We start from the raw sequence: 72089 nt of genomic DNA on the forward strand, positions 1-72089 counted from the left end.
GGTCTACCAGATAGGTAACCTCACCCTTTTTCTCAACAATTAGATGGCGTCCACTCCATTTGTCCTGGAGTGCTCTTGGGGCCACAGGCTCCAATACCCACACCTTCTGTCCTGGTTGGTACTGGATCAGAACAGCCTTCTGGTGGTCATGCCATTGCTTTTGGAGCTCTTGGCTGGCCTGAAGGTTTTTAATGGCCTTTTTCATGTACTCAACCATTCTCGATCTTAGGCCAAGTACATAGTCCACTATCTCCTGTTTGGGACCTTTTAAAGGTTGTTCCCAACCCTCCTTCACAAGTGTTAGTGGACCTCTTACAGGGTGTCCAAAGAGGAGTTCAAAGGGGCTGAAGCCCACTCCTTTCTGGGGTACCTCCCTGTAAGCAAAAAGGAGGCAAGGTAACAGGACATCCCATCTCCTCCTGAGTTTTTCAGGGAGTCCCATTATCATACCTTTGAGAGTTTTAATAAACCTCTCTAACAGGCCATTAGTCTGTGGATGATAAGGTGTGGTGAATTTGTAGGTTACACCACATTCCTTCCACATAGCTTTCAAGTATGCAGACATAAAGTTGCCACCCTTGTCTGATACAACCTCTTTTGGGAAACCCACCCTGGAAAAGATTCCCAGGAGGGCTTTTGCCACTGCAGGTGCTGTAGTGGGCCCTAGAGGAAGTGCTTCAGGATATCTTGTGGCATGGTCCACAACCACCAAGATAAACCTATTGCCTGAAGCAGTAGGAGGGTCAAGGGGGCCAACTATGTCAACCCCTACCCTTACAAAGGGGACCCCAACCACAGGTAGTGGAATAAGGGGAGCCTTTGGTGTGCTACCAGTCTTGCCACTGGCTTGGCAGGTCACACAAGACTTGCAAAAATGTTTAGTGTCCTCTGACATCCTAGGCCAGTGAAACAGGGGGACAAGCCTTTCCCATGTTTTGATCTGGCCCAATGCCCAGTCAAAGGAATGTCATGTGCCAGAGTTAGGAGGAACTCGCTGTACTGCAGGGGAATGACCAATCTCCTGGCTGCTCCAGGTTTTGGGTCCCTTGCCTCTGTGTACAAGAGGTTGTCCTCCCAGTAAACCTCCCCATTTTGCTGTTTGACAACTTGCTGTCTGAGACCCTCTAATGTGGGACAGGATGGCTGTGCCACACTCAGCTCTTCCCTGGCAGGCCCCCCTCCACCCAAAAGCTCAGCAGTGTCTGCTGCCAGCTCATCTGGTGAAGGTTATGCACAGGGAGGACATTCTTCTTCCTCAGATGGAGAATCATCTGTAGAGGGAGGGATAGTGGGTAGGGATTTACCCTTGCTATCCCTATCTTTAGGGAGCACTTGGTCCATTGTTCCAGGATCCAAGTTACCCTGTCCTTTGTGCTTTTTGGCCCGAGCCCTTGTCAAAGCAAAAATATGCCCAGGAATGCCCAGCATTGCTGCATGAGCCTCGAACTCCACTTCTGCCCAAGCTGATGTCTCTAAATCGTTCCCCAGTAGACAGTCTACAGGTAAATCTGAGGCAACCACAACTTTCTTTGGACCAGTAACCCCCCCAGTTGAGATTCACAACAGCCATGGGGTGGCTAAGAGTGTTGTTATGAGCGTCTGTCACTTGGTACTGCTGACCAAGTAGGTGTTGTTCAGGGTGTACCAGTTTCTCTCTTACCATGGTAACACTGGCACCTGTGTCCCTGTAGGCCTGAACCTCAACACCATTTATCATGGGAAGTTGCTTGTACTTATCCATATTAAGGGGACAAGCAACCAAGGTGGCCAAATTAATGGCACCTTCAGAGACTAACACAGCCTCTGTGGTCTCCCTAACAAGACCAACCCCAACTAAATTACCAAAAGTGAGCCCAGCTACTCCCTTGGATTGGCTATTAGTAGGTTTGCTCCCACCACCACTGCTATTACTAGGGACACTAGAATTTGCAGAAGGGGTTGTGGTAGTGGGAGGTTTGGTGTTTTTCTTTGGACAACTGGCATTAGTTGTCCAATGGCCTTTGACTTTACACAAATAACACCAAGGCTTTTTAACTTGATTTGAAGAGGATTTGGATCCACCACCCCCACCAGAGGATTTTTGTGGGCCTGATGAAGACTCAGTTTTACTTTTGTCCCCACCCTTGTCAGAAGACTTACCATCCTTCTTCTTGCCATCCTTGTCACCCCCTGTATGAACTTTTCTGTTCACTCTTGTTCTGACCTATTTGTCTGCCTTCTTTCCCAATTCTTGGGGAGAGGTCAGATCTGAGTCCACTAGATAATGGTGTAACAAGCCAGACACGCAGTTATTCAGAATATGCTCTCTCAGAATAAGATTATACAGGCTTTCATAGTCAGAAACTTTACTGCCATGTAACCACCCTTCCAAGGCCTTCACTGAACAGTCAACAAAGTCTATCCAGTTTTGTGAGGACTCTTTTCTGGTGTCTCTGAACTTAATCCTGTATTGTTCAGTGGTTAAGCCAAATCCATCCAAGAGTGCATCCTTCAAAACTGCAAAATTGTTAGCATCACTTTCTCTAACAGTAAGGAGCCTACCCCTACCCTTTCCATTGAAAGATGGCCACAATATAGCAGCCCACTGCCTTTGAGGGACCTCCTGTACCATACAGGCCCTCTCAAGTGCAGCAAACCACTTGTTGATGTCATCCCCCTCCTTGTAAGGGGGGACTATAATGTGCAGATTCCTGGAATCATGCTCTCTAACAGGATTACTATCAGGAATACTGCTGTTGCTGCCACCATGGGGTCCAAACCCCAATCTCTGCCTCTCCTTTTCCAGGTCTAGGGATTCCCTATCTAAGGCCAGCTGTTGCTGTTTAAGCTTCAGTCTGGTCTCTTCCACTTTCAACTTTTTGGGTTCCCATTCTAACATGTTGTCTTCAGGGTGGGTGGGTTGGGAGAGTTTGGACACAGAAGATAAGTTGGAAATAACAGAGGGAGATCTGTTCCTAACTGACTGGACTCTAACAACCTGGCCTCCAGGAATAAAGACACCCCCACTATGATGGGAGCCTCCATTACTACAAGCATTACTAGGTGGTCTGCTAAGGGGCAGATTTGGAACAGAACCCTCCCCACCTCCCTCAAGGAGATCCCCTGAGTCAGAATGGGAGCCATCTTTTATCTTCTCATTTGAAGTGCCTGCTTGGGACTCATCATTCACAATAAGCATGTTATATAGAAACTCTTTTGTACGGTTCTTTGCTATCACTAAATCTCTATCTAAGCAGAGACTCCTTAGGCTCTTGTAATTCAAATTGTCATAGGTAGTATTGACCATTTTAAGAGCAGACTCTACATCAGACATGATAGAAGAAGGTTTAGAGACAGTGAGAAGAAAGAAAAAGTTTCAGAACTTTTTAAAGAACAGAGAAAAAAACGTTTTCTAACTTTTAGAAACTTTTTTAGAAGTTTAGAGAAACTTTTCAGAACTTTGTAAAAAGTTTGAGAGAAGAAAAGCAAAACTTTTTGGGTAGGTGTACATACACTGAAATTGTTTTGTATATTATTCTCTTATGAAAAGTACACAATGACAAAGTGGTAAGTAGTTACAAGTACTTATCCCACCGCTGCACAACCAATGTAGGAGGCTGGCCTGGCTTGTAGTGGGTACCAGAGGTACTTACACCTTGTGCCAGGTCCAGTTATCCCTTATTAGTGTAGAAGAGGTGTTTCTAGCAGCTTAGGCTGATAGAAGGTAGCTATGGCAAAGCAGCTTAGGCTAAACTAGTAAAGTAAAGCTCCTACTATACCACTGGTGTCATATGCACAATATCATAAGAAAACACAATACACAGAAGTACTAAAAATAAAGGTACTTTATTTTTATGACAATATGCCAAAAGTATCTCAGTGAGTACCCTCAGTATGAGGATAAGATATATACACAAGATATATGTACACAAACCAAAATTATGCAGGTAATAGCAAGAAAAGTAATGCAAGCAATGTAAAGTTACAGTAGATTGCAATAGGAGCACATAGCTATAGGGGCAACACAAACCATATACTCCAAAAGTGGAATGCGAACCACGAATGGACCCCAAACCTATGTGAGCTTGTAGAGGGTCACTGGGACTGCAAGACAACAGTGAGAGTTAGAAAAATAGCCCACCCCTAGACCCTCAAAGGTAGGTGTAAAGGGAACCTACTACCCCCAGAGAGCACAGAAGTCATGATAGAGGGATTCTGCAGGAAGAACAAACACCAGCAATGCAACAACAGTGGATTTCCGGACCTGAGTACCTGTAATACAAGGGGACCAAGTCCAATAGTAGCGACAGTGTCGAGAGTGGGCAGGAGCCCAGGAAATGGCAGCTGAGGGTGCAAGGAAGCTGCCACCTGTTGGAAAAAGCTTGGAGTTCTGCAAGAAAGAAGAGGACTAGGAACTTTCCCTTTGGAGGATGGATGTCCCACATCGCGATGAATCTTGCAGAGGTGTTTCTACGCAGAAATACGGCAAATAAGCCTTGCTAGCTGCAAGGGTTGCGGTTAAGGTTTTTGGATGCTGCTGTGGCCCAGGAGGGACCAGGATGTCGCCAATTGCGTGAGGAGACAGAGGGGGCGTCCAGCAAGACAAAGAGCCCATTCAAAAGCAAGCAGCACCCACAGAAGTGCCGGAACAGGCACTACAAAGAAGAGTGAACCTGAGTCCACCTGAAGTCACAAAAGAGAGTCCCACGATGCCGGAGGACAACTCAGAAGGTTGTGCACTGCAGGATAAAATGTCGGGGATCCAGGCTTGGCTGTGCATGAAGGAAATCCTGGAAGAGTGCACAGGAGCTGGAGCAGCTGCAGATCACGTGGTACCCAGCAATGCAGTCTAGCGTGGGGAGGCAAGGACTTACCTCCACCAAACTTGGACTGAAGAGTTACTGGACTGTGGAAGTCACTTGGACAGAGTTGCTTAGTTCCAGGGACCATGCTCATCGTGCTGAGAGGGGACCCAGAGGACGAGTGATGCAGTCTTTTGTTGCCTGCGGTTGCAGGGGAAAGATTCCGTCGACCCACGGGAGATTTCTTCAGAGCTCCTGGTGCAGAGAGGAGGCAGGCTACCCCCAGAGCATGCACCACCTGGAAACAGTCGAGAAAGCCAGCAGGATGAAGCGAGACAAGGTTGCTAGTAGTCATCTTGCTACTTTGTTGCGGTTTTGCAGGCATCCTGAACAGTCAGCGGTCGATCCTTTGGCAGGAGGTGAAGAGGGAGATGCAGAGGAACTCTGGTGAGCTCTTGCATTCATTATCTGGTGAGATCCCCAAAGCAGAGACCCTAAATAGCCAGAAAAGGAGGTTTGGCTACCTAGGAAGGAGGATTGGCTACCAAGAGAGGTAAGAGCCTATCAGAAGGAGCCTCTGACGTCACCTGTTGGCACTGGCCACTCAGAGCAGTCCAGTGTGCCACAAACACCTCTGTTTCCAAGATGGCAGAGGTCTGGGACACACTGGAGGAGCTCTGGGCACCTCCCCAGGGAGGTGCAGGTCAGGGGAGTGGTCACTCCCCTTTCCTTTGTCCAGTTTCGCACCAGAGCAGGGCTGGGGGATCCCTGAACCGGTGTAGACTGGCTTATGCAGAGATGGGCATCATCTGTGCCCATCAAAGCATTTACAGAGGCTGGGGGAGGCTACTCCTCCCCAGCCCTCACACGTATTTCCAAAGGGAGAGGGTGTTACACCCTCTCTCAGAGGAAGTCCTTTGTTCTGCCTTCCTGGGCCAGGGCTGCCTGGACCCCAGGAGGGCAGAAACCTGTCTGAGGGGTTGGCAGACGCAGCAGCTGCAGTGGAGACCCCGGAAAGGCAGTATGGCAGTACCCGGGTTCTGTGCTAGGGACCCGGGGGATCATGAAATTGTCACCCCAATGCCAGAATGGCATTGGGGTGACAATTCCATGATCTTAGACATGTTATATGGCCATGTTCGGAGTTACCATTGTGGCGCTGTACATAGGTAGTGACCTATGTACAGTGCACGCGTGTAATGGTGTCCCCGCACTCACAAAGTCTGGGGAATTTTCCCTGAACGATGTGGGGGCACCTTGGCTAGTGCCATGGTGCCCACACACTAAGTAACTTTGCACCCAACCTTCACCAGGTGAAGGTTAGACATATAGGTGACTTATAAGTTACATAAGTGCAGTGGTAAATAGCTGTGAAATAACGTGGACGTTATTTCACTCAGGCTGCACTGGCAGGCCTGTGTAAGAATTGTCAGAGCTCCCTATGGGTGGCAAAAGAAATGCTGCAGCCCCTAGGGATGTCCTGGAACCCCAATACCCCGGGTACCTCAGTACCATATACTAGGGAATTATATGGGTGTACCAGTATGCCAATGTGAATTGGTAAATTTAGTCACTAGACTGTTAGTGACAAATTTGGAAAGCAGAGAGAGCATAACCACTGAGGTTCTGGTTAGCAGAGCCTCAGTGAGTCAGTTAGGCATCACACAGGGAACACATACAAGGCACATACTTATGAGCACTGGGGCCCTGCCTGGCAGGGTCCCAGTGACATATAGACTAAAACAACATATATACAGTGAAATATGGGGGTAACATGCCAGGCAAGATGGTACTTTCCTACAGCCTCCACTCAGGATGAGCCATAACTGTTGAGCTGCAACTATGGAACTGGGGAAACAGGTTTGAGTCTCGGCATCGGCTCAGCATCCTGTGATTTTGTGCTCATCAATGTATGCTACTTTGTGTGATGTAAGTGGTGCTCAGGTGAAGACCTCAGCCTTCTGGTTGAATTTGTGCTGTATTTAAAAACTGCAAAAAGAAGTAAAAGGTAAAAACAATGCTTCAAAATGATGATTTGTAAAAGTGAAACAAAAAAACCTTATTAAATTAAGGCTTCCCCACTTGAACTGTGTGATCTTCACCAAATACTTTATTTCACCAAAACTCTTTTCTTTTCGCTATCGCGTATGAAAGCATTTTCAAATATGTGAGCCCAGACCACCATTTGTACAAAAGTACCATTTTGATGAGTACTTCAAATAATCTGCCTAATGTTAAAGCTTACATATATTTTTAAAAAAACTTTATTGAATGTTGATGGAAATTTACTTTATTTTGGGTGATGAGTGTTTTATGATTTAAAAAGCAAATATTTTCAGGGTTCAACTCGTACACATGCTCTAAGATCTGAGCCAGACCGTTGGCTTGTCTCTGGCTTGGCTCTCCCTATTAGTTTGTTGTCTCGCCCACCTCTAGTATCAGTAACAGTGTACTCACTAGCAAGATTGAGCACACAGCTAGGATGGCAGCATCCACCTCTCTTACAGCTGAAACCTGCATTTATGCAGTCTGATCTCTTTGGGCATCGAGGAAGGGAGGCTAAAGGCTCACACTGCACAGCTCCTGTGAGGAACAGAGAATGTGTGTCAGGAATCTCCACAGGAACAAGAGGGGAAAACATGGGCAAATCCCACAAAAAAACAGACTGGCGCTACGGGGGCAGGGTACTTGCAGTTGCACACATATTTGATTGCACCGGAAAGCAGCAAACCTTTATCTGTCTCTCTGTGCTCAGAGAGCAGCCTTTGCTGTTTAGTGTGGCAGTAGATGCCTGTAGTGTTGCATCTGTGGACAAGCAAGATCATATGGGATGCATGCGGTAGGAGGATTTCGGGTGTTCACCTGCAGGTGTGCTGATGATGTTTGTCCTGACATCAGCGTAAGCAAGCTAATAAAGTAACATGCAAGGACGGGTGTGGTCAGCTCAGAGGCCATGAGTTAACTAGCACACTGTGTCCATGTGATTAATTAATAGTGCATCATCAGCAGAACATTGGCGGCTAGGAGGCTGCATGGACACTCCGCGCATGCCGATCTCACCTGCCTCCTCCTGTGAACGCCTGCTGTGCTGAACCTGCTCCAGTGAGACCACCTACTTGATGCAGAATCAGCCTGCTGCTTGATCCTTCCACTGCAGCAGCTGCCATTGACTAGCCTCCACACTTACTGCCCGTTGTCAGTTTCACACAGTTGCCCCACTCTGGTGCTGAGCGGCTGGGCCCCAAGCCGTCTCACACTTGAGGAGCCCACCCCACCTCCTCCATGCGTAGAGATGATGCTCACTGGCTGTCACACCCTTTATTCTGGGCCCTGAACACCCTCAACCTATGGCTTGCTCCCGCAAGAGGCTTCCAAGCATGCAGCACCTACGTCTCACTCCCATGATGGGCCTCAAAGCATGCAGTACAAGCCCTCCAACTGGCTGTGAAGGCCTTCATCAGCATAGCCAGGCAAGTTTCTGGACCCTATGCATGTGCTGGGCTGGAAGGCAGACACCTGAGTGCCCCCACGCTGACCGATGCCTGCACATTGCCTCTGTCCATCCATGGCTGCAGATGCCTAGATTCCTCCACCAACCTAGCTGCTGAAACCTTCTGGTTTCTAAGTGAGTACCTGTGGGGCCCACGCTACTTGCTCCACCCTGCCTGGCCTAGCTGCAATGATTGCTATTGTAAGGGAAGTATGTGAGTGCCCAACATCTGCCCCAAGGTTCAACTGCCATGAACCATGTCTGCCATCCCAGCCCTCATGCTGCTTAATGTCACCAAGGCCTCATTGACAAATTCCGCTTGGTGGAAAACTTGGGTAGATCACCTGGAGTTCTACTTTAAATCTGTGGACGTGGCTAGTGACAGAAAGAGAGCCTTGCTCCTACATCCGGTTGGTGGCAAAGTGCAAAAGATCTCTATTTCCGTGGTTGAAGTGCAATTCAAACTTTATGCTAGCCCTGACTTTGAGTGTTTTTTTCCTCACCAGGCGTGGAAGTGACCATAAGGTATATCTTAAGCTAGGGCAGCCCAAAGAACTTTCTAAAGGAAAAGTAGCCCACATAGACTAAAGAAGAACCCATCAGTGTGATATGCAAGGAAACCTGCAAACCAAAGACAGAGGGCCTGATTACAACTTTGGAGGAGGTGTTAATCCATCCCAAAAGTGACGGTAAAGTGACGGATATACCACCAGCCGAATTACGAGTCCAGTATATCCTATGGAACTCGTAATACGGCTGGTGGTATATCCGTCACTTTACCGTCACATTTGGGACAGATTACCACCTGCTCCAAAGTTGTAATCAGGCCCAGGTCTTCTAAACATAGAGTGACAAGCCAAACCTGGGATGGTGTGGAGACTTGTACCCCCACACAGGTGTCAGTCCAGTGTGCAGAAAGACGTGCGGTGCTTGTAGAAAACTGAATAATTTCTCCAAACTGTGCCACTCTACCTAGAGACAATCAGCAGCACAACCAAATAAATCAGTCAGTGCTGTTGACTATCATCCCATCACACGAGCAGAGGGCAAAGTGAATAATGATGAGTAGGAGATTGTCCAGATGCAGGCATTTGATCCACACTACACCATGCCCTAGTCAACCCCAATTTGCCACATTGACATCCAAGGCCAACCCTTCACTGCTCTCATCAACACTGGGACCTCAATAAATCTTATGGCTGCTGACATTTACCGCAAATGACCAAACCAGTCAGTTCTACACACCACCAAGATTAAAGTATATACACATTCAGCAACCATTCGACCCTCCAAGTAGGAGGAGTATTTCAAGCGGAGGTCACCCACAATATCACCTCCACGCGAGCCAAGGTCTATGTGTCCCAGTAAAGGAAAGGATTTCTCCTAAGCAGCCAAATCGCCCAAGAGTTCAAGCTAGTGCAGATTGCATTCAGGGTGCAAGCCAGTGAACCGGACAGACTAGTATGGACGTTTTCGTCCCTTTTGACAGCATTGGAAGTCTGGAGGGAAAAGCAGTCTGCCTGAATATTGATGGGTCAATTGCTCCAATGGTGCTTTGAAACCAACGAATAGCTTTCCATCTTTACCCCAAGGTTGAGAAAGAGCTGAAAATTCTTGAGAAGGCTGGCATCATTGAAAAAGTGACAGGCCCAACCCCTTGGGTCTCTCCTATAGTGGTTGCCAAAAAACCCAAGCAACCTAAATGGTGCGTATCTGCATTGATATGAAGTGCCTAATCTGGCTATCATAGGTGACAGTCACCTGATACCAACCAGTGATTACATCATTCGAGAGCTCTCAGGGTTGAAGTGATTTTCCAAGGTGGACCTTCTATCTGACTATCCTCTGATACTGCTGCTACTTTATTCTCAGCCCACAACCACATTATCCACACATGTAGATCTTTAGCTATACACATGTTTACATTTTGGCATCTCAAGTGCAGCCGAAGTTTTTTAGCACAGGATGAAAGAGGTGCTGAGAAGTCTCCGTTGAGTGTTGAACGTGAGTGATGACATCTTGGTGCATGCCACAGTACTGGACAGACACTTTACTCACCTCCATGCGGTGTTCCCCAGGCAGAAAGAGCAGGGTTTAACTCTCCACTGAGAAAAAGTGCAAATGCTTGAGGAGCAACATCAGTTTCTTCGGCTACCGGTCTTCTGACAAGGCTATAGGTCCAGACCCGGAAACAATGAAAGGCATTCAAGACACCCCAGCTCTGACCTCCCTGTCAGGTGTCCATACTTTCCTTGGGATGATGAGGTATTGTGGGCATTTCATGAAGAATTTGTCAGACATCATAGGCCCCCTTGGTGAGCTCACCAAATCCACCAGCCCATAGGTATTTGGAGAGGAGCAAAAACAAGCATTTAGAAACACGAAGGATGCATTGTCTGCATACACAATGCTGGTATATGTTGATCCCAAGAACTACTCTAAGTTGGTGGTGGATGCTAGCCTCACAGGGTTAGGAGCAGCTCTCACCCAGTGTCTAGAGCGTGGGGAGTGGGCACAGATCACTTTTGCAAACCGAACTCTCACAGCAACCCAACAAAGACACTCTGAGACAGAGCATAAGGCCATTGCGATTTATTGGGGATGACTCTACTTTTACATATACTTATATGGGCACCCTTTTACCATCTTTACTTGCCGGGATTCCACTCAACACTATACCACTAAAATGTGAAAAAAAGTAAAATTGAAAACAGACAAAAGGAACAACAATTACTGTCCATGAAACTAGCAATCTGCAGGTGCATGCTGATTTTATGCCAAAGAAAGTTTGTTTTATGCGTAAGGTTGCTAGAAAGGCTCTTAGTGACATGTGGAAAGTAAAAGGAAGGGAGGGGCTGGATTGGTTGTGGACAGAGTTCTTTCTTATCCATTTCTGATGTGGATGGAGAAGTGATGGAGAACAATTCTGTCATTTACACTGTTTGACAAGTCAAACACCCAGTGACTGCAGTGGGCTGACTGAGGACATGATTGACACTGACAGTAAAGCCAATAGTTGAGGAGCGCTGACACTTTGCCCACTCTATGTATGTTGCCTTGTGGGCTAATTTAAAATGTGAGTGACACTTGAAATGAGCAGTGGTTAAAGGGGGGCTGACCTGAAACCCCTCTTTTGTAATTATCTTTTTATTGATTACATGAGTCGGGAGAGACAGCTAAGCTGTCTCTAGCACTGACCTAAACAGTGGTGTTTCCCTGGAGAATATGCATATGCGATGGTTCGCCTGCTTTAATATTTAGATGCGTTATCCCTTGTCATATCACTGGGGTCTGTGATACGGATTGATAGAAACGGTAATAGAGGTGTTGAATGGCAGGTTCTCCATTTCTTAGATGTAAAAATATACAACTACTTCTATGACTGCAAGCAACAAGTTTGAAAGCAAAATGCCATTTTCATCTAAATTGTCACACATATAATTAATTACTAGAACATCCTCTGCTACAACCTAAACAATGTGACTCATAACGCATTAACTTAAGGAACAAAAATCTATTTGTGGCAATACATGTGACAACACCTAAACATTTCAATGAACTAGTGGACAAAATGAATTAAAACAATGCTTGATGATTCTCTTCTCTCTCTGTTATGTTTTAAGTGTGGTGTTATGTTGCTTTGTGTATGTTATTGTGTTATGTTTAGTTGTTTATTTTAGATAGGTCAACAGACTGTGCTATATTTCCAGCCAAAAGCACCACATGCCCTTAAAGTTCCAGTGACAAGCATCCTATTAATGATTTCTAAGGAGTTAAAACAGCACTGCTCCAGCTCTTCTCTTGCTTTAGACACCAGTCAGCCCAAACAGTGGCCACCGGCTGTGCCCACTGTGTGTAAAATGCTTCCCCCCAAGTTTTCATGAGATTTCAAGTTTGCCAAATTTTCAGGCAGACATTTATGAGACTGTAAAAGGTCTGGGATGGATTCAAAAGATGTGAGTGGCTTGTGTTCTTATTAGAAGTGACTACAGGTGAAAGGGAATATGTCAAGCAAGTTGGCAGTGGCATGCCTACTACTTTACAGAAAGACAGCAGACAAATTATTTGGCTAGGATAATAAAATATGTTGGAGTCAGTTTTAGAACATGTGAATCACTCCTCAAGAAATGCAAATGAGATTTGACCGGGGAAGCAATAAGTGTGAGGATTGAAAGGAGAATGTAATTTAAATTAAAAGAGCCACTTTACTTTAAATGTGCGATTGATTAGGTGATCTCCCCGTAGACTTGTGCTTCCCATCAAAACGCTCAGAATGGACAAAATAGCAAAGTAGAGCATGACGAGTTCTCCTCGGGTCATGGGAGGGAGTTGTCAGGATAGCCTGGCCATCAAATTTAAGGTTTTGCAAGGTATTCATATTTCACACAATTTCTGGTAGCAGTGTTCCATGGAAAAAAAAAGAAATTTCACTGGGTACTCAGATTCTAGTTCACATCTGTTGCAGGTGGATCCCTACAGGTCCACTTCGAGGTTCACAAGAAATGGCCAATGCCAATTGTCCAGTTTATATTGTTGTTAGTGTGTCGGACCATAATAAGTAAACTTACAAGGAGACGTGAATAGGTCGATGAACCTTTTGACTCGCTTCGAGGTTTTCCCACCAAATATCCCATACATGCACATCAATAATTAATAACAAATAATAGCATTAGTAATCAATGAATCAGTAATTGCCACACACCATGACCTTGCAGTCATGAATAAGCACACCTTTATGTAAAAGTTAGAATATTTGTTTCCCTATATTAACAATGGTAATGTCACATAGGTTAATCTCAAAATCAATTGATAAACATACAGAAACAGCACTGGCTAACCGAATCGGCGAAAGAATCGCAATCTAATCAAAGTTTGAGCTACTACACATGCTAAGGATACAGTGCAAATTAATAACAAGAATAACTGTGCAAACGATATTACATACATTTAGGCCCATATTTATACTTTTTTGTGCGCATTTGTGTCAATTTTGTGCAAACTTACAAAATTCAATTATATTTTGTATGTTTGTGATGCATTTGCATTGAAAAATGATGCAAATGCGGCACTAAAAAAAGTACAAATATGGGCCTTAGCTTCAGCAAAAAAAAGACATCAGTTGTTATTTCATACACTCGAAATTCATCAGTGAGCTCCCTAACTAGCACCAGATTACAACAGCCTGTTTGGGCTTCATGCAAAACAATTTATTCAACACAAATTTGGAAAACATCTAACTATGGCTCTTATCAAAATAGCGGTTGGTACCTAGAAACAAAAGCAAATAGACATAGTAAACAATATCATCACTGATAGTATACCTCTCCTCAATTGGATCAGCAAGCTACGATAGTCTTTGTCATCAGGACATCAGTCTGGTCAGCGAGGTATCAGGATTCAGCATCAGAGTTCAAAAAAGGCAAAGTCTCTCTAAGCAGTAAAGTTAAGCACGTCTCTTCTCAAGATGATCAAGAAACTTATAGCCTTACGGTGAGATAGAAAATGGATGAATGCGGTGTCTTCCCTCACTGCATTCTGGCGAAGTTAGATTTCCTAAAACTACTTCCCACATCCAAATTGTTCAAAGAATCGCATGTTCACACTTTGTCCAATAAAACTAAAACTTCAAATCCACATTTCTACTAGTACATGGTTCACATGTCGATAATTGGCTCCTTTCGTCCCGCTCCATCATTCGGCTTGTCAGGTAACAAGATTGTTGCAGCTTATACTCCAGTCAGTATGGTCATTTTCTTCTCCTGGGAAAGTTAGTCTCACACACGTTACATTAAACAATATTGCATTAGCAAGTACATCATCTCCTAGCAAGCAGTTCTCATGAGAACTAACTTCAGCTACAAGAACATGGCCTGTACAGTGGAAAATCACAATTTAATTCTCTTGACAGCCATTTTATTAAACGTCTAAGAAATGCAGCTTGACATGAGGCCGTGCAACTAGGTCAAGACCTTCGCTTGGTTAAGGCTTGCATTTAATAAAGCTAAAATATAATGCGTAACCCTTAATATGACATATTACTACAGTAATCAAACAAAAGCTCAACATTTCATATTAATAAGCCATTAATAAGTACACTTCGTGATCATTGGCGGCCACTCAGGTAGTCGCTCCTTCAAATTTGTGCATTTTTTCCCCACGTTATTTCACTTTCTACACAAATTCAACACTCAAATTACATGAATTTTCATTAATAATTTAATAAAAAACTCTGCATTAACATTATCAAGCAACCGTTTTCTCCACCTGAGGACCTTCTGCACCTTGAGATAGGAAGTTGCATTGGAACAAAAATATTTGTCAGATATTACGTGTGCCATTCGTCCAAGAGCAAAATGCTGGTAGCAAATCTTCAGGCAAAGCAGGAGAAACCGTCTGCCAATTATTTCAATTATATCTGCAATGCTTTCAGGAATAATCTAGTGCAGCATAAAGGAAAACATTATCTCCTTTCAAATTTAGGATGATTCTGTTCTTGGAGTGGGCTACATAAGGTATTTCAGAAGTTAAACCAGACAGCCATTGGTTGTGTGATCCCGTAATTTTCATACAACTTGCAGGCTCCATTCTCTCTGTTTTGTAGCAACATTATGTGCTTTCTTTTCCGAATATATATGCTGTGGCGTCAAAATTATGCCAAGGTTCTACACACCAGTAAATCCAAATGGTAAAAGCTTGTTTCCCATGTAGAGAGCTCTTCTCTGCTTCCTACTTCCACTGATGGCCTCTCAGCATAACTGAACCAAAACTTGGACTCAGTCTAATGGTGGCCATGTTTCGAGTTAAGCTCCTTACCTGCAAGAAACGTTATCCAACCATGATGGTGAGAAATATTGTTCACCATCATGTATGTGCGATATCAGGGAGACTTGTGAACAGGACCCCGAATCAGCAAACGACATAGCAGTGACCTACTGCTAGTTGTATTGTGCAGGTGGATTCAGCTCATGCCTTTTGAGGCTGGCTGTTTCACGCTTCGAGTTAAAAAGTGGGCAACAAAAAAGAGCCCAGTCCAGATCATCTATATTTAATTGCAGTTATCCTGTTTTTTTGTTTGAGGAATACAACATTTAACTGTTTTTAGAATTCCTTTTTGCAACGCAAGATGGCTGGCAATCATTTCGACTCATTGCCATGCATCCTCTGATATTTGATTATTTAAACCAAGTTAGTGTGTCGCCCAAAAAATTCCTACTTTGCTGCTTGCTGTGGATGGGTACTTTTTAACAAACATTTTCAACTGTGCTTTTCTTCCTGTTTTCTTGACTGATTAGCCTGCCTGCAGTAAGATGTGTTTAATCTACAGCAGATTCTTTCCTCTGGTATTACTAATTGCTTAGTTCTTTGTTCTGGCTCTAGATAGAGTTTGATACTCATCGATCTAGAGCTGGATTAGGTGAACATTTGCCTTATATTGGAGCCTAGGGAAGAAGAGCACATTTTTCAAATTCGAGACAAGCCCTTGAAAAGAGGTGCGCTTAAAAATAGGCTAACTACTAACACACCATTTTCAATAATCTAAACCCATCATTAGTAAAATTGTAAACTGTTCAGAACGGAATTAATAAAATCTCAGAAATAGGAAATTTATAATCAATATTACATCCCATCAGTTCAGCAACTATTGGAATACGTGAATGGAACAAACCTTTGTTCACTACTTGGGTTGGAGTAATGTGGTAGAATCCACATAATTTATGAACTGACAAAGTAAAGTCAATAAGCAAATATACCTTTACCCAAGGGCAGTTCCGGCCACTCAGCTAGAGACCAATACAGAACTTGAATTGTCACTGAAGACGAAGAAATATTTTGAGTAATGTTTTCAACATGATATAATAATACATTTCGTGGAAAAAGTTTTAATGATTGAGTCTATTAATTGATTGGAGCAGCGAGTCATAGGCAAGCAGACCAGTCTGTTCTCCGTGACTATAACCTAGGTTCTTCAGAATGACAAGAGCCAAGAACTATGGGGTGTACGTGCTAAGATTCTGTGCCATGTTTGCTTCACAAAAGTGATGCAAATCTTTGTGAAATCGTTTTTTTTATCTATTAACTTTCCAGCACAAAAATAGTTTTTGCATTGGAAAATCACCTAAAAGTAACACAAAGAAGCGCGTAGTGCTGATTAGCATTACTTAGAGCCGAGGGGGGCGTTCCATGGCCGGTGCATGGACGTTCTCATTCAAGCACCCAAGGTTTTTGATGCAAAACCCTATTTACTAAAATAAAGTAGACAGGGATTCGCATTGAGAAATAGCACCCATTTCAATTAGGCATTATCACGGAGAAATGCTTTTATTTCTCCTTTCTTTTACGACTTTGCAAGTGTGCTCTACTGTACAGCACACAAACAAAGTGGGGAAAGGTTTAAAGTTAGTCTAATTTTAGTATTTTGTTCTGGAAGGCTATCTTTCTAGTTCAAAACCAATGCTAGACTAATACAGCTATAGCGGAGGAGCCGCCCTTGACAATAGGATTCAACAAGCATACAAATAAAACAACAGCAATATGAATCCTGGAACATGATGTAGTTATTCATTGTGCAGGATCGGGTCCAGACGACCATTCAAATCCAACTAAGTATTGGGACCAGACTTAAAGTCTTACAATCCTACATATTTATAAAATGGGATCTGAATTGACTTCAGTCTACCAGCCCAGGGCACCAATTATTTCGGATAAAAACAAAGCAGCGGTGTGATCATCTCAGTAGTGGTAGAGTAACAGAATGGCTGAAATTATTCTGGGTTAAATCAAAAGAGTTTCTGACAAAAACATACACAGAATCCCCAATGATTCATTTTAGCCTGAGTTCACCACCAAGTTAGTTTTGGTTTCCCATACTGAGGCTAGAGGAATCGTCTGAAATGAGCACTTGACCTCTGCAGAGATGGGATGAATATCCCAGCAAGTGAGATAATGTATGGAGCTGTTAGCGCGTCGGACCTTAATAAGTAAAGGGGACGCCTATAGGTCGATGAACCTTTTGACTTGTTTAAGATGTTCTGGCCATAGCTCCAGAACAAAAAACAATACTCAATACCCAATAATCAATAATCATTGGTCAAATCAATAATCAATAATCAATAGAGTCAATAGTTGTCACACACCTTGACCTTTCAGCCATGAATAACCACAACTTTAGTAAAAGTTTAGTAAGTTTATTTCCCTTATATTAACAATGCTAAAGTCCTGAAGATTAATCTCAATATCAAGTAGAACACATATAAGAACAGTACTGGTTGACCAAAGCAACTAAAGAAACGCAATCTAATCAAGGCTTGAATCACAACACATTCTAAGGCAACGGTGCAAATCAATAGTAGAGTCAGCTGCGATGATGTTATATGATACATAGAATTCAGCAAGATAGCTTGTCAAACATTTGTCCCTGCAAATTGTCAGTCATCATGTACATAACCTCAACTAACCCAGATTAGCATCAGCATGTGGGGGTTGATATAGAGCAATTTAGAACACAAATTAAGAAAACATCTAGCTAGGAAAGACCATCATGACAGCGCAGTTGGTACCTAGAAAGAAAAAGCATAAAAAGACATTTCAGTCATATTGTCATATCTACCTACCCACGGTATGGGTCAGCAACCAGAATCAGTCTTCGCCCTCAGGTCATCAATCAATCAGCAAAACATCAGGCTCTCAGTCAGAGAGTATGAGCCCAATGACAGAATCTCAAGTCTCTTCTAAAGTATCTTCTTCTCTCCAAATCTGCATAAGTCTAATCTCAATAAAGGTCTGTCACATTGTTATATCAAAGTCACCTAAACTATCCCCTAATTCTATATTGGTCAATGAATCGTACTTTATTACTCTACCCAATAATATTTCTATACCAAATCTATGAATTCTAATATTTCATCCTTCACACAACATTGATTGGTCTGCTTTACAATGTTCTCATCATCCGGCTCGTCAGGTATCGAATTTGTTGCACCTTCTTCTTCCGTCAGTGCCTTCATTGTTCGCGCCCTGGGAAAGTACTTTTCACACACATTACGCACAGTGGTTACAACTTTAAGGACACTATCGCCTGTTAGTCGGTCCTCATGGAAAGCTTCTGCTAAGCATTTTATTACAATAATGAACATTTCACAGTTAGTTCACACTGTCAGCATTTTTCTATTCAACGCTAAGAAATACAGCTTCTTCATGAGGCCTGGCAAAACTAGGCTAAGACACTCGCTAAGTTAAGGCCTACAATTTATAACTAAAGCATACTTCATAACCCTGAATATGACACATTACTACGTTATTCTATGACATTTTCAATATTTCATAAGAATTAATCATTAATTAGTACAATTCGTGAACACTGGTGGCCATTCTTTGAGGTCACAATTTCAAACCTATGCATTATTTTTCTCTACGTTATTAATTTTCTACAAAATTAATTATTTAAAATACATAAACGCTCATTAGTACATTTCTAATTAAGACTTCTGCTTCAGCAGAGCCTTTAGAAATGCCACACCACAGGATGCCTCTTACAACTGTTTTGACTCAGTGATTATATGATGAGTGGGCAGGGACATCTTAAGGATGTTGGTGGTCCTGGGCCAAACATATTTTGGGGCTCTGGTTCAGAACAGCTTTGAATTTATGATCCAATTTAAGCTCTTTCATGCCCTTTTAGACCAGGTCATTGACAGTGAGTGGACACACTTGTTCAAATTCTAATGTGTTTACATCTAATATTGCAGGATAGAGATGTGTGTTTTCAATATTGTAAGACAGCAGCGGTTCATTATTGTTACTGCAAATAATCTCTATGATACCCTCCCATTTCTCGTACATGAGGTCCTGTTTTGATCTAAAAGAAAACAAAATTATGAATGTTGCACATTTTTCTGCAAAATGTCTGTGATAGATTCTCACACATTACCCACATTAAAATAAATTAATGGTTGAATCTTTCTGAGCGGAAGAGCAAGATGGCGCCCTTGTAGTATGCCATGTCTGCTGCTCCTCTCCATTCCAGCCGTTTGAGGGATCATAGCGGGAAAGGATGGTGGCAGACTGATAAAATTTGGGCAACAACGGCGATGATGCAGAATGATAGGGTGGTGCTGGACATGGTACCGAGGTTTGCACTCCCATGGCACTCCAAGTCCTCCTGTTGACAAGCTACACCCTCCATGCCCTGTGTCACACTTTGCTACAGCAGCCCCCAGCACGAAAAATGCCTGGGAAAGGTCTTAAAGTTGGCAGGAGACAGCCCACAGTCAGCTCAGTGGCCACCCAGCACAGCTCAGGGCAAGATCCATAGAAGAAGTCAGATGAGGCGGCACGAGCCACTTTGCTAACCTGGGGGCCAGAAACTAAGAAACTGCAACAGTGTGTGGCTCCACAGAGGTCCCTTCTTCCCAGTAATATCTCTCAGCCATTAATTAGGGAGATGTTCCCTGCATCCACTTCTGGGGGTCAGCCAGGAGCACCAAAAGAAGAAGGATGTATCCTGCTACGGAGCCTTTAACTTTTTTGAATGGGAAAACAACAGAAAGTACGAACCAGCCTGTAAAGGGTGATTAAAGGCGGCTTGGAAATCCCCAAGTAAGCACTAATAAAGGCCTGGAGGATGCTCTGCTGTCAGGTACGGGCAGTGTAATGAGATGGGGATTGATGTGTATAAGCCGCTTCAGGGGTCCAAAAGAGGGACTTAAATGGGGGGTGGATTCGGTTGATCCTGTGAGTAACACTGTCCCTAATGACCCCCAACTAGACCTGCAGAATTCTCTGTTATGGGTGGATTTGTCCCAGACTGGAATTGAAAAGGCTTAGTCACAGGCTGCAGGCTGGTCCCCAGATATTGCGGAAAGGTTCTTCTCTCTGACTGATGATTCAGATCTTTCTAACCTTTGCAGAGCATTGTCTGCAGATGATAGTGCCTCAGACCATAGTATTAGTTGTGCCCCGGTGAACATGACTTAACAACACTACAAAGATGTCCCCAAAGGGAATATAAAAGGAGGGGAGTACACAGTGGTCCCATAGGGAATTCCGATGAGAATATTGCCTGTAAGCTAAGATGGGACTATTCTGTCACCCAGCAGATGTATCCTGAGAGAAATAGTGTGTTGAACCCTTCAATGGCATGTCAATCCCAGGATCTTAAATCTCCTCTCCCATTGCTACAGAACCCTCACTTTTGCTCATTCTCCAAGCTATAAAACATTTACAGGAAGAAGTACACAGTGATAGTTGTCTAAATTGTAAAAAAATTACAAGGTGCTATCACAAAGGCCAATAAAACTTGTTCTGAAATTGGTGATCGGATTTTCCCTGTTGAGGAGTGAGTCAATGTTCTTGAGACTGAAGTTGGGTGTCTGAAGGTCCAGCAAAATTCCCAAGATATGCAGATGGCGGGTGTCATGTAGAAACTCAAAGATTTCGAAAATCATCTCTGTAGAAACAATATATGATTTCTTGGGATCGCTGAAGGGGCTGAGGGAAGTAATATCTGCTGTTTTATGTTGTCTCCTCTGAGAGAGGTATTCCCTGAGATCTCTCAGTGGGATTGGGACACGGAGGTCCAACGGGTTCACTGGTTCCCCCTCATGTTGAAGAAACACCGAGATACTAAACCTGAAAAACCCAGGCTACTTTGGTGTATTTTGGAAACTTCCTCTTGCCGCAAGCCATCTATGAGAAAGCACGACCTCATGCCAAAAGAGAGTTTGATGGACATTCTTATTTGTTAGAGCAGAATTTTGCCATGCCACAGTAGAGCAGTGTTGATGTCTTAGACAGCGTTTTAACCTGTTTCAAAAACTGGGAAGTGAAGTTTTACTTTTGAACTTAGCTCGTCTAAAGGTTGTTTTCAGGAGAAAGACTTGTACTTTTGTTCAGAAATAAAGGCTCAAGAATACTTAAAAGAGTCCTCAGCCATGACTGGGACTTAAGGGAGTTGTCTTAGGGGAAGTCAGGAGAAGAAATAATATGCTGTAGTTTAGAAATGGTCTTAATGGCTGTGAGAAGTGTGGGGAAGCAGCGGGCTTACAAATGCGTGATGTCACTCAGGTTCTGACCTGATTGTTCTATGTAGGTGGTGGGGATAGGGGGCAGTGTAGGTGGGGGTTGGCAGAGTAGGCTGGGAAAAAGGTGTTGGGAGGGTGTTGTGTGAGGGGACAGGGACAACTCAAGAGGTTGGTTATATTTTGGTTAGCTGATGTACATTTTCACTTTCTATGAGCTGTAAATGCCAGCTTAGTCATCAGGGATTTGTATATGATTGTTCAATCAGTGCTCATTTAGAGCTTTATCATGTGTAATGTTCGGGTAGCCTCGGTCAACATCTGAGGTCTCAATGATTAAATTAAAGACAAAGGATCACTTCGAGCCCCAGGTGTTAAAAGCTGATATTTTTACATCTCCAAAAGACACATATTCGAGATGCTAGCTAGAAAATTCTTGATTCTTTTGGATTTCAATTAGTAGGGGTGACTTTGCAAGGGGTGAAGACGAGAGGAGTGTTGATCCTTGCCAAGCACCAGCTTTTTAACTTTAAACTAACACGGGTGGATGATCAGGGGAGATGGGTCATAATAGAATGGCATTTTCCAAACAGGGTAATTACACTTTGTTCCATGTATGGACCTGTCACAGATGATTCAGGGCTGCTCGACTGGCTTAATAATGAACTCGCTCTGTGGCCCCCACCAATTATTGTCTGTGGTGATTTTAACATAAATGCTACACAGGATTGGGTTCTGGAGCGTCACAAAAATTATCCTGAGCAAAAGCCTAGGGTGTTCTGGGCATTGTGTAACTTGATCCAAGAGTGTGGATTAGCAAATATTTTGCAGGATAAAAGATCTGCAGATTCTGGGTTTACTTATTTTTCGGCACCATCAGGCACATGCATGAATCGATTATTTGTTAGTTTCTCGCACTCTTCTTCTAAATTGTAAAATTGAGAAGTGCCCCCAGATTATGTCGAATCATAGCATTTTAGTGTTGGAAATGATAGTTAAATGGTTGGTTGGGCAGGCCTCAAACTGGAGCTTTGAGCGGGCTTTATTGTTGGACGAGGGTTATATTAACTATGTTAATAAGTGGGTACCTGTTTTTATGAAAGAAAACATCGGGAGTGCTCCATTGGGGGTAGTCTAGGATTCATTTAAGGCTGACATCGAGGGGGAGACCCTACAATTTAGCATGAACCATCAAAAGAAGGGGAAGCTTAAATTACTTGAACTATATGAGGCTTTGTCAGCTACCAAAACTAAGTTTATACTGGCAGCCTCAAAGGGGCTCAATATCCAAGATGCTCAACAAGAGGTGGCAATTGTTAAAGCTGCAATCATGGAAATATCTGCCTGAAAAGCAACTGACCAATTCTTGGCCTGGAAAGAGAAATCTTATGAGTTCAACAAGTGGTTGGTTCACCTCCTCACCATTCATAACTGACAAAAACAGGTTCAATGGGAAATCAGGAAGTCAAAGATCCCATATTCAGGCTCGTCCTGGATCCTGAGGGTGCTGCCTTTCAGAGGATCTATTCGAACCTCTACATCAAAAGTATAATCTGGGAGTATGTTGAGGTACAACAATTCTGGGTACAGAGTTGAATAAATGGTTTGAGTGTGGAGGATCGGGAATCACTGGAGGGTCTCGTTTCTTGGGATGACATCCTCCTTGCTATCTCTAGTCTGCCATCAAGTAAAGCCATTGGTACTGATTTTATCCCCTCCGAATTTTTTCGGGTTTTGTCCACCAATTTAAAAGACTATTTGATGGATCCTTTTACACAAATTTACAGTGGAGCCATCCCCCCAGAAATCTTGGTCTGTGGCCAATTTAGTGGTTCTTCCTAAGAAAAACAAGCCTCTGCAGGAACTTGGTTCATATCGTACAATTACCTTGATTAATGGGGACACTAAACTTTATTCTAAAGTGTTGGCCATGCACCTCTCCAGGCTGATTAGCAAAATCGTGTCACCCAAACAGCATGGGTTTATTCCTGGGAGAGGGACGACGGACCATATTTATTACACAATATCTCTCTTCAATGCTTTTGTAGTAGCCGGAGACCCTATGGCTTTAATTTTGTTGGATGCTGAAAAAGCTTTGATAAGGTCTCCTGGCGGCATCTTTGGGATGCTTTGTGAAGAGTTGGTATTGGGTCAGGATTTATCAAGGCAATTGGAGCATTATACCAAGACACTGTTGCCAGGGTTATGATTATGAGTGGTCAGTCAGACCCAGTTATGATTCATTTGGGAACAAGGTAGGGTTGCCCCTGCTCTCCTCTACTTTTTGCCATTTATATTGATCCCTATATACGGAGGCTCAGCATTAATCCTGCAATCCCTTTTAATGGATGGGATACAAAGATTTTAGCACATGCTGATGAAACGGTGCTGGTCACATCTGACCACGCTGTGACTTTAAAAGAGATCGAAAGGGAGGCAGATTGGTTTGGCCGATTCTCTGGATACTTGTTGAATAACCATGAAACGCAAGTTATCATTAATAGTATTATCCAGCTGAGGGACACTCGGGTTCTAGATAGTGCGGTGTACTTTGGGGTCAATATCTTAGCCAATGTTGATACAATTGTGGGTTATAATCTCGTCCTCCTAATAGGGAAAGCTATAAATTACTTTTATAGGTTGAACAACTTACATCTCTCTTTGTTGGGTGGATGTAATATTGTGAAAATGTTGTTCCTTCTATAGGTTATATACCTTTTGTGCTCCATCTTTCTACAAGTACAGAATCTTGGATTTAAAAAACTTGAGGATATTATGAATATTTGTTTTTGGGCCTACGCTAAGACTAAGAGACCATTGAGATTTCTCACATTTCCACAGTAAGGGGGGGGCAGCTCTGAATCTTAAGTTATATTACTGAACTACGACACGTCAACAAAGTCTAACTTTGCTTTGAGATAAAGAGAAAGTATTGGGGGTAGTTGAGGGTACTCCTTCTCTCTGTGAGCTACTGCTGTGGGAAGAGGCATGGGGGTGTTTGTGGCAGCAACTTGAATTTAGCTGCTTCAAGAAAGTCTGATTTAAGTCCCTTAAAGTCTGGTCTGTTAATTGTGAGACTTTGGTCATTGGCCGACTGAATTTTTATACACCTTTGTATAATAATCCGTTGCTGCTAGATATATTCCAAAATCCCTGTATTTCTCACTGGAAGGTGCTCAGCCTTATTAGGCTGGGAGATTTTTACTTTTATTCCAGTTTGGTTTCTTTTGAGTAACTCAAAAGGGAATATAAGGTTGGTTAGAGGGAGTTTTTTAAATACTTTCAAATTCATGACTTCCTCAGCCGGAAAGGAGGTGGTCCCTCTGGGTTTTCTAGGGTGGACCTGGTGGATGTTCTATTAAGAGGTAGGCCGTGCTCAATAGGAGAAATATATGGCTCCCTGAATCTACTCATGAAAGACAATCTGGATAAGCATGCCAACAAGTGCCAGGAGAAATTTGTTACCATAAACCCTACTCTCCCGGAATCTCTCTGCCTTGCTCAATCTGATTCTTTTCCCAATAATTTGCAAGTCCAACATTATAAAATGTGCTTCAATTTATATTACACTCTGGGGCAGATTGCTAAATAGGGTGGGGATAAGGGGACCCAATGCCCAAGATATCAATTTTATGGGGCAGGCATAATTCACATGTTTGCTGAGTGTCCTGCTCCAGCTGTGACTATATATGAAATCTCTGAGTTCTGTAATCTGAATTTAAGTGGAAAATCTCCTTGTCCCCCTTGTTGATTCTACTTGGGATACAGGAAGAAGGGGTTTCCAAAAATGCACAATCATCCTTGTTTATCGCTGTGGCAATATTTTCGCTGTGTATTGCCTCTGCCTGGCTCGACCCCATGCCTCCCACTTTTAGTCAGTGGTTGGCTCGGTTGTTGGCCATATAGACCTTGAATGGGCTCTATACTTGTGGAAGTACCAAATAATAATGAAAAGGGGGCTGATGATTTGGGCCACCCTTGCAGAGTAGATTGAGGATCAAAAGAAGAGGTAGGGGGCTCCTAGCTCTGAAGCATACGACCAAAATGATGTTATATCATTGGGATTATTGGTTTCTGTCTCTGAGGGAATGTTGTGAATGAATGAATTACTGCACTAAGCACTTTTTCCTTTTCTCTCCTGTTTATCCTTTTTTTGGGGTACTTAAACCACAAATCTATGAATTATGTGAATTAATTAAATGATTTCATTAACTTATGGCTATGAGAGAATATTTATATATTTATTGTATCCTGTGTTGGAGGGGTTGTTTTGTATTTTACTTTTTTGTATTCGTAAAATCTCAAAAAAATGATTTAAAAATAAATAAATTAATTAATTAAAGGAAAACAGTATTTAAAACAATTGTTTGAGAATTATTTAAGCTCATCAAGGCAAGACCCTCTGCAGAACAGAGCTAGCTCTAGGGGAGAGGGGCAGGCTGAAAAGCTGGGTCCCTGGGCCAGAGCCATCTTTTCCCATGTCTGAAAACGTCTCTGAGAATGGGTAACAAAATGAAAGTGAAGAGCCTGCTTACACCAGTCCAATTAAAAGCAAAACAGGCACAGAAACTTCTAGATGAGAGAACAGTTTAGTGAATAACCTTTTTACCTCATGGTCCCAGGATGATAACAAAAAAAGCAAATGCCTCAGTTTACTGGCACAATGAAATTCTGTTTCCCCAGAAAGAAAATTTATGGCTAAAGATTGAAATTTAATTCAATATGAAAACAACACTTTTTCTTACTCACACAGTTATTAAAGCTAAAAGTCTCTGCTTACTTGCACCATAACATTCTAAACACCTAATGGCTTTTATCAAAAACCAAATCATGGAAGTAGATGAAACAATATTATCTGCCGGCTCTGAACAGTCTATTTCACATAGTGGCAACTTAATGCCGGCGGGTATTGCATTTGCCACCTCCATTGAAATAAGTTACTAAAGAATAAATACTTATACTAAAGAACATGAGCTGAAAGATTCCTTGAAGTTACATGGATTGATGGAAGTGCCACAGGCTGTTATATAAGGGTGTCTTATTTAGAAGTTAGTAACAAAGCCTGGGTGAACAACATAAAAAATATATATTGACACTGAGCACAGTGACCAGTGAATGTGAAATATGAGAAGTAGCCAAGGGGGATAACCACAGAATCCCAGTGAATAAAACATATTTTAGCTATTGTATCAAGAATTTTCAATTTTATTAAGGACACAGAGGTGAGGATCATGCTACTCTTTCTTTACTGATAATAAAACATCAGTCAATCAAAAGGTTCAAAATGCAAAACTATTTTTCAAAGATCCCCAGTAGTTAATATTCCATCCAATCATATCTCTGACCCATGTATATATGTCTCTAAAAGTTCAGTCCTTCCCCTTTTTTCGCCACCTGAGAACATAACAACTTGATTTCCAATGAAAGTGGAACTTGAACCATGAATCATCACCAGGAATGGATTCACTGTCGCCAGCTGGGCTGGAGCATTGACACGCAGCATTTCTCTTCATAAAATTCATGGTCATTCATGTACCCTTGCTGTCCAAAGCTAAGAACAAAGGAAACAAGCTAATAATACCCAACTAGACCACAATCAAAATCAAACTGGTGGGCATGACGAAATATCATAATGTCATTATGCATATACATCATCACATTGCTGAATTATAGATACTACATTTGCTTTATGGGTGGGATAATCCTAACCACCGTGTCCTTAATAGAATTGAAAATTCTTGACGTAATAGCTTGAAAAGTTTTAATTCTATGTCAGGACCAGAGGCTTCAGATTATGCTAGTTCAAAGCTGATTCACCACCGTAGACACTACATCAGCAATTGGTTTATGACAAAATACCTTGAAGGTAGATTTCTAAGACCAATCTGCTGCGGCCATTATGTCATCCCAAATGAGAACCTGTGACAAAGGCTTTGGACACCATGGCCCGGCGAACAGAGTGAGCTCCAAACTTAGAAATACCTATTCCAGCCTCCCCCAATAAACATCTAATCCACCTGGCCAAATTGGCCGCCGACACTGGTCCAAAGGGACGTTGTAAAGAAATGAGCAATTGACCCTGGGCATCTTTACAAAGTTCTCGAGAACAATCCTCATAGGCTTTCAAATATTTCACCACACATAATTTCTGAGTATGGGAAAAAGCTGGATAGGAAATGCAATGCGATGCAGTCTTAGGACCAGATTTACAGTGCTTTGGCACAGGGCAGCACTGCAATCCTTCTTGCTGCACTGTCCTGCGTCAAAACATTTTGGTGATAGGGCCAGAAATGTCTAGGAGTTTGTCCTGGCATCCCTTCCCGGCAAGGTCCCGGCCCTGCTTGGGGTCTTTAGCACATCTCTTTAAAAAAATCACCATGTTGGCACCCAACTCTGTCGTATCAGTGACTTTGCCCCGGAGAAAGGGATAAGGGCATTCAGAACACAGAGTGTTACTCATGTCCTGATCAAACCCTTTCCGTATGTCTTGCACATAATGTGCCACCTCCACACATGGCACCCACTCAGTAGAGCGTGGATGTACAATATTTTCTCGGTCAAATAAAGTGTGTTAGACTTGGACATCATCTTCTAGATGGTGAGACTTGTTGGGTCTGTCCTGATCGTGTTCCAAGTCGGAAGAGTGAGAGGAATCAGAGGGAGCTACCTCCATTGTCTGTGTAGAGGGCATAGCGAGGGTTCCAGAGGAACCTTTTGAAGCAAAGGTTCCACATTCATGGTCCTTAAGGACTGTTGCTGCCATGTGTGTGAGAATGTCTGCCAAGGAGGGAGGTTCCAATGTGTTTCTCTGGCTAATGCCCAAATCTGATGTCTGGTTGTCTCTGGCTAATGACTCAGGAGGGGGTCTCCCTCACTGTTCTTGATTCCCATACTGCATCAGGGGCTGGGTAAAAGGCTTCAGGGCTATAATGAGGGCCTGATTTACAGAGTCCTGGACATAGTTCCCCAGAGCCTCTACCAATCTCTTCTCCATTTGGTGTTCACATGGAATATCAGGGAACTCTTGACAATGTTTGTCCTGTTCGGCATAATACGCCATGGCACAGATGCAAGAGGAATGAAAGAGTTCAAGGGGGAGGGAAACCCCAGCAGGTCACAATGTTAAACCCTTGCAGAAACAGGGGGAGACAAAGACTCTAATCAGCCTTGTTTGATAGTGGAGGGAGCACCTCCAATAATTTTCCATAGGGCAGAGACCTTAAATGTTTATTCACCCAGTCAGGCGTTCAAGGGAATTATCTGAATTAGTGAAGATCCTCAACGCTGTGCGCAGGCCCAGCAGGTAACAGAAGACATATGGAACGGCTCTGCGCTCAGGCGCAAGGATGGAAATAGGAAGAGGATAAGGTCCTCTTTATAACACAGCACTCGTTGTAGTGGCCAAAATGGGTCACAGTGCAGAGTGGAGGGCAAGGCCCAAACATATTTAGATGCACTGTCGGGCGTTCCAACCTACAGGCAGGATAATGCAACCAAAGTCAGCGCATGCAGCAGTGTGAAGCCCACATCGATGGAATTGGAAGACAACGGACGGGTTAGTGCTCGTGTGACTATGAATTGGGAATCAGTGAGTGATCCGCTGGTTTCAATCTCAGCTCAATGGCCGAGCAATTACACAACACACTGCTAAGTGTGCATAAGCTAATACGGTCACAATATTGATATCAAACATGAAATCACTATCAAAAATACAGGGAACTACTTATCTCTGGCTGTAAGCAGCAAAGAAAGAGAAAGAACTGTACTTTCAGGGACACATATACATGGGTCAGACAAATGATTGGATGGAATATGGACTACAGGGGATCTCGGGAAAAGTAGTTTTGTGTTTTGAACGTTTTGATTGGCTACAGTTTAATTCTAAAGATGAGGTCTGTATGTTGTTAAAGGACTGATTTTTAAGGAAAATGTTACCCCTGTACCCAGAGAAGGACTGATTTATCCGTATTCTAGTAGTAGAGCCTTGTCTGCGCTTTAAATTTTTTGGGGCCTTATTACGTGTTGTGGATAAGTTTATGTTTGTCTTTTCATTATTTGTAATTATGAATGTGGTTGACTTTGAATACATTTTCTTAATTTCATTCTTGGGATGTCCAGTATTCTCATGCCATTCAAAGTCAATAAGTATAATTTCAAGTAGAAAACAGCCTGACACAAGTAAATATGTATTAAATACAATAATTTGAAGATACATTTCATTGATGGTCGGCTGCTTGAATATGTATATGTTAAATATGTGTTAATGGACCCACATCCAGCACCTCCTTAGTGGCTACACCCCTTAAGTATTGCTTTGAGGACAGAAATTGCCCTTGTTCTATCTTTAAAAAAAGGCGTCAACCCTTGAGAATCGTATAAATAAAATGGGAGCATGGTATGCTCTATTGATCATGCAATAATTATTAAAAAAGACAATATAGAAAACAGCTGCTGTGGGATCCAAACACTGAATTAGGCATACAGGTGATAGCCTGGTCCTTTGTGCCAGGCAATGACATGCTTTTATCATAACAGCTTAAAAGTAAAAAGGGGATTGTACGAAAATTATGGCAGTCAAACCCTGCCAAGCCCCCTGTCCAGACGCATATATACCAAGGCAAACATGCCTCTGAATCTTCACTAATAAAGTGGAGGGTAAGGTGAAAGAAAATTGCAAGCTCAGGTTCCCTCAGGATATAAAACTGTCAGCCCTCCCCTCATTTAGTCCTTTCCTCCCAACTGTTTCCCTGGCCCCTCCCTTTGGAAGACCAGCAGTGGTTTCTTCTCAAGGAAGAGAAGCGTCCCCCCTGCCCACTGCAAGCCGCACAGGCAAAAATAAGATGGCAATGAAAAGCTTCAATTGCCATTCTATTTTTACCTGCACAGCGCACAGCAGCCCAGAGACATGCTGGGCATGTCCTCTGCTACAGATTGGCTGCAGATGACTGGCACAGGGGTGACAGGATGCTCCAAAGTGCGCATGTCACTTTGCCTGGCTGTTTTGCTCCAGCCAAAGTGACAGCAGCACTTTGAAGCTCTCCTACCCAGCACAGGCCACTGTTGCCTGAGGGAGTGTCCAGCCATGACACTCCAGTTAATCCAGGCATGTCTCTCATGTTGGTTAACAGAGTTAAGTTGTTGTCATCTGACTCGCCGCAACAAACAGGACTGAAATGACAGCTTTCGCTGCCTATGGCCCTGCCCTGAGTTCAGCCCAGGGCTGTAGGCAGTAAAAGCTGCCGTTTCAGGCCAATTGTGCACGGGAAACATCCTTTTTTACGACTTTTTTTTTACAAAAGTCGTGATTAACGAAAGCGCAACAACGCTTTTTTTAACCACGACTCTGTTTTTTTGTGCCTTTACTACGTATGTTCTGAACAACGAACATGCGTGGTTAAGGTACAAAGAAGGGAGTTGGTGAAGGAGACCGACGCAGGTGACAAGGGGTTGACTAAGGTAAGTGGTGGGTTTAGGTTTTGGGGAGGGGGTCGGGGGGCGGGGGTTTTAGGTTTTGGGGTGGGGTTGGGGGGGTGGGGCATTTTTGGTTTTGGGGAGGGGGTGGGGGTTAGGGGGTTTTAGGTTTTGGGGTGGGGTTGGGGGGTGGGGCGTTTTTGGTTTTGGGGAGGGGGTGTTTTTTTTTAGGTTTTGGGGTGGGTTGGGGGGGTGAGGCGTTTTTGGTTTTGGGGAGGGGGTGGGGGGTCAGGGGGTTTTAGGTTTTGGGGTGGGGTTGGGGGGGTGGTGCGTTTTTGGTTTTGGGGAGGGGGTAGGGGGTTAGGGGGTTTTAGGTTTTGGGGTGGGGTTGGGGGGGCGGGGTGTTTTTGGTTTTGGGGAGGGGGTAGGGGGTCAGGGGGTTTTAGGTTTTGGGGTGGGGTTGGGGGGGTGGGGTGTTTTTGGTTTTGGGGAGGGGGTGGGGGGTCAGGGGGTTTTAGGTTTTGGGGTGGGGTTGGGGGGGTGGTGCGTTTTTGGTTTTGGGGAGGGGGTAGGGGGTTAGGGGGTTTTAGGTTTTGGGGTGGGGTTGGGGGGGTGGGGCGTTTTTGGGGAGGGGGTGGGGGGTCAGGGGGTTTTAGGTTTTGGGGTGGGGTTGGGGGGTTGGGGCGTTTTTGGTTTTGGGGAGGGGGTGGGGGTTAGGGGGTTTTAGGTTTTGGGGTGGGGTTGGGGGGATGGGGCATTTTTGGTTTTGGGGAGGGGTGGGGGTTAGGGGGTTTTAGGTTTTGGGGTGGGGTTGGGGGGGTGGTGCATTTTTGGTTTTGGGGAGGGGGTAGGGGGTTAGGGGGTTTTAGGTTTTGGGGTGGGGTTGGGGGGTGGGGTGTTTTTGGTTTTGGGGAGGGGGTAGGGGGTCAGGGGGTTTTGGGGTGGGGTTGGGGCGTTTTTGGTTTTGGGGAGGGGGTGGGGGTTAGGGGGTTTTAGGTTTTGGGGTGGGGTTGGGGGGATGGGGCATTTTTGGTTTTGGGGAGGGGGTCTGTGGGTTTTAGGTTTTGGGGTGGGGTTGGGGGGGTGGTGCGTTTTTGGTTTTGGGGAGGGGGTAGGGGGTTAGGGGGTTTTAGGTTTTGGGGTGGGGTTGGGGGGGTGGGGTGTTTTTGGGGAGGGGGAGGGGGTAGGGGGTCAGGGGGTTTTAGGTTTTGGGGTGGGGTTGGGGGGGTGGGGTGTTTTTGGTTTTGGGGAGGGGGTGGGGGTTCAGGGGGTTTTAGGTTTTGGGGTGGGGTTGGGGGGGTGGTGCGTTTTTGGTTTTGGGGAGGGGGTAGGGGGTTAGGGGGTTTTAGGTTTTGGGGTGGGGTTGGGGGGGTGGGGCGTTTTTGGGGAGGGGGTGGGGGGTCAGGGGGTTTTAGGTTTTTGGGTGGGGTTGGGGGGTTGGGGCGTTTTTGGTTTTGGGGAGGGGGTGGGGGTTAGGGGGTTTTAGGTTTTGGGGTGGGGTTGGGGGATGGGGCATTTTTGGTTTTGGGGAGGGGTGGGGGTTAGGGGGTTTTAGGTTTTGGGGTGGGGTTGGGGGGGTGGGGGGTTTTTGGTTTTGGGGAGGGGGTGGGGGGTCAGGGGGTTTTAGGTTTTGGGGTGAGGTTGGGGGGTGGGGTGAGGGATGTAGGATGAATGGTGCCTATTAGTAATGGTTTTATCAGGAATGCCTTTACAACGAAATATCGTTGTTAAGGCATTCGTGGTAAAATCATTAGTCGTAAGAACGAGGTCGGTGTTCCGACCTCGTTGTTAAGGCAGTAGTTGTTTTTAAAGTCGGTGTTCCATCGTATAATCATTGTGCACTAGCCTGTCCCGTGTGCTGTGCACACGGAGCAGGCCAGTGCACAAGAGGCCTGGCAGCTTTCAGTGCCTGGTTAACAGAGTTAAGTTGTTGTCCTCTGACTCGCCACAACAAAGTGAAAATAAGGGACCTACAAAAAAGAAGATTGGTCTTATATATTTCAAACTTATGAAATACAGAGCCAGGAGTGAAGATTCATGAAAAATAAGTGAATGCCAAAAGAAAAAGCAAGGTCTCATGATGTAATAACCCATTATCCCAAGAAATAGTATTTTGTCATACGATTAATCGTGGAAAATGCCTATGGTGCTTCCTATTAAATGAATATTTGTCCTGATGATGACCCATTAATGATTTGTTCTCATATGCTGGGTTGAAACGTCGACAATATTGAATGTGGATTCATGTCAAAATGAATAGTGACTTCTAGACACCTGCATCATAGGGGTCTCTGTGAAGATCACAAACTTTTTTAACCACATTTTTACTGTATATAACACTGTGTCACCTTAAGCACTCTAGGAGCACCTATTGCAGTTATGAGTTATATTTACTTTTATCATTTTTGCATAATTAATTTGAAAGTTTTCATTAAATAAAAGGCAAAAGAATAAGATAGGTTCATTGCTACAAAGAAAGGTTTTTGAGTTTTTTTTTTACTTTTTGCCATGGAAGTCAAGGGTTATACAAATTTGATATATATGGTTAACAGCATGACAGCAGCATCTGGATTCGTTAGGGCAGCTCTTCCGGCATTAACAAAGGAGAAAACCACTGAGGAGGATGCACAGCCCGTGGGTAAGTGCAGATTTATAATTTTAAATGTGTAGTGCATGAGTGTCTAATACATGTATGTGTGCAATGCATGCATGTGTGTAATGCATGTAAGTGTAGTGTTGGTTTGTACTTAGTGTTATCGTTTGGGCTTCTGGAGGGAGGGGTGGTTTACTTTAGGGTTTTGAAGGGAGGGGGTGTTTTATTTTTTGTTTTTTTGGGAAGTGGTGGGCACTTGATGATGATTTAGTTATCAAGAGAGCAGATAAGGGCAGAAATATAGTGGTCAGGCACCGCATAGATTATGAGAGGGAGATATACACACAATTAAGTGACTTTAACTGTTATGAAAAGCTCTCATATAACCCAATATCAATATTGACAAGTAAATTAAATAGAATGTTAAAAAGCTGGTGGGATAGGGGCTTATTGGATGAGGAAGAGTATCTTTATTTACGGGTACATCGCCCTAGATTCCCATGTTTGTACACGTTGCCTAAAATACACAAAGAGTCAAAGTTTCCACCAGGTAGACCGATAGTCTCTGGTATAGGGGGGCCTACCGAAAGACTTTCAGAATTTGTGGACATATTCCTTCAACCGTTTGTATGTAATCTACCTTCGCATATCAAAGATACAACACATATATTGAGTATGCTATCAGATATTCAATGGGAACCCGGTATGATTATGGTGACTCTAGATGTGGTAGCATTGTATACCAGCATACAACATAAATGTGGAATGAAAGCAATCAAACATATTCTAAATAGGAGTTCAGTAAGTCTACTTGAGCATACTGAGATGATACTTAGTATGATTGATTTCATATTAAATAACAACTATTTTCTGGTAGATAAAGACTGGTTTAGACAAAAACAGGGTGTGGCAATGGGTTCCAGGTTTTCCCCCTCAAATGCCAATTTATTCATGGGGTGGTTTGAGGAACACTGGATCTGGGGCCCTGGGACAGCAAAATGGCACTCAAATATTTTATACTGGGGACGATATATCGACGATTGCTTTATGTTATGGACAGGAGATAAGGTAGCATTAGATAGCTTCTGTAACCATCTTAATGAAAATGAAGTAAACATCAGGTTTACATATAAATATAGTGAAGCCTGCATAGAGTTCTTAGATGTAGAATTATTTGTGTACAATAACAGAATAGAGAGTAGATTATATCGCAAGCCAACCGCATGTAATACTTTACTACATGCAACAAGTGCGCATCCGAAGCACCAGATAAAAGCTATACCACTAGGGGAGATGGTGAGAGCTCGGAGAAATTGTAGTAGAGACTGTGACTTCCAAAAAGTTATTGAGGAGATGGGATATAGATTTGCAGCAAGGGGCTATTCAAGAACAGTGATACGCAAATCTCAGGAGAAAGTTCTAAAGATCTCTCGTCCCCAGACATTAATGTCACTTACTCAGACAGACCAGGAGAAAAAGAAAGGTAGTACACAGAATTTAAGAATTATATTGGATTACACGGATAGTTCTCAAAGATTGTTAAGAATAATGAAGAAGCACTGGTCGATACTTACTCAAGATGGAGTACTGAGAAAATTTATTGGGAACAAACCTGAGGTTTCATTTAGGAGAGGCAGCACCCTCAATAATATCTTAAGCCCTAGTTATTTGGAGGTTAAGAGAAAACCATATTGGCTCAATGCACAAAACTTGGGCTTTTATAGATGTGGATCTTATGCAATGTGCAAATGGGCATGGCAAGCTAAAAAAGATTTCTTGGATATGAATGGTCATAGGATAAATATAAAGGCACATATAGATTGCAATACAAGATATGTCATTTACATGCTTATATGTAAATGTGATAAAATATATGTGGGCAGCACAATACGTCCCCTCAAGATGAGAATCTCTGAGCACTGGAGAGCAATCAGGCAAGAAGATGAGAGATACCCTATAGCCTCTCATATGAAAATATGTGTGGCACAAGGAAGACACAAGACATTTAAATTCTTCGGTTTTGACTACTGTGGTGTAAATCCGCGAGGAGGTAACAGGGAACTAGCCCTACGCACAAGGGAGTCAATATGGATTATGCGATTAGGAGCTGTGGAACAAGGGCTAAACACTGATCACGAGATGGAATATTTTCTTGGGGATAATTGATTGAGAGTTACAACGGGAATCATAATATTTTAATAGACAGCCCAAGAGTAGTATAGGATTATACTTGGAGTTGGAACTGTAGTGTAAACCAATAAGGATGAGATAAATAGGATTTATAAATACATTGTTATAGGATAAAAGAAGACATGAGATCTAAGGTTACGCTTTGGGGCGTTGTCCAATCCAGAATTTTTGATACATATAACATTTCTGTGTAATTGGAAATGGAAGTGGAGGATTGAACCTTCATTCAAAAATATTTTCTCATTAGTATTGATTTAGGGAAGTTTAGATTAAGGACCTCATCTCATCTCTTTTGGAATTTATATAAGATTATTTTAATAGTGATTAAAAATATTGTATGGGTTATGAAAATAAAATTAGTAGCATGAAAATAAATTGTTAGGTAACTTGGAACTAGGAAGATGGCGACGATACACAGAGTAATTGGATACAGGCACTCACAATGAGTCCGTTTTCTATTTTCACTTTTACGGATTTAAAAGATCTTGTAGTCCGGTGTTAATATTTACAGGGAAACTGCGGAAGATAAATAGGACCGAGTCGGTTGAGCTTGGTTTGGAGAAAAACAATACTAGTTAGTCAGCGCACCCGCGAGAAATAAAATATAAAATATACAATTGGTTACAAGCAGCACGAAAAGAAAGTGTTTGGTAACTTGGAACTAGGAAGATGGCGACGAGATACAAAATAATGAGGCACAGGCACTCATAACGAGTGCATTCTCTATTTTTACCTATACAGATGTAAATGATTTCGTAGTCCGTTGTCAATCTCTATAGAGTAACTGCGGAAGTTAAATAGGACCGAGTCGACTGAGCTTGGTTTGGAAAAACAAACCAGTTAGTCAGCGTACTCGCGAGCGATATAATACTGGTAACAGGTGAGACATGAGCTGAATGTAGGAATGGGACATTAATACGGAGAGAATGCTACTATGAGCAATAGTCATTGTTTTTGAATTTCATTATAAATAGATACTGTCGGAGACGAAGTGAGGTGGAAGTAATAGTTAATGTTTGAGGAATGGCAACTTGGAATTCGGTGAGTGCCATTAAAGAAATATTTTGACAAACACACTTCTATATAAGGTGAAACAATATAATAATCAGAGGCATATTCTTCATTTACTTCTAGTCTTAACTTATGTAAATTGCAAAGGATACCATGAGACAAAACATTTATGAGGCATACAGCAGTGGATTTGAAGGTACTGAGTACTGTAAAATTAAATCATTGTAATGTCAGTCAGACTTGGAATTAAATAGTATTATGTGAGATTCAAGTTGAGATTGGCTTATAGGTGAAATAACTAATTCTTAATTTTGATGTTTAGCTCTTTTGTGGTTTATCTAGTGTTGTTTTGAACTAACATCATGTGTGATTCAGGGAGAATTATAAAGGAATGATTTGCTAAGTTCCCACTACTGTATATAATGCACAGGTGTATTACTAATATTGGGATATGAAGTACAGTGTATATGTGAATTATATGTTTTGATGTATTAGTTATGAGTATATTATTTTGAAAGGTCCAGAAACATAACATTGGATGTGAAGGTCCTGAAGAAATCCAGGGGTACTCCCCGGATGAAACACGTGTTGACAAGTAAGATGATTTTGGAAGAAAACATTGATGGACATGTAAGAATTTATTGAGGACCATTCAAGTCAATTCTAAGGACTAACAAGTGTGGATCAGTAGAGACTGGATATATTGGCAAATGCTTTTGGAACTATAACTTGGGATTATAAAGAATCACCGGAGGAGTATATATTTTGGACTGCTGGTTTTCAGTGCTTTAGTTCTATTAAATATGTATTAGATATAGATACAAACTTTACATCTAGTTGGTACTGTGTTGGGTAAATACATTCATGGTAAATCTTTATTTGATACAGATATGCTGAGTGTTGTTCATATTTTGTTATATGTGTGCCTTCACAATTTGTAAAATGGTGGGGCACTTCACTTGCCCCACCACTTTCAAAGGGTACCAGCCACCACAAAGGAAGACCTGTAGAGTCCAGTAAGTTCATAAAGAAAAGAAACAAAGAGAAAGGTGGGAGGGTCAAGATGACAAGCCCTCAAATGAGGGTGCATAACAAACAAATTCCTTGAAGCATTGTGGCTGAGGCTCCTTCTGCTTGATTTATTAAATTACATTAAACAAATGTAAGCCATCAGTGAATGATAGGAAGGTTGTACAAAAATAAAAGTAATTTTGGGCACAACAATCCGTTTTCAATCAACAGTTTAAAAAACCTAGAGTAACTCTCAACTGTCTATTGGGGTATTTGGTGAAAAATATGCATTACAGTCTGTGACTGCAGCTCAAGCTTTTTTAAACAACAATGGTTTTGTTCACATAGTTTTCTTTTAGTGTCAAGTGTAGTTGGTTTTGTAAATAGCGGAACTTACCAGATTTGTTAATTGTAAAATATTAAATTGTAACAGCATAATGCCAATATTTTGTGAATGGACAACAATCTTTTGCAAATCAGGGTTATATGGAATTTAATTCCTGCCAAAGGTTCAGTATGTTTGCTTTTGACTATAGAAGTTATTGACCATCAAAGGTGTCCTAGCATGATTATGTACTTATTTCTTTCCCAAAGCATCCCCCTCATTGGTCTGGTGGCTTCTCAAGCTTGTCTCCTCTTCCCTCCACCTATTTCAATTTGAAGTTCCATTCTAGTCAATGTCTAATCTCAATGCTTTTTCCTGATCTCTTTTCTCCTTTGTGGGCCTCTTCTTTTGTGTATTCATATTGGTATTGCCTGGCCACTCTATTTGCTCATTAGGCCCTTAATGTTTTTGATGCACCCTGCTGCAGTTCTGTTCGTCCATCACACAAGTGTGTCAAATAAGCTTGTGTTAGAAAAAAAGTTTTAAGTGCCCCTATGTGACACACCAATACAGCTGTAAATATGCATCCATCTACAACACTACCCCAGACCTCCAGCATACATAGGGATCTGATATGACTCTTTTGATCCATGGCTGGAGTTCTCGTTTTCAAGGAGGAGGGTGGGCTTCAACTCACCATCAACCCTTAGGTCAGGGTCCCTTAAGCAGACTCTTGGACGTGCTCCCCTGTGACATGCAATCCCTCTGACTCCTTAGAAAGGCGTTGTTTGTGTCCTTTACAGCCAGCCGAGTTGGAGGGAGTTCAAAGCTCCTAGATCACACTCGATCACTATGGATGGAGCTCCTCGAGCCTCGGGTTGCTCTTTCATGCTGTGGCACTCCAACATCAAAGCCTACAGCCTCTTCATCCTCCTGCAGAGCTAGTTGTACAGTCTGTCATTCCATGATGTAGTATCCACTTTATCCAGCAGTCCCATGTAGTCTTTCTTCTGCCTTACCTGTCACGTTGTAGGTACTCCTCAGACTCGGTGTGATGCAAATAAGGTCCACCTCCCGACACCACCAAGTCACCGATAAAAACCACGGTGCATTGGAGTCATCAGGTGAGGGAAGGAAGGGGAAGGAACAGCAGGGACGGGATAACTGTAAAGAAAAAATACACAGTGTTAATTATCACATTGCCTATCTATTCTCATAAAGTCTCACTAAAATACCCACGACCGTCCCTGCCCATAACTCAGGTGGGCAGAACTAGTCCAACGCCTGTCTATTCTCCACCTAAATCATCGATGGATGCCCAGGCCGACTACGAACACCACTAGTCACTTAAGGGTTTTTTCAAAACCCTATGTTTTAAGCAAATTAATCCTGTAGCTAGGTTGCAACAAAAAAGAGAGAAAAAAATATATAATAAGGAAAAGAACTTGTCCCGCACTTCTTCTTTGGATTCAATTAAAACATTGAGCCTCTAAGTAATGTCACGCACTTGAAGAAGTCACCCCTTCCTAATTCATAGAATAAGATAAACGGACAAATGTTCCCGGCTGTTTGACTTCTGCAAACAGTACGTCTTGATCCTGAGTTGCCACGAAGAAAACAAAGGTTCTGTCCTGAACTACCACCAAGGTTCTGTCCTGAACTACCACCACTCATGTTTCACGAGGATCTCTAATTTTTGTGCACCATCTCGGAAGTACACCAAATGTCGGATCACTAGATCCAAAACCATACCGGAAGGCGAAAGCCTCTGGCAAGAAACCGGCTCGCCTCTTACCACAGGTTCCAATTCTCGAAGGGAGGCAGCTCGTATCTCCAGCTGCCTTGAAATGCTGATCTCCGTGAGGGTTCCGGATGCCTTCAGTTCGTCGTTGTGGACGTGGTGACTTCCCCCATGGGAACGCCGTCCACCCTGCCCTCGTTGTGCCTCCGACGGGGAAATGAGGAAAGAATAACGCGCAACCGCTTCCGGGAAGTGCCGGAGTTATGCGGTCTTCCCGCGCGAAGCGTCATGGGATATGTAGTCCCTAAGGACTACAAAATCCCGATCGGCCAGGTAGGCGCCTGTTACCCCCTGACAGTACGCCCCCCTCCAACGCGCCTCCTAGGGCCAGGTTTAGTGGGATGGCGAGCATGAAACCGTTGCACCGCCCTAGGGGCATGGATATTGCCCTCCGGCTCCCATGAATCCTCCTCGGCAGTGTACCCTTTCCATGAAACCAAGTACCATAACTTACCCCCTCTCCGCTTGGAATCTAACACACTGCGCACTTCATACTCCAGCTGCCCATCTCTAACCACCGGAGGTACCGCCCGTTGGGCCGTTGAAAGAGCTGGTTTCAAAAGACTGCAGTGAAACACCGGATGGATCCTTAAGGAAGCAGGTAAGTTAAGACGGTAAGCCACAGGGTTTACCTGGCGTGATACCACATAGGGACCAATGTAACGAGGATGAAAGACGCTACGTATCTTGAAGCGTATATACTTGGTGGAAAGCCACACTCGATCCCCTGGTTGATACACCGGCGCCTCACGCCGGTGCTCATCACCCCATTTCTTATATTGTTCCTTGGCCTTCTCCAGATTGAATCGTATCTTTTTGTGCATGGATTGGAGGTTCTTAATCATAGCATGGACCGTAGGTTGATCCGTGACATTCCGAGGTATGATTAAAGGTAACATCTCCGCGTGGAATCCCGTGTTAGCACGGAAAGGAGACTCCTTTATCGAGCTATGCCAAGCATTGTTGTATGATAGTTCGGCCAGCCACAGCAACGCTACCCAAGATTCCTGGGCGTCCTTTGCATAGCATCTCAGATATTTCTTCAGGGTTTGGTTGAGGCGCTCCGTCTGGCCATCGGTTTGTGGGTGGAAACTGGTGGATAGGGCGGATTCAATGCGCAGAACCTTGCACCACATGCGCCAAAACCTAGCGACGAACTGGGGGCCTCTGTCCGAAATAATGGTTCTTGGTAGGCCATGTAACCGCACCACTTGCGACAGAATTAGATGGGCGGTTTGGCTTGCTGTAGGTAGGTTTCTGCAAGGGAGAAAGTGACCCATCTTGGTAAGACTATCGATTACCACCATGATAGCGTTGTACCCCTGATCCATTGGTAATCCCACCACAAAATCCACGCTGATGGTTTGCCAGGGTTTCTCCGGAGTGGGCAAAGGCATCAACTTGCCCTGGCTTTTTGCGTTTTCTCCCTTGGCTCGAGCACATATCTCACACCGAGCCACCCATGTCGCAACGTCTTTAGCCCAACCTTCCCACCGGAAATGTCGTTGAACTATTTGCGCGGTTTTGGTGTATCCTGGATGACCAGCCGTTACTGCATCATGACACCACTTGAGGGCTTGTACTCGGAGTTCGTGTGTTGGTAAATATAAACGATTACCTTGCAACGGTATTCCATGCTTAAGGGTACGGTCCTGACTTACTTCGGCCCATTTCTTCCATTGAGCAGCAGACTTATGCTTCGAAACCTTTTCTAGGAAATGGGAGACATGAAGGGCACAAATCACTCTTTCAGGTTGGATGATTGCTTCATCAGGTCTTGAAGCGATTTCTTTCACATCCTCTTGTCGAGACAGTGAATCTGCCTTGCGATTATCAACCCCAGGACGGAAAGTGACTACAAACTCATATTCTGAAAAAAACAGCATCCACCTCATTTGTCGCTGGGTAAGCTGCCTAGCCTCCTTCATATACTGAAGGTTTCGGTGATCAGTATATACCGTGACCGGGTGTTGGGCCCCCCACAGATAGTGTCGCCATTCCTGAAAAGCCTTTTTTATGGCTAGCAGTTCCTTTTCTGCTACCGTATAGTTGAGTTCCGCAGCGGATAGCTTCCTAGATAGAAATGCAACAGGATGAAGCTGTCCGGTGGTTTTGTTTCTTTGGGATAACACAGCCCCAATCGCTATGTCCGAGGCATCTGCTTCGACTATAAAAGGTACGTCTGGCTGTGGATGTTGAAGTATAGGTGCTGAGCAAAAGGCCTGTTTTAAAAAGCAAAAGGCCTTCTCTGCCTCCTCTGACCAAACAAAAGACACACCCTTTCTTAGCAACCTTGTTATAGGTGACACAATGTGGGAAAAACGACAAATGAATCTCCTGTAATAATTGGAGAACCCAAGGAAGCACTGCACGTCTCTCACACTAGTGGGTACTGGCCACCCTTGAACTGCCTGTATCTTTCTTGTCGACATGCCGAACCCTTCAGGGCTTAAATCCACTCCCAAGAACTCAACCTTCTGGACATGGAACTCGCATTTGCTCAGTTTGCAATAAAGACTGTGATGTCGCAATGCTTGAAGTACTAAGGAAACATGTTCAAGGTGGCGCTCCAAGGATGTAGAATACACCAGAATGTCATCTATATAAACGATCACGAAATGGTCTATGTATTCTTTGAGAACATCGTTCAGAAAATACTGGAAAGCCGCCGGGGCGTTACACAACCCGAACGGCATTACCAAGTACTCAAACAGGCCATAGCGAGTTTTGAACGCTGTCTTCCACTCATCCCCTTCGCGGATTCTGACCAGATGGTAAGCTCCCTTCAGGTCCAACCTTGTATATATTACTGCCTCTTTCACCTGTTCCAATAGCACAGGAATGAGGGGAAGAGGGTATCTATTCCTTATCGTGTTCTTGTTCAACATTCGATAATCGATGCAGGTTCTCAACTCTTTATTAGCCTTAGCTATGAAAAAGAGTGGGGAGGCTGCCGGAGAACAAGAGGGTCTAATGAACCCGATTTCCAGGAAGTGGTCCAAATAATTTCTCAAATGCTTGGTTTCTGGGTTGGATAGAGCATATACCCTACAAGAAGGAAGGAGTGCTCCAGGAATCAGATCTATCTTGCAGTCATATATACGATGGGGTGGCAACGTCTCAGCCTGACCTTCGTCAAACAAATCCTTGAACTCGGCATACACAGAGGGTAATATCACTGCTTTCTCCACCACTGTGGCCAACTGTAGCCCTTGAGCCAATGCTAACGTGGGGGGATTGTCGCACAAGAAACAGACGCTCTCACACCTCAAAGACTGAAAACTAACCGTCTTGGTTTGCCAATTGATAACAGGATTGTGTATTCTTAACCAAGGCATCCCCAAAATTATTTCATACTGAGGAGCCTCTATTATATCTAGCCTGATCCTTTCTTTATGGGCAGGAGATACCCCTTTAAAAACCAATTCAACGTCCTCAGTTTGTTCTGTAAGGGGTCCAGATTTCAGTGGTGTACCATCAACTGCCAGTACTATTTCGGGTTCCTTCCTGGGAATGCTAGGAAGTCCCAGTCTCTTTACCAAACCTGCATCTATGAAATTTCCCGTGGCTCCGGAGTCTATCATTGCCCTTACTGGATAGTTTCGATCTCGGGACCCCAGCTCTACTGCTAACAAGAGATGTGACGCCTTTTCCTCTTGTGGAGCAAGGGTTAAAGAAGTTAACCGTAACCCCGGTTGAAAATCTATAAGAGACAAATCCTCTTTCTCTGAAGTCTTCCCTGAAGTAACCGCTGCCTTTTGAGTGGGGAAGTAGGATAACCTTTTTTTTGGTTTTTGGGGACACTCTCTCACATAATGACCCTTCCTGCCACAGTACATGCACAACCCCTGTACCCTCCTGGTCTCCTTCTCGGTCTTTGACAGGGGTGCCCTAACGGCTCCCACTTCCATAGGCTCCCCACTCAAATCATTGGGATTAGGAACTGGTTGCCCCTCCTTTTCTGGAATGACAGGTCGCCGATCACCTGCTCTACGCTCAACTCTTCGTTCTGCTATTCTGTGATTCAATCTTAGAGTAAGATTCACAAGATCCGTACAAGTGGAAGGCTGCGGATCTATTTGAGCTAGTATGTCTTTCATGTCGTCTCGTAAGCCTTGATAATAGAGAGACATTCGCTTCTCCTCTGGCCACCCTGATTCCGCCACCAGTCTATTGAAGGTCGTAAGATAAGTGACCAGGTCAGATCTCCCCTGTCTCAGCTCCAATAATTCCCTATCAGCGCTAAAGGTGGTTGTTCTATGATCAAACACCCTCTCGAAGGCCGCCCGAAAGGCATTCCAATCCGCTAATAAGGGGTCATCGTTTCTGACTAACGGCACTGCCCAGTTAGCTGCGTCTCCCGAGAGATAAGAGATAGCGAACATTACCCGGGAAAGGTTAGAGGGAAAAGACGCAGGCTTACAAGAGAATTGAAGAGACAACTGGGTTAAAAAGGCCTGAACTCTCCTGGGGTCCCCTGAAAACCGTTCCGGACTGGCCAAAGGGATTGGAGGGGAGACGTTCACGGTTATCTGCGGTGTAGATGTTGAGGCATCGAAGGGATTCCTAGTAAGCCTTTCTACTTTTTCCCTTAGGGTCGCCGTCTCGGCCCTAGAATTAGCTAACTCTTGTTGCACCACCACCAACGCCTGCAATACGTCATCCATAGATGCCATTTTGCATTACACCGAGCGGGAGGAGTATTATTCGTGGCGCGTTATTCTGTCACGTTGTAGGTACTCCTCAGACTCGGTGTGATGCAAATAAGGTCCACCTCCCGACACCACCAAGTCACCGATAAAAACCACGGTGCATTGGAGTCATCAGGTGAGGGAAGGAAGGGGAAGGAACAGCAGGGACGGGATAACTGTAAAGAAAAAATACACAGTGTTAATTATCACATTGCCTATCTATTCTCATAAAGTCTCACTAAAATACCCACGACCGTCCCTGCCCATAACTCAGGTGGGCAGAACTAGTCCAACGCCTGTCTATTCTCCACCTAAATCATCGATGGATGCCCAGGCCGACTACGAACACCACTAGTCACTTAAGGGTTTTTTCAAAACCCTATGTTTTAAGCAAATTAATCCTGTAGCTAGGTTGCAACAAAAAAGAGAGAAAAAAATATATAATAAGGAAAAGAACTTGTCCCGCACTTCTTCTTTGGATTCAATTAAAACATTGAGCCTCTAAGTAATGTCACGCACTTGAAGAAGTCACCCCTTCCTAATTCATAGAATAAGATAAACGGACAAATGTTCCCGGCTGTTTGACTTCTGCAAACAGTACGTCTTGATCCTGAGTTGCCACGAAGAAAACAAAGGTTCTGTCCTGAACTACCACCAAGGTTCTGTCCTGAACTACCACCACTCATGTTTCACGAGGATCTCTAATTTTTGTGCACCATCTCGGAAGTACACCAAATGTCGGATCACTAGATCCAAAACCATACCGGAAGGCGAAAGCCTCTGGCAAGAAACCGGCTCGCCTCTTACCACAGGTTCCAATTCTCGAAGGGAGGCAGCTCGTATCTCCAGCTGCCTTGAAATGCTGATCTCCGTGAGGGTTCCGGATGCCTTCAGTTCGTCGTTGTGGACGTGGTGACTTCCCCCATGGGAACGCCGTCCACCCTGCCCTCGTTGTGCCTCCGACGGGGAAATGAGGAAAGAATAACGCGCAACCGCTTCCGGGAAGTGCCGGAGTTATGCGGTCTTCCCGCGCGAAGCGTCATGGGATATGTAGTCCCTAAGGACTACAAAATCCCGATCGGCCAGGTAGGCGCCTGTTACCCCCTGACAGTACCTGCTTCTGTTCCCTTTCTGTCTTTCCTTTGTCGCTTATTTCTCTCCAGTCGTTTCTTGCTAGCTAACTTTCTATTACTTTCTATAGGGGCTGTTTCCTTCTGATCAGACCTTGGGTCTTGCCAAGTGATATTCTCTGCTGGTAAGTCTATACCTACCATCTGATAGCTGTACAAAAACAATGAAATATACGGTGTCACGGAGATAACATCAGATTTCATTTTCCGGCATTTAGAAACAATGATGAATTACACCCAAAAATAAAATGATTGTGTAGTCCCATGCGACATGTGTCTCATTCAACTTCTAACTGGAAAGCAGTGGCATACATGTGCTGACAAAAGAAGTAGTAAGACTTTTGCCATCAATCATGACATTTTCATAACATGCATGTGAGGGAACTGCGTTTTTTAATGAAAGTGAAATGTTTCAGAGGACTATGGGTAACAAAGGTTATGTGATACCTACCAGCCACTTGACATGATCTTTGGGCCATCTTCTCTGGCCGTCATTATCAGAAACTGTGTTTTCTAGGCATAAGTATGATTAAATTGATTTTTTACCTTAATTTGAGTGCTGGTGAGCATTCTGGGCACACACATTGCTGTGATTTTGGCATCAGTGCCTGTAGTTTAAAGAAATATATGTGGATGGTAAAGCTTCCTTTAAGCCCACAAGCCACAGGTCCAAATACTGCAGCCAGCCCCTGAGGGGTTTGCTAGTATTTCAGGTATTCAAAACAAATCTTGCCATGGGTTTGTTGTTTGCCATTTCCTGCCACTTAGAACTGGCCCACACAAAGGTATGATTTTAATCAGGAGAAAAAGTCCTCACCATTGCAGGTCATTATGGGGATCTCAAACATCTGACAGGCAAAAATGACACCCATCCTCAAATTCAGATTTTGTGGGTTATAATTAAATAATGTAAAGTTTTCCTAGGTACTCAATTCTATTCACTTTCTTTTTATTGCAAGTGATTCATGGCCTCTACTAAAAGAAACATTCTCCACTTGTGGGGGACTTTGGGATACAAGTATGGCTTGGATTTAATTAGTGGTAACAAAGATAAAAAGACTTAAGAGAAAACCATTCCAAATGTTAAAAAGGTCTTCACACAAAGGACATTATTGCTGGGGGTCACAAGTTGATCTACTATTGCCCTCTTTTCCACAAGGTACAACTTAGAGAGGGTGACCGAATTAGATACTTGGCATACATGCCAAATAGTTTTGGCACTCCTGTCATCTCACCAGTCTGGAAGCGAAGAAAGCACAATTTAGAGAAGCAGGCACGATTGCATCTCACATATGCAAGGAGGACCAGCCTCTAAGTCCCAATCATAAATTATGACCTACAGATACTAAAAAGATGTACCCCCTTTCTCTAACATCACCACTTCTGCTGCCAGGATGTCATCATTGTTAGTGTAGTGGTCTGGTGAGTCATAGGATTTGACTTCGAGTATCAGCAGACTGGTGTCTTTGCAATGTGAGCGGAATCACCTTGTCAAACATTTGGCCAGGTCATCATGTTCAGATGTGATTGTACATGAGGGGACTAACTACACTCTGGTTTATTCTAGCTTCATTCAAGTGCCTACTAGCCACAACCTGCAGGCTACTCCTCAGTAGTGAGTCTGTGATCTGCTTCCATGTAGTGCCTAGCACATCATCAACTATGACAATTTTAACAATCATTATTGCAAAATTTAAACATTTGCAAAATGTCCTTGTCTGGCCCAAAATGTAAACTATGCTGCAAATAAGCGGGGCTGAAGTAGCTGACCCCAAGTAACCAATGGCTGCATGGGCTGGCCTACTGGTCCTCTCTGTGTGTTTCTGGGTTAATGATAGGCCTTCTTGCAAACAGATAAACCTGTCCATACCAAGTCCTAAAACTTACAGGGCACTACTAGGTGAGTCAAATATGCAAAAGGATTTCCCTAGTGTACGTGCACTACAACTAAATAAGTACAAGGCCCTAAATATGAAAATGAAGTAATGGGCCTCAGAGTGCCCAATTGTATATCCAACTATATGAAGGTGAACAAGCTATTATATCATATTCAATCAGGTTTCAGACTAAGATTCAGCACGGAGATGGACTTTCTGGACGATTTCGAACAGATTAGGAGCACCACTGATGCAGGCTGTAGTTCTGTTCTGATACTGCTAAACCTATCTGCAGCAATCAATGTGATCCCGCATGATAGGCTGTTCACGTTTTTCATGAGGTTGGCATTATAGATAACACCTAGAAGTGGTTGAAATCTTTTCTTGAAGATAGGGGCCAAGACGTTTGGCTACCCTCTTTTGCCTGTGGCCATCAAACGGTCTCGGTAGGAGTCCACCAGGGCTCAGTCCTGAGCCCCACAATATTCAATACCTATATGTCTCCCCCTACAGGCTTGATTGAGCCCTCCAGAGCTAAAGTAATATCTAATAGGTATGACACATAGATTTTCTTTTACTTTGGCAAGGGGGAGCCAATAGATCAGTATGCCATCAAACATTGTCTTTCTGCTGTCTTTCACAGGATGAACCTCAGTCAATTGAAGTGTAACCCTGAAAAAAACAGAATTTCTCAGTGTACAACACAATTTTGATCTTAATTTGAAGGTTGACTGGCTAGAAGGAGGCTCCCCACTTAATAACCAAGTAGAATTAGTAAAAAAACCTGGGAGTCAAATTGACAAAACATTGTATTTCCATACTCTTATTAAATCTGTGGTGGCTTGTGCTTCGGGACACCGCACGTGGCAAAGAAATTCCTGCACTTCCTCTCGGTCCCAATAAGGATTACAGTGGTCTTGGCCTTAGTGATGTCTAGGCTGGACTATGCTAATGCTCTATATCAGGCCTACCACAGTGTCTGAGGATGAAATTACAGACTGTACAGTATACCGCCGCTAGGCTTGCTCTCAGTCTTTCAAGAAGGGAGCACATCTCCTCACATTTACAAAACTTACATTGGCTTCCTGTGAATAAGCCAATCTTATGTAAGACATCCCTCCTGATGCACAGAATACTTCATTAGGCTGGACCTAACTACCTGTCTTCTTTCTAGGAGAAATGCGTGATCTGCCAATTATTATCTGGCCATGATCCCCAGGATTCACCAGGCTAAAGCTGGCAGGGGTTCTTTTTCCTTCTTCGGACCTGTGATCTGGAACAATTGCCTCTAGAATTACATCAGCTAGAGAATGAACAATTGTTCAAGAAAAGCTTAAAACGTGGCTATTTGTTTACTAGCTCTGCCTTTATTTTCTCATGCTGCTCCACAGAGCACCAGAACACAGTCTGAGTAGCTGGCACTTTATAAATCCAAATACATCAACATCAGTACATGTGCCCACATTGTTAGGCTCCTGGTTTCCTCTTATGCTTGTCACTTTTATCCTCCATATTTCATGCATTACTGTGACCATGATCTGTACATCAACAAATGCTCACTAACACACAACAATCAGTGCGTACCTTATGCAACACACCCAGTTCTCCCCTGCTGTAGACATCACTGATTGTAAGAGTTGGAAGGACAACAGACAGGATATAGCAAGGGACATATAACAGAAACTGTATTTATGAGAAGAAAACAGCAGTGGAGTACAGAATAATTACTAAGCAAGGGGCATATGATGTTGATCTGTGCTCAAGAGCACTTACCTGAGTTCTGGGGCAGACCAGGACTGAGGTGGTCATTCTGACTTCAGAAGTCTTTACCGAATACCACGGTGTAAGTGGGCGCCGAAAGACCACCAGTGATGGCGGTCTGAAGACTGCCATATTACGAGTCACCAACACAACACCACCAAACAATTACCAAAAAAAGGATACCGTCGGCCTGAAAAAGGGATCTGCACCACCAGCACCACCACGTAAGAGCATCCCGCCAGCCAAATCACGAATCACAGATCAGCACCGCGGTCTTAGCATGGCGGCAATCCATTGGCGGTCCAAACTGTCGCGGGAAAAAAGCACCTCCACCAGAACACTGCACCACATTGGACAATACCAATACCCCCACACTTACACACACCAAACACACCTGACCACAGCACTACAAAACACCCCCCCACAAATACCCAGAACCCTTTGCACCCAGAAAGTTTGACATAGCGAGGCAAGAGCACACTGAAAAAAAGGCACGGCACCTAGATAATACAGGCACCATTACACTGAAAATGCATCACACAACACACAAAATCAAGAGAAACACAACACGCACGTGGCACCACAAAAAAACCCATGGTTCACAGACGAAGAGCTGAGGGTCGTCAGAGTGGAGCCACAACTGTTTGGAGCACAGGTCCAGCAGAAATCCCTAGCCCAGGAAAAACGACTTATGGCATCATCAGGGTGAACGCTGTGGGAAGCTATCCACGCACAATGGAGGACATTAGGAGAAGGTGGACAACCTAAGGGGTAAGGTATGGGCCATGGCTTCCAGTTACCAAATCGCTGTCATGAGGACTGGTGGTGGGCCCCCACCACCTCCCCCAGAATTGTCATCATGGGAGGAGAAGGTCTTGGCCATTCTACACCTAGAGGGGCTGACAGGAATACCTAGTGGAATGGAAACTGGTAAGTCAACTATACTCCTGGCCAACATGTACCCTTGCACAGCATGTACTCCCACCACCCTGTCACCCCCTCACACCAGCCTAACGTGCACAAACCAACCATGCACCCAATACCCACCCTTGCATGCCACAGCTCCCTACTAACACCATTTCCTCACAGGCACACCTAGTGCATGGATCCCCCACACTGCAGCAAGTACTACAAATACCACAATGCGACAGTCCCTACCGTTGCATGACTGATAAATCCACTTCACATCTCTGCCCCTGCACGTTAAACCATGTCATCCCCTTTACCAGTAAGTATTTGGAATGCACATCAGTACATGACAATGACAGTAACAAGACCAACTATTGCCCAAAGTAGAACCATTGCAACATTCCACTGATGGAAACACAAGCAGTAGTCTAGTAACTGTCAATGCCATTACTGCTTTATAACTCCAGTCAATGATGGCATACAACCATGTGTATCACTTGTTCAATACCATCATGTGACACAATACCTCTCATTCCACAGGAATGTCAAGAATGGCAAAAGACATGTCAGTAATCAGCTTGCAAAGTCATGTTACCTAAAGAGGGAAAATGACATGGAATTAGGCTCAATGTTGTAAGGCATGTACTCCATATTCATACATCAACAGCAGTAGAACACAAACAAAGGATGACTGACCCATCAGTTATGATACCACATATTTAAGGGCCTGCTTTGTCACTCACACACTTGTGTGGGAAAGTAAAGATTTCATATAGGCGACATCCTCTAGCAATCACCTCCTTGAGTAGTCAGGAACAGGTAGTTGACACACAGCAGCTGACAATGCAGCATGATAGGCCTACATAGCAGGACAAGACTGACAAGTCTCCCTTACATTTACCCAAACAGTCAGACTGAGAATCCATAACCTTTAGCACAACCATAAGGATTTTCTGTTATGGCACCAGCATTTCACACATGTCACTGGCAGCAATGCATTTCCACTACCCCTTATGGTAAGTCAGCTACCTGTCAGGGTTGGAAACCAAAATGGAAGGCAGTAGTCTCCAGACACACCTTGTTACATGCAAAACCTGAGTACAGACTAACTTTACTAATACATAGTCCAAGTGCACATGACTAACAATTGACACATACCTGTTTGTCATTGAAAGTAATGATGAATCAGACCAGTCCTATTGTCATGTGCCTCATCCTCATCTGCCTTCTTCTCAGTATCAGAGTCACCGGCCCCAACCACTGCTCCAGCATCAATGTCCCCCTCCTCCAACAGAGGGATGCGCCTTCTGAGAGCCAGATTATGGAGCATGCAGCATGCAGCATGCAACAAAGATATTGCAGACTTTCCCTGGTCTGTATTGTAGGTTACCACCGGACACATGGAGGCCACGAAATCTAGCTTTCAAGAGGCCGAAAGTCCTCTCAATCACCTGCCTCATCCGGCCATGTGCCTCATTGTACCTGTTCTCCCCTCCTGTATTTGGATGTCTCACAGGTGTCAGGAGCCAGGGCAGGTTGGGGTATCGGGAGTCACCTGTGTGGAAAAGGAGATATGACGATAGGTAACAATGCTAGGCATAGTGCAGACTGTGTAGGGAGGGATATCAAACATCTGACATGGAGGACAGTACACATACCTATTTAGCCAGGCCCTTTCTCCCTGTAGCTGTAACATCAATGCAGGGACACTGCTGTTCTTCAGGGCGTAGGAATCATGTACCGATCCAGGGAATTTTGCATTTACGTATGTTATGTACTCGTCTGCAAGACACACCACTTGTACATTGAGCGAATATCTGCTCTTCCGGTTTCTGTAGTCCTGTTCATTGGCCCTCAGAGGTACCAAGGTGATGTGAATCCCATCAATGGCCCCTATTAAATGTGGGACATGTGATATATTGTAGAAGGCTGCATTAACAGTGGGCTATTCAGCATGATGTGGGAACCTTGTGTACCTGTTCACATGCTTGATGAGGGCATCCAGCACATCCTGTAACACCTTACTGAACTTGGGCTGTGACATCCCTAAAGCCAGTCCCACAGTCACCTGAAATGAGCAACTGGCTAGAAAATGCAGGACTGCCAACACCTGGACTGTTGGAGGGATGGCATGGGGATTTCTTAAAGCCAGTAGGAGGTCTGGATCCAACTAGGTGACCAGTTCCCTGATGGACACACGGTTCAGTCGATAGGTCGGAATGATGTGGCGTTTTTGCATGGTTTCTAGATCTACTATGGGACGTTAAACTGGTGCATTCCTCATGACTCCATTTTAGCGGTATCGAAGCAGGGATACAAACAACAATCTAGCACCTCTCACAATGTTGTGAACCAAGTATGACATACGACAGTCATGAAGTATTGGTCATGTAAGATGGCTGTCATGTTGTGGAAAGACACATTACTCCACACTCCATTCCTAGCCAGACAATGTCACATAATCCCTGTGACAAGGGACATGTACAGAACATGTAACCATAGACTTTCCATGTGTTCCACCATACGTATTGTCAATACAGATATATGTATTGAGAAGTGTGGTGTTGTAACCTGACACCCACTACATATATGATTATCCACAAAATGTAACCTACATGAATCATTTTGTGATGATATGCAGGTAATGTCCCAGTGTGAACCCAGGACAGTCATGTAACATACTAAAATGGCATCCACCTGTCCTGCATGCATTGGACAGATGGAAGTGACCTCATTTCGCCAGCGACAGTCATCATGCGGAAGGTGGTCGGAACCGCTGTGCAACTCCTCATTGGTTAACATCTATGGGAAACTGGGAACATTGACGATCACCACCGGCGCTGACGGTCATGACCGCTGTGGTCGTGACTGCCATTTTGTATGGGCAAGCTCACTTGACTTCTGGCTTTCGGGCAAGGAGGACCTTTACTTCGTGTGCTGCTGTGTCCTGAATCTTGGAGCAATGATGGCACGCACTGCAGGGGATATGGCCGCAGCCCTCACAGCTGAGGAGCTGGATAAACTGGTGAAGGGGTCCTAGCCCTGTACGGGCAGTTGCATGGGGTTCTAGGGCAACAGGTCAGTACAACGTCCTTTGTCCCACATTTCGGGTGGTGTTTGGCGGCAATTGTGTGTGCACATTGACATGTGATGACTGATTTGGGGTTTTGCATGTACATTATGTGTGTGGTGTGTGGTATATTGGCAATGTGCATGGGCTGTGTATGTTGTGTGTTGCCAAAGGTTGTGGCTGTATTGGTATCATTTACATCATGTTCTCCATTGACAGAATATTTCCCATGCAGGTCAGCGCCCACCAGAAAAAAGGTTTGTTGAGAGCCATCACCAAGGAAGTGCAGACCCTGGAGGTACATAGCTGGCAGAGCACCCACAGCAGGAAGCAGCGGGAGGACCTGAGATGCTGTGCCCAGAAGACTGCAGAAGCCCAGCTGGAGACGGCCTCCCAACATGGAAGGGTTGCCCGTAGGCCCCTGACCCCCCCAATGGCCCGCATACTGGTAGTGGCCTACCCAAAGTTGGATGGGCGCTTGCGGGCAGCACAGCAGCCATAAGGGGGTAAGTGTAGTCTGTTAGGTGACTTCTGCATGGTTGTCTACTGTGACCCCCACTGGTCTTGGGATTTACATGGTCTGATGAAATTTGGGGAGTGTACAGTCTGGGTTATCACACCAATCATGTTCGAGTGTGACACGTTAGCTAGATAGAGCCATGCAGGAACAGAAGTGGTGGTACTGTAACACACATTTTACTGTACATATGGGTTGCTCAAATGTTCAGACATTTTACTGGCTTCATACTCCATCTCTGCGTATACTGCAGTAGTCCAAAGTGATCTTGTTGGCACTGTATTTGGGTATGTTTAGTTAACATTGCAATTGATTTCATTGCAATATCAAGGGACATCTGTACCAAATGTAATCCACACATACCTGTCATTTAGTTTGACTGCACAGTTCCTCTGAGGTCAGATTTGTTCCATCCTGTCATGACTGACATGTGGTTGCGTATGTTAATGGGTTAAATTGTTGGATTAGTCAGTTAGCCAGTTGACAGGCATGTAGGAGTTTTCAATCAGGTATCTAGGGTGCAGGGAAGATGTAATTGGTTTTTGGATACAGCTTGCAGGACTTTAATGTTCATATTTGCAAAATGGGCTTTTGTTTTCCTGACAGAGGCAAATGTATGTGTGTGTGTATGTGAAGTGGATGGGTGAGTTTTTACCATTTCGTCCCTTTCTTTTTCACCCACCCTCATTCTTTCTCCAGCTCTGTCTATGTGTGCATTAGCATCATCTGGTGAAGGAGGAAGGGCATGGGCGATTGGGGATGCCGCAGCCCATGGGACCCCAGGGCTGGCACCAGCAAAGCCAAGGGGACCAGTGGGACATAGGGTGAGGGGAGCACCATGGGGGAGACTGGAGCTACCAACACATCTTATTAAGATTCCTTCTCTGATGGTGGCTTCCTGGCAGGGCCCATCTGGGACCATCCCAGCACCATCCCTGTCTGCCTCCCCTTACCAGAACCGCCCTCCCTGTAACTCCCCATCCAGTTGCCTGTGCCCGCTCAACCAGGAGGGTGGGCTTCTCCTTTGCCGCAGGCACCTCTGCCCCTGTTCCAATCAGCTCTGCTGCCCTCAATAAGGAGGCTATGGTCCTTCTGAGGTGCATCTCTGTGGGGCAGACAACCATTGTGAATGCCATCTAGGGGCTGGCATCCCAGAAGCAGCAGTCCAATACCTACCTGGAAGGCATTCACTGTGCCTTGTCTGACCTACAGAGATCATTAAGGCTCTGGCCTACTCATTGACGACAGTCACTGTCCCTTCATCTTCCGTCCCCCCTCAAGCTACCTGTTCCCAATCCACAACCCCTCTCCCTTCACCCATCCAGGGCACACCTACAGACCTGCTAACACCCATTACAAAAGACAAGGTGCACAAAGACAAACATAAGCACCACAAACTTACCCACAGGCATGCACACACAAAGCACACATCTGCATACACAACAACAGACACTTCCTTCTCTATCTCCCTTACAGTCACATCACCACTCACACCTGTCAGCACTGCATCATCACACACTTGTCCTGCTAGCATTCCTGTCATACCCTCAATCACCACAACAGCAGAATCACAGACACCCACACCACACATCACACCCGCACTCACCACGACCACCTTCTCTACCTTCTGCAGCACATCCACCTCACTTGCACACACCACCCCAACATTCACTCACACGTTTTCCATTCCCTCTCCCTGCATCTCTACCCCCTCCTACCAAGATATGGACATGCACCTACTCATCCAATTAACATATACCCACCACAGACATGCACACATTGCACACACCAGCATCCACGTACAGCACACCAACACGTCACATGAGCATGCCCTCATTCATGTGACCACCCGTGTTTCTAAAAAAGTCTTCCTTACCACCCTTGACATCTTCCCTACTCCTCTCCCACCCTGTGTTGCCCCTAAACATCATGTCCCCCTGCCAGGCCCTTCCACCTCCCATTCCTCTGGTGCCCCCTCTGGTGTTTACCCTGCTCCTACACCCAGTAAAAAGTCCACCCCTCCCAAGGTCAAATTCACCCCCCTAGCCCAAACAGAGACATCTCGCTTACAAATCCAAGCCACAACCACCACCACCACCCCCAAAACCCTGAGGTGCCTGCATGTCCAATTGATGCCCCTGTGACCTGGAGGCCTATTTGCGGTCAGGAATCAAGTTGGGGCCATGCTATACTCACTATGTATCCTGCAGTTCAGCAAGTTGGACTTGCCATTTGGCACATTTTGTCAATAGTTTATTTTAATTTCATGGTTCCCAATACATCTGCCCACAATGCTGTGTTTGGCAAGATGAGATGCTTGTCCTGGATTCCTTCTACATGGTGGTGTGACATCTGTGTGCAACGGTGTGTGAGGTCTGTGTATGGATTGTGTCTGTGTTGTTGCATGCACTGGGTAGATGGGTTGTGCCATGTTCATGTTGTTATGTGTCTGACTGCTTGCTTGTGGCACTGTATGAGGTGTTGTGTGCATCCATGTCTATGGTTCTGCATCTATGGATTCCTTTGTATATTGGCTGTACGTGATGTGTCACCTGTGTCATTGTTTGGATGTTTGTTCATTGTTATTGATTGTGTGTCATTGCTACATACAGTTTTTGGTGTGTGTGGAAGTGTGGTGTTTCACAACATGCATGTTTATGTCTGTGTTGAAGTGTTTGTGGTCTAGTTGTCATTGTGTGATTGTGGGGTGTTGTGTATAACTGTGTTGGTGGTGTTTGTGTGTGTTGTGCTGTGTGTTTGCCATGTATCTGCCTGGCTTTGTGTGTGTATTGGGTACTTGGCTTTTATGTATTTTGTGTGTGCGTGTGTATATGTGTGTGCTTGTACGGTACGTTTGTATCCGTGTGTGTGTGTGGCCTTCGCTGTCCTGTTGTGTGTGTTATGTGTGGGTGTGTATCACTGCCATTTCCTCCACTATGTGCTAGGTGTACTTACGGTTGTTGTCTTCGTCATTGCAGCTGGCCCTGAAGGTGTATGGCGACATACAATGCTGGGGCAACTTGCAGTTCGTTCGCCTTGGCGGCCGTGGCCGCATCTGTGTACTGGGAGGTGAGTGTCTCCTTTTGTACTTTCTATTTCCACCAAGATTTTTGTCGCAGATACTCGTGATATAGTGGGCAGAACATTGGTTCCCACCCAGCCTGAAGCTGGCTACCTCCGCTGGCTGCTGCTCGTCGGCGGTACTGACAGTAAGTTGTCTGTGTTGTTTTGGGTTCACTTCCTTACTCGCTATATGGTGGTCTGTACCACCACTACCAGCGTGACAGTCCAGTTACCTACAAACTTGGAATGACCACCTGGGTGTCATATTGACAAAATAAGTATGGTTTCCTCTGCACACTAACTTACCCATACAGCAGACATGGAGCAGTAGTTCAACCACACTGTTTTTGTTCAAATGTCTCCAAGTCTCTTTAGAAAGCACAATACCCACAAGGGAAGTGCAGTTACAGATTGCACTTTCCACCGAAGGGGTCTTTTAGACCTCCTTCAAGGGTTATGCCACAAATTTCAGCATGGATATCTTGTTGATATGGCAGCTTCTGTGTCTGTACAAGGCCCTTCAAACAGCCTTTGGAAGGGGGGCAGTGACCGCACCAACAGTGGTGCATGGTGCAATGTGGAGTAGTCCCTGGAGCAAGAGCTTCCAGGGGACCATGTACACCATCTACCAAATGGCACCCTTGTCTGTACTTCACCTCCCTGGTGGTACGCCTTTAGGCCTGGATTGACAAAACTTTGACACAACGCAGTGCAGCACCCAAAGTTGGTGCGCTGCTTTGCGTAATAGAACAGAAATGAACCAAAACTACAGAGATATGGCATTGTCCTGTTCTCCCTCCTGCTGGTACACAATTAGGCTGTCAATTGCCATGCACACACTTTTGCACCATAGTGCAAAGGTGTCTGTGTGAATCTAGCATAGGTTTTGTATTACAAAATACTATGCCTAGACAGTCTTTAAAACTTTTCATACTTCAGATGTGTGTTGTACAGTGTAGCACACATGCAAGGTGGGAAAAGTATGGAGAAATAACAATGTCTCCTTTTTAGTGCCTGCTTCAAAGTATCATTATTTTTTGGTGCAAAACCCTGTCTATTATTGTTAGTCGATAGGGTATTTTGTCAAAAACCTTAGGTAGCTGCAAGGGAACAGCAGTGTACCACCTATGGAATGCCATTGTGATTCAGAGTGAGGAATAGCTGTGCTTTGCGCTGTTTTGAGTTACTTTCAGACCTACATTCCAGGGCAAAACAAATTTTTCACTTAAAAGTAAATCCAAATAAAATGTTTTTGTGTAGGTTTGTGTCAGATTTGATAATCTGGGCCTTGGTGTTTACCCTCCAGGGCATCTTTGTCCATGAGCATGCCACAGGAATATGGAGCATGCACACAGATGAATAATGATTCCATTATTTGCTTGCTACTCACTCCTTCATGAAAATGTGGGAACACTCACATACAAAAGCATGCCCACTGTAATAGCAGGTATGCCTGTACTTTCACAAATGGGGCCACAAATAGTTGACATTCACAAAAAGTGGCAACATCTCTCATAAAGTGGAGCCTGTTGTACAAAGCCTTTTGTGCAATTGCAAATGCTGCAATTCATAAAATTGCAGGGGTTGCAGCCGCAAAAAGGGGTTCATGTAGAAAATCCCTTTTACAAGTCAGATAATTGTTTCCAAGACATTTGTGATCCTTTCTGAATCATAAACAGGAGTGTCAATGGTTTTCAACCAGCATTGCGATTGCAGGCCTTTGATTAGTTACCGAACTTGAGATAGGGTAGTAACTGATTCGCAAAGGGAACGATATTACGGCCCCTTCCACCTTGGTAGTAATATTAGTAGGGAGAGGTCTGAGGGGCCACTGCTTGCTCCCCCAAACGTTTACCAAAACTATAAAAACTTATTTAACCCCTTTGCTGCCAGGCCTTTTCCCCCTAAGGTACCAGGCCCTTTTTTGGCTATTTAGGGCAGTTCATGCTCAGGCCCTCATAACTTTTTCTTCACATAAGCTACCAAAACCAATTTAGCGTCCTTTTTTCCAACATCCTAGGGATTGGAGAGGTACCAAGAGTTTGTGAGTTCCCCTGGAGGAGAGCCAAAATACAGAAAAAAACGTTTTTTTTTCAAAGAAATAGGGAAAAAGGGCTGCAGAAGAAAGCTTGTGTTTTTTTTCTGTGAAAATGTCATCAATAAAGGGTTTGCGGTGCTAAAATCACCATTTTCCCAGGCTTCAGGAACAGGCAGACTTGAGTCAAAAGATTACATTTTTTAACACAATTTTGGCATTTTACTGGGACATACCCCATTTTTACTATGTTTACTCATGTTTGTGCTTTCAGCTTCAGTCCACTTAGTGACAGAAATGGGTGTAAGACCAATGCTGGATCCTGGAAAGCTAAACATTTCTAAAAAGTAGACACAATTCTGAATTCAACAAGGGGTCATTTGTGTAAATCTAGGTTTTCCTACAGAAAATACCAGCTGAAATTACAAAAATGTTGAAATTGAGGTGAAGAAAACAGCTATTTTTCTCAATGTTTTTTGCTGTACATTATTCCTGCAAAGTCAGATTTTCAAAAGCAATAGGCCATTATATCTGCTGGACTCTTCTGGTTGTGGGGATAGATAAGGCTTGTAGGTTCATCAAGAACCCTAGGTACACAGATGTTTAGTTTTCAGCTGTGTCTTGTAGATGTTTCTACATGGCATCGTCCCAAAGTCTAAAAAGTGCAGCGCTCACCATTCCAAGTGGGACTATTTTGAGAGTTAGCCAAGCTCTCATAGCCCAAATGTAAAACCAAAACCCAAAATAATCAAATGTCTTCTTGCTTGCTGTGGGATAAGATGTTTTATTGTGTGGGGGAGAGCTGAAAGACTGTTACCCCCTTCAGTTGGGGTGGGGGCATAACAATGCCCATTCTGGTTGGTGGCCACCACCCACTATGTGTTTTTCAATTCCCTTGCATCTAGTAGGCTTTCTGCCCCCCTGGGGAGTGAATGGGAGGTAATTGCCCCATCTGCACACCGGTTAGCAGAACAAATGTTTTCCCATTTATTTGGTGTGGGGGTATGGCCAAAAATCTTCCCTGGTCTCTGGTGGGCTTTCTGCCTCCTTGGGGGCAGATGGGCCTTACAAATATAGGCTGATCTGCCCCCAAGGGGGGCAGAAATGGCAAACAGTAATGTGCCCCATGAGGAGCGACCCTTGCCCAAGGGGCTGCCCCCGAACAAAACACACAGACACCAATCCCTGGTGCCTAAGTGGTTTCTGCCCCCAAGGGGGGGCAGAAATGGCCTAAAAAAATAAAACGACTCGCTCCACATTAGTAAAAAAAAAATGTTTTAAATCCCTGGTGCCTAGTGGCTTTTGCCCCCTCCAGGGCAAATCGGCCTAATTAAAATTAAATTAGCCAAGGGGGGCAGAAATGGGCTAAAATAAATTTGCCCTCCAGGGGAGCGACCCTTGGCTAAGGGTTCGCTCCCTGTGCGTGAAACTGACGTAAACAAAATAATTCTTGGTGTCCGGTGGTTTCTGCCCCTCCTTGGGGGCAGATTGGCCTTAAGAAAAATAGGCCGATCTGACTCCAAGGTGGGCAGAAATGACCTAAAATAAAATTGCCCCCCAGTGGAGAACCCTTGCCTAGGGGGTCACTCCCCGTCTTTAAAAAAAATATATCCCTTTTGCCTAGTTGTTTCTGCCACCTAGGGGGGCAGAAATGGCCTGAAATAAATCCCCTCCTAGGGGAGTGATCCTTATCTAAGGGGTCGCTCCCCTTGTGTGAAGCTGACAAAAATAAACTCTGGTGTCTGATGGTTTCTCTCCCCCCGGCCAATCTGCCTCCAATGGGGGCAGAAATTGGTAAAAAATAATTTGCCCACTAGGGGGGGGGGGGGCGACCCTTGCCTAAGGGGTCGCTCCCATCCAGTAAAATAAAATAAAAAAGTAAAGAATCCCTGGCGTCTAGAGGTTTCTGTCCCCCCCTCCCGGGGTGATCGGCCTAATTACAGAAGGCCGAAAATGGCATTGAAAAAAATTGACCCCCTGGGGATCAGCCCTTGCCAAAGAGCCCGCTCCTCTTATGCATAAATGTATAAAATAACAAAATCCCTGGTGTCTAGTGGGCTGCAGAAATGCTTGGAGAGACATCAATGGAAAGGAAAGTCCTTCCCTTTCCTTTGATGCCTCTCCCGCCACCAGCCCGTGATCGGAACAGAAATGCTTTTGCATTTCAATTCCGATCTGCACTGGAAGCTTAGCTTCTTGCGTGGTGGGAGCCCACCTCTGATGAGGTCAGTGTTCCTTTGCACGCTGACGTCATCTGATGTCACGGGGGAGAGGGGGTGGAAGGGGAAGCAATTCCCCAGCACATGGGAACCGTGGCCGAGGACGAGATCAGCTTGTACCGGGCACCCTGGGGGTTAAAGCAGCAGTGGTGCTTACAAGAAACATGTTTTTTCTGATATAAATAGTATTCTCTGTGTTTGCAGCCAATCACAAGGTATTGCAAATTGTGATGTGTCAAATGAATATTAATTAGCAAGGTCATTCTAAGACCCCCTACAGTTCGGTATTTTATGAACCAACCTATTATTACATAGGTCGAGTCACATAATAGTATTACATTTGCAAAAATTCAAAGTGCATATTTCGGCCACTTTTTGGGATTGGAATAATAGTATACAAGGCAATTGGTTCATTACACGACCAACTAAGCTAGTATGTTTAGCCACAAAACATGATGGCCATCTGTTAAAAAGTCTATTTCAACAGCTTATAAATTATTTCTTGTTTATTTGTGATAAATACTAAAATAACAATGGGATTCTATGTCACAGTTTAACCAACAGTGCTAGGGCTATACTTAAATAATGTAATGCACTTAATATTTTGTTCAGCACTGCAAAAGAGCAACATGTATTTGGTTGAACATGTTTAGAGTTGTTTATCTCCGCAGGCTTTTTGTAGCTTTTCCTAACAGCTTTTCATTTTTAGGAGGATTACACAGCACAAGAACAAAATGATGCACTTGAAAATTAGGGCATTTTCCCTTACGTGTGGTAGAACACATTGTTCTCATTACAGAGCACTAGGCCATAAACATTATTTTCACACTCCACAAAAATCAAGCATTGAAAACTGTGCTGGCAGTCTTCCAGCAGTCTGAATAACTACAGGCTTTCAACAGCAGCTGGTGTGATGGCAAGAGTATTATCCAAGCCTCACACAAAAAGACATTTTTAGGATATAAGGGTTTAAACGGGGCCTTGTACAATTATTGCTTCAAAAAAATATCTCCAAAAACAAGTTTGAATGGCTATGAAAATCATCTACCGTCCAAAAACTGTGGTGAATGTGCAATAATAGGATGAACTGAATGAAAAAGGCAAATCTTATTGTAAAAAAACATATTACTTTAGAAACTCTACATTGGAGCACTTTTGTTTCCAACCGTAGTTCTGTTGCCAAAATTCAAAGCTCTTTGTAGCCCGCTGGGGGATGCTGCTGACCATCTCTTGAAACTATACTTAAGCTACAATTCAATATCGAGGACAATTACAAATAAAGTGTTAATAGAGTTGCAGATTGTACATCCAAATCATATCCGAGTTGCTTGGATTAGGGCTTGGCTTGCATTGATGCAAAAAGGAATAGATTACCATAGTTGTGGAATATTCACATGCTGCCTTTTGTAGTACCTCTAGTGATGCTAAAATAGTACGACTAATGCACTATCAAATGCTGTTCACTAACCTACGAGTGGACGTCTATGCCTCTGACTTTCCTATCTTTTATTTGAGGAGAGCTCTGCTGCAAATGTGGAGATCCCAAAGCGCATAGCTATTCCTTTTAGTAGCAAATGTGGAAAAGATGGAGGAAATAGCTGAAAAATAGGGATTTCTTATCATTAAATGGGAAGGGTTTATGGAGACTTATGGAAGGGTTAAGGAAGGGCTAAAGGTGGGGTTTAGGGAGGGTTATGCACCAACCCACAAAAGAGTAAGCCCACTGCTATTCAAACACTTCAATAGTTACTACAGCCAAAAAAATACCCAAACACCCATAAATATGTTCCGGCTCAGAGCCTGAGTACGTCCAGCACCACACATGACCAAACACAGGTTCTGAAACACCCTCCCACAGAATTAATCGAGACAGGGACTGAAAATAGAATCCCATATGATATAATGTTAAAATAGACTCATTTTACTTTTTTTAAATTACATTATTTTAATTTACAAATGTCAATATGAATTATAATAAAGATTTTTTAACCTTTTTGCTGCTAGGCCTCCTTCCCGGTAAGCCTTTTTTTGGGCTATTTGGGATAGCTTGCACTTAGGCCTCCATAACTTTTTCCCATCTCGGCTATCAACGCCAAATATGTGTCCTTTTCCAACATCCTGGGGATTCTAGAAGTACCCAAGCTTTGTGGATTCTCGATAAGGGTACCAAGAAATTAGCCAAAATATACCTAACATTTGTTTTTTGGGGATAATGGGAAAAAAGTGCTGCAGAAGAAAGTGTTTGTTTTTTTCCTGAAAATGGCATGAATGAAACGTTTGTGGTGCTAAAATCACCATCTTCCTAGCTATAAGAAATAAACAGACCATCTTCCTGGATTTTAGGAACAATCAGACTTCATTCAGAAAAACACATTTTTTACCACAGTTTCAGCATTTTACAGTGAGAGTGCCAATTTTTCCAATTTTTCTTATTTTCTATCCAGTTTGTGGTGGAAATGGGCGTGAACCCCATTGTGGATCCCGGAAAGCTTTGCATTCGCAAAAACTAGACAACATTCTCAATTCACAAAGGGCCATTTGTGAATCTTCCATGGTTTTCCCAAAGAAACTAAGGGGAAGATTTTGAATTTGACGGTCAGACCGCCATACTGCCAATGCGGCAGTCAGGAAGACACCGCCAAGTCGGCAGCCTCCTAACCACTGCACTGTGGCGGTAGTGTCTACTGGGGTGGCATGCTTCATCTCATAAAGTGAGCCTAAAGTACATGCCGCCACAGTGCAGCTGTACCTGGGCTGCACTGTTGGCAGGCACAATGTTGTGCATAGCAAACAGTGTGTACTGACAGTGCAGGCATTAGGACCTCCACCCACACTGCCCAATAGGCAAAATCGCCCTGTGTCCCTGTTTGGGGCCTCTTGGCTGCCTTTCCGCCAAGCTTTTCATGGTGGGATTTCCACCATGAAAAAACCTGGTGGAAAGGCTGGTAGGATCAGCATGGTGGTGCTGACATCAGCATCACCGCATGTGACGATGGCTTTTCCTACCGCTGCCGCCATGGGATTCAAGATCCTGGCAGATGTGGCAGTCTTGTGGTGGTCCAACCACCATCCTCATAATCTGGTGGTCAAACCACTGAGGAGGAAGCAGTTGTACCACTACCACAGGTACGGTGGTTCCAGGACCGTCTCATTTGTAATCAGGCCCTTAGTGTCGAAATTAAAAAATATTGAAAAATAGTAGGTAAAAACTTCTGACAACATTTTAATTTGCAACTTCTCGTCACAAAGGCCGATTTACAAAAGCAATATAGCATTACATCTGTTAGACCCTTCTGGTTGTGGGGCTATAGGGTTTGTGAGTTTTCCAAGAACTTGAGATACCCAGAGACAATAACTGAGCTGCACCTTGCACATGTTTTTCATTGTGTACTGGGCATAGATCAATTCATATGGTAAAGTATAAAGTGTGAAAAATAGGTATCAAGGAAACCTATGTATTTCCAAAATGTACACAAGATATGGAGTTTAGAAGCAGCGGTTATTTGCACATATCTGAATTTGTGGGTACCCATATTAGAATGTGAATTAGAGGGCATTTCTCAAAATATCTTCTTTGTTTCACACAGGCTTTCATTTAGAAGGCACAAATGTACAGAAAATATATTGATAATAACACTTTTTCTACTATTCTGTGTTCCCCCAAGTCTTCCAATGAAAATGGTAGCACACTTGTGTGTGCAGGCCTAGACCCCAAGATTAAAACAAGCATTTGGAATGCAATAGTCTTGTGTTTGCTCGAGTTAGAGCTCTTAGCGTTGTAAATTACTGACTGGACTTTTCTTGCCACACAGACTAAAAATAACAAGAGGAAGAGAGCGAGAGCGAGCTGTTCATGGAAAAGCCCCCCACTGCTGTTGGTTTATGTTTACAGAGGGAGCAGGTGGGGAGGAGGGGCTGATTATAGACCCACAGTGTAAGAAAAACAGGCTAGTACTGAAAGAAAAAGTCCCCTTCAATAGAGAAAAACAGGACATAGAGTAATTATACAGTAGTTTGTGGTGCTCCGGAAGAGAAAAAGGCAGGACAAAGAGGCAGAACTGACCACTAGCAAGCAAGGATTTTTGAATGACAGTGGAACCAACAAATGAAATCACTGGAATTCACAGTATAAGTATACTTAAAAAGTATACAACATGTCGAACGCTACGCTCGACCTAAAAAAGGACCCAAAATGCAACATAGACACATCATGATTTTCTACTGGAAAGTAACCCGTTTTTGCAATGTGTCTAGCTGTATATTTTGGGCCCTGGCTCAGCTGGCACCACAGAAACACATCAGTGCATGTCCTACCTTTAACATACACTGCACCCTGCCCAGGGGGCTACCTAGAGCCTACCTTAGGGGTGCCTTACATGTATAAAAAGGGATGTTTTGGGCCCGGCGAGTGGGTACACTTGCCAGCTCGAATTGGCAGGTTAAAACTTCCAAGGCATAAAGGGGTATAAGTAGTGGACCCAAAACCCCAGATTTTTAGGTTACTTCTGGAATCAAGAGGAAATTCTGCCAAGGAGAAGAGCTGAAGAGCTGGAGAAGGAATACTGCCCCTTTGCCTGTGCCTATGCTTAGCTGGGATGGTCTGCAGTTGCTGCTTCTGCCTGAAAGATGACAAAGACTGGGCATTGTGGTATATCCCTGTTTGTGAAGAATCTCCAAGGGCTTGGATTGAGCTTGCCTCCTGTTTTGAAGTCTCAAAGCCATCAAAGGCTTCCTCTGCCTTCACCTGGACTCTCTGCTGAGAATACTGCCCTGCCAAGTGGTGCCCCATCTAGTCCCCGGGCCCTTGAGAGGAACAATTGGTAGAACAAGGACTGAAATCCATGCACAGAACACCCTGTAGGGAAAATGTTGATACACCACCTGCAATGCAGCTGAAAAACTATGCGCCACCCACTCTGCAGCTAACATCGATGCTCTACCTGCATCGCGGCTGGGAGATCATTGCATCGCGGCTGGAGAAACAATGCAACACCCACTTGTGGCTGCTGATAATGATGCAAACCCCATACAGCACAGTTGTCCAACACCGTACGGACAGATTTCTCATGCATCATCGCTGGGCATCATCAGTCAACACAAGCCTGCGCAGATCTGAGGTGCCCGTCTGGAAATTGACGCATTGCTTTCTTGTAGAGGAAAAAAACTACGTATCGCTGACCTGACTGGACGCACAGCCTCACTTGCGAGTAGGAAATCAATGCATTGCTGATGTTTCCGACACACGCTTGCCAGTGCAGCTTTATTTTTGATGCAAACCAAGTACTTTGTGTAAAATCAACGTTTCCATTGTTTTCTATGGAGTCATAGTCTGACTTGTTTATGCTGGATTTTTGTCGTTTTGGTCTTCTTTGATTTATAAAAATATTACCAATTGTTCTAAACTAGTGTGGTGCCCATTTTGTAGTGTTTTTACTGCATTACTCTGTGTGTTGCAACAAATACTTTACACATTGCCTCTGAGATAAGCCTGACTGCTTGTGCCAAGCTACCAAGGGGGTGAACAGGGGTTATCTAAGTGTGTCTCTCCATTGCTCTGACTAGGGTGAGGGTCCCTGTTTGGACAGAGTGCAAACTGACTGCCAACCAGAGACTCCATTTCTAACATTCAGCTACCCCTTTTGTTGATGTTGCCACACTGCATCTTGGACTCCATCCTTTTGCTGGTGCTTGACCACCTATACAGGTGGGCCACCATTTTTATCAGGAGATTTGTGGAAACTCTGGATGGCAGATGTTTTGAGACTCCTAGCAGATTCCACTATGTTGAGGGATCCACACGGGCCACCCTAAAGCCTACTGCACTACCATCTATTCCTCAAAAGTTGAATGAAAAGTTCAAAATGTAAATTATATTAACAAAAGATTTCACAAAAGTAAAATTCACTGTTAATAATTGAAAGGTGGTGAGCTGTAAAGCCACATCAAAGCACCAACCCCTTCACAGGCCACTTGCACACCTTTCATGTGTAACAAACACAAAACCATTCAAACTGCCTGCCACGGGGCCAGTACATTACAACACTCACATCAGCAAATAGTGCCATTCAAGAGCCCATCACTTTCATACGTCGACAGGACTGGCACAGCAATCACACTGTCTGGCAGCTGATGGCTTGTGTGGACTGAAGTTTAGCTTGCAATATATGTGTAGTGGCCAGCAGCAAGTTATGACAAACACACAAATGGCAGCTCACGCACATTGCTAGCTGGAGGCCAACCACACACACCATCATCGCACACACCACCAGCCAGATGCCAGCTCAGACTCAACAATCACACCACCTGGAAGCTGGCGGAATGTGTAGACTGGCATTTTGGTGGTGATGTGTGTGTGTAGTGGCTTACTGCTGGTCATAAGACAAAAACATGCAGCTAAATGCCACTCCAAACACACCGCGAGCCGCACACACTGCCAGCCAAGCACCTCGTCCTCACACACCGCCAGCCAAGCTCCAGTCCACAGACACCACATGCCAAACACCATTCTACACACACCAACATCACAATTTTAACAAACAAGAAAATGCAAACTAACTTGAAGGAGATAAAATACAAAATATGACTACAAACAGAACAGGTCTAAATATATAAAAAAATCACCAACCATAACACAAAATATAAAACGATACAGAACAGTCAGTTCACTTTTACTTTCACTGTTACTCCCAATATCTGAGTTGTGTGTGGCACTGTTTAAAACATGCGGACACACATACTCCATGATTAGAAGGACACTCGGGGTAGTACATATGACTCATCTTTCGCACGCCTCTTCAGACAGACCATATATTTTATGATCCACAGATAATTATCTTGCCTTCAGAAGACTAGTCAAGAGTTGCCTCCTTCCTTCATAACCACATATTCAAACATCAATAGACTGCAAATGCCTGTGCTGATAAATGTTTATAACCTTATGATGTGTATATTCTAGATATATATAGTTCTTTAAGAAATATGTATAGTTACTATTTCATAATAATAAATTATACAAATACTCTTTAAGCCTGTTTAATAAATGCATATTTACTCATGGTTAAATATATATATATGTGTGTGTGTGTGTGCATGTGTGTATATCTATCTATCTATCTATCTATCTATCTATCTATCTATCTATCTATCTATCTATATGTCTATATATTTATATATATATGTGTGTGTGTGTGTGTGTGTATATATATAAATATACATCTATCTATCTATCTATCTATTTATATATATATATATATATATATATATATATATATATATATATATAGTAACCACTCCCGAATGCCAGACAACAGAGATACCCCCCCAGGTAGACGTATACTATCAGCTATGGGATCTTTGTTGGAAAGCACTTCGAGATATATAGACTATTTTCTGAGACCATTTGTAGAGAGCATTCCATCATATGTAAAGGACACAACACCATTTTTTTAAATGATTGATGGTATCCCATAGGAAGATGATTACCTTCTTTTAACCATGGATGTCACAAGTCTGTATACTTGTATTCAACATGATTTAGGGTTATTGTCGATTATACATTTTTTTAGAGCAAGATCAATTTCTTATCTAATGCACACACAGATGATTTGTGATATGATTAGCTATTGTCTCAGTAACATTTTTTTTCTATTTGATGACAAGCTGTACAGACAAGTCCAGGGTACAGCGATGGGGACATGTTTTGCACCTAGTTATGCAAATTTGTTCATGGGTTGGTGGCAAGAACAGGTATCCACCAACATACCAGATTATGATGAGAAAGTGGTCTTATGGTGTGGTATATAGACGACATCTTTGTGATCTGGAAAGGAGATGAAGAGTCTGCAGTGAGCTTTGTGGCGGCTTTGAATATGAATGATTACAATTTGTACTTAAGTGAACAATGCAGTAGGAAACAAATTCAATTTTTGGATGTTGAAGTGATAGTCCATGAGGAATCACTGAGGACTAGGTTACATAGAAAAGCAACTGCTGGGAATAGCTTATTAAACGCTTATAGTTCACATCCACCTAAGCTCATTGCTAGCATACCTTTTGGAGAACTTTTGAGAGCTCGCAGGATTTGCAGTACATGGGAAGATTATCAGAGAGAAAGTGAGATCATGTGTAGGAGATTTCAAGAGAGAGGGTATAATAGTAAGATTATCCTACAAGCCAAAATGAAGGTAGATCACATAAAGAGAGAGGATTTGCTATACCCGAAGTTGGCAACAGATAAATCTGAGCAAAATGTGAGATTTATCACTACATATTCCAATCAAGCTCAGATTATAAAACAGATTTTGAATAAGAGTTGGCATATTTTACGCACAGATTCTATCTTAAGTAATGATATATCGAATATGCCCTTGGTTACTTTTTGAAAAAGCAGATCACTAAGTGATGATTTAGGCCATAATATGGTCACAAGTTGTCAGGAGACTGTATTAGCATCAGGCAACCCGGCTGGGTTTTTCCGTTTCAAACACTGTAATACTTGTAGGTATAGTGACAACTGTGTGGAAGTGATTAGTGATAATGGACATTGGATCGACCAAATTCGAGGTCATTATAATTGCAAAACAGTTTTTTGTATATATTGTTTGAGATGCCCCTGTAAGAAATTATATGTGGGCAGTACAATACACAAAGCTAGGAAAAGGGTTTTGGAGCATATCAGAGCCATTCGTAATTGTGATTGCAACTATCTAGTAGCAAGACATTATCATGAGAAACATAATGGTGATGATCGGCTGCTTAGTTTTGTGGTCATTGATCAGATTAAACCTACTGTTCGGGGTGGCAATAGAGAGAGGAAAATGAGGATCTTAGAATCTAAGAATCTAAGATGATAATTAGGCTTAACACCCTGAGCCCTGTGGGTCTCAACTCAAGTGAAGAAATGAATGTCCATTTGGGTTGAAATGAGTTGCTGGTTAGAACCTGCATAGAATTTTCAAATCATTTTTGCACATTATGGGCTAAGTAATTTTTAATGTATAGATGTGTTGGGTTGGAGTTTGCTCACATGTTAGCATGAAACAAGGGGTATGACATAGTGATGTTGCCGAGAAATATATTTATGGGTATTTCACTATTATTTGGATAGGCAACATAATCAGGTGATTAATATAATGAGTATAATATTGAGGTTAAGATTTTATTCATTGCACATTCAGATTAGCATTTTGAGATGTAATAACTGCATCTTTAAATATAAATATTATTATGATGTGTTTATTTATGTAAGGTGCATATAACACAATATGTATACTCTGGACATTTAAAAATGGCGTCCGTGTTCCCTGTGGATTGCAGGCATTTGTTTTGTGTATTCCTTTGTTTGTGTTTTATGTTTGGTATAGTATTTAATATGTGTAGCGAACAACCAGCCTACACGTGAACAAGGCTACGGCTGAAATGCGTTGTGTGAGGAGGCATTTGTTATTAAATTATTTATGGACTTCATTTTGCTGTCCGAGCAGTCATCTAAATAATATTCGGAGGAATTGTTGAAACATTTGTGTATATATATATATTTATGTGTAATATTCTATGCTTAACATGTTCGTACGCCTTTTCATGGCTCTTAGATAAGTTGTTATATTAGATACTTATGAGTCCCTGCTTTCTTTTTTATATCACAGTGAGCGAATGTTATCTTAACTATTTGACAGCAGGCATTTCGCTATTGAACAATTGAGAAAGGATAGATGAATGTTAGAAAAGTACACTTATTAATTGACATCAAGTATTGCAGGTCTTGAAGGTCTGTGTTTGCACTATGCTACTTTTATTCTCATATTGTTATACCCATTATTATATTCCTCGCCCGTATATTCCCTTACTATGTATTTACATATCTATTTATTTGTGACTCCGGTCGTACTGTACTAGAGAAAAAATAAATTAAAAAAATAAAATTTGAAATATAAATAATTAAATTGAATAAAAAAAAATAAAAAAAGAACAAATAATAATAATATACATATACATATGTATATATATAAATACAATAATAATTAAGCAAAAAATAATATACATTTTACTCTCTTGTAAGCTTTACTCTGTCTCTCCATCACCCTATGTCTCTATCAATCTATCCTCCATCCCTACTCTGACTCATCCCAAACCCATTCTACTACTTTCATCTCCAAAATGACCCTGCATAAGCTCTTCTCTCCTCTACCGCATCTAGCTCACCACAAACCTCTATTTACTACCATGATCTCCCAAACATATCTATTTATTTGTGACTCCGTTCGTACTGTACTAGAGAAAAAATAAATTAAAAAAATAAAATTCGAAATATAAATAATTAAATTGAATTAAACAAAATACAAAAATATAAATTAAAAAATAATAATATACATATACATATACATATGTATATATATATATATATACAATAATAATTAAGCAAAAAATAATATACATTTTACTCTCTTGTAAGCTTTACTCTGTCTCTCCATCACCCTATGTCTCTATCAATCTATCCTCCATCCCTACTCTGACTCATCCCAAACCCATTCTACTACTTTCATCTCCAAAATGACCCTGCATAAGCTCTTCTCTCCTCTACCGCATCTAGCTCACCACAAACCTCTATTTACTACCATGATCTCCCAAACAAGCCTACTAAATTCTCCCTTGTTTATCTCAGCTTTGATTCACCCAAAAGCCCTCCTGCTACTATGATCTCCCTAACCCCTTTCAATAGACTCTTACCTCCTCCATCTCTTCTTTACTCATCCCAAGCCTCATCCTATTACTATAAACTCCCAATAAACACTTCTGGATTCTTCCCCCCTCTATCCCTCCATTAGTCTAGTCAAATCAGCTAGCAAACTCACATATCCTCTGCTCAAATTTCAGGGTTCCGGAGTAGCGTGCTACTCGCCGAAAAACTAGTTGATGCCTCGTCTGGTAGTAAGCGCTATATGAGTGCAATTACAATTACACCTCCTACAGGGATTGTTTTTTTTGGTGTGAGAAGAATCTAATCAGGAAAGTGGTGATCTTTCAATTTAGTCTATTGCTAGAAAATGTGAAGGTTGACTAGAGCCATAACACATAACTGCAAGTCTGAAGGCTAAGGGTTAATTAAGCAATTATATAAATTTATACTGCACGATCAAAAGGTTTTAAACAATATTTTAGGGATGCTCTAATGCACAATCTATTCATCCAC

This window comes from Pleurodeles waltl, chromosome 1_1 (genome assembly GCF_031143425.1).
Source record: "Pleurodeles waltl isolate 20211129_DDA chromosome 1_1, aPleWal1.hap1.20221129, whole genome shotgun sequence".
Taxonomy (NCBI): Eukaryota; Metazoa; Chordata; class Amphibia; order Caudata; family Salamandridae; genus Pleurodeles; species Pleurodeles waltl.